Raw genomic sequence first — 70,645 nt, 5'->3', positions numbered from 1 at the left:
AAGGGAGCCCTATTGGAACTTGAGCTTTCCAATTCCAAATATTGCTTTTTCCACCAACATACCTTGCTTCTAACCTGGCTGATGCTATGCCAAGGATGGTATGTTCCAAGCAAATGCTGACTGATTCTATGTGAATTCTTATTGTCAGGCCTTGGAACAGTACTGTGACCTGCACAGACTGCCTCCAATCTCCTGACTTGGAGATGCTCTTATTCTATGATAATGACATAAACCAGAGGAGTCAGTCAGTGGAGCAGGAGAAAGTAGTGTGGAGTGGGCAGTCAGGAGTCTGAGCTTCTAAGCTCCACTTTGCTCTCGACATGTACCTCATTTTCCTTTTCTGTGGGCCTCCATGTGCTTTTCTGTGGGCCTCCATGTGCTTTTCTGTAAAATGGGTAGATTGAACTTGCTGACTTCAAGGATTCCTTCTGATTCTAATATTTTGTGGGGCTCTGTAATGCCTTAATTTCTTCTCTCTTTATTTTACAGTGCTTCCCATTGCTGCAGGGGAGGAAGAATGCCGGTAAGTGTGTAAGGTGGGGCTCACACGTAGCATGCAATAGCACTGAGCTTCTCAGTGATCCTCACAGATTAGCTGATCAGGTGTCTGGGCTGTGGAGCTGATGTCCTAGTGCTGAAGCTGGAGATGTCCTCTGTCTCCCTCCAGTGGGCATTTCCCGAGCTCCTTTCCCAAGGTCCACTTCTGAGGTCTTTTGAAGTGAATGAGCATGCAGAACTTCTGTGTTTCTCAGATGGATGATTTTCTCCAGTCAGGGAACCAGGGGAAGGTCTCCCTATAGAGCTATCAGCAAGTGGCAGCCGCCCATATGTTTCCCTTTTTCTCAGATGCTTTCTTTTCACAAGAAAGTATATCAGGCATGGGAGATATGTTGGGAAATGGAACAGGTAAGAAGAGGTGAAGGAAAGAGACTTGGCATTTGGAGTTCGATATCTGTGATATTTCCAATGCTTACTTTATTTGGAAATCTACCAAGAGAGTCAGTTAAGACTGAAGGGATATACATAGCCTTGAGGGAGAAAAATCCCTCTCTTTCTTCTCCTACAAATTTCTTTGCTTAACTGTCTTCTGCCTCTGATATCCCACTTAGGTGTGAACAAGTGGGTGGCATTCTGGAGCACCTACCTTCCGTTGAAGAGGACACAGTTGTTTAGAGATGACTGCTTTGGGGAGAAAGAGAAAGAAAGATATTTTCCAGGAATGAATTGCTGCCAGAGCCTGGACTCCTGGCATCAAATGGGCTTTTCTGAGGTCATCTAGGTCATCCTCTTGGCTCCAACCTGACCTCAGCCATTTCCACTGGCTACAGTTTTTCATCAGGATGAGCTCAGGACTTGAATGAGCATGGCTGCTAGATGGCAGTTAGGGTTGGGGCTAAGGGAAACAGAAAGGCACCAATTAAGGACTGGGATGCTAAGAGCCTGTGCAGAGCATCTTCGTAAGATGTTGGAATAGACAACTGGAGCCCTTGCTCCTGAGGAGCTCCCCAGGTCACTGGTCTTACAAGGAGGCAGAGAAAGGATCTGGTGACCTTCTAAGGGCTTTTCCACCTTAGGACCCTGAGCTATTGGGTGGTGGCTGCTCAAAAAGAAAAGCCAGCAGGGAAGGTGTTTATTGCATTGCCCTGACAGCAGATGAGAGGGGACCCATTTTAGAGCAGGAACACTGCTTTGATCAGCATGCAACATACATCTGTTTCTCTCCACTGCCTCCCTCTCCCCAACCTCCCCCATCTCCTTCCAGAGCTTCTTGCAGAACACAGTTCCTACTTTGCAACAGAGACTTCTGGGGGCACAGTATATGTGGGCTGCCCATAGTGGGGAAAGGACAAACTTCTCTATTTCAGAGACACCAGCTGCAAAGGCTAAAAAGAAATCCTCAGGTCCTGAAATAACGACCCTTCCCAGAAAAAAGCACTGGCAGAAGTTACCAGGTTGCCTCATTAGATTGTCTGTGCCAGGCTAAATTGCCAGGGCTGCATCCTGGGAGGGTGGGCACCAGGTGGCTTGAGTGGTCTGTGGTTTCTAGAGGAAAGAGGAGTGTCTTTTAGAGGGTAGGACCAGGCAGAAGAGGTTGTCACCTACAGAACTGAGTTAGAACTGACTTTTGTGCTGCTTCTCTAGGTTAAAGTTTGAAAATGTCTATTTAAGGACAAATGTGAACACATTGCCTTAGGCTGATTGAAAGCCAGTTTGGAACAAATTAAGAGTTTATGTGACTATGACAGTGGAAGCAGCAAGACACCAAAAATCAAAGGACCTGGTCCATAAGCAATTCACTGTGTGGGCCCAGGCATGGAATTCCTCTCTCTGGACCAGTGGCCACGTCTATAAAATGGAGCTTACTTCATGGGGTTCTTGCATGGATTGTAATAAATGGTGCATTTAAAACATCAAAGTGCTGAGCAAATATGATTATCTTTGAAATATAGCTCAGGGAGGGAGAGAACTCTTGATTTATTATTGATTTTGGGGGATGAGGTTATGCTTTCACTTGTTTTAAAATTCAAGAGATATGAAAATACAAAATCTCCCTATGCCTGTCTCTTCACCACTCAGCAATCCTCTCTGATTTGACCAATGTTACCAGTTTCTTGGCCCCTTGATGAGTTTAGAAGGTCTTAAAGAAAGTGAGCTGTACTAGCCAGGACTTCAGTGGAGGCTATAGATGCCTGCTTTGGGGTTAGATTGAGGGGAATGTGCCAAGAGGGCAATGAAGAAGGAATTGCAGGGCAGCAAATGTGGAATAAGCATTTGGGAATCAAGAAGCCTGGGATCTAGTCTTGACTGCACAACTCATGTTTGAAGGATCTTAAGAACCTTCCCCTCTATGACTCCCAGTGTTCTATCTGTACACTGAGCCTGTTGTGTTTTCATATGCCATTCTTGCAAGTTTCCACCAGAGTAGAATGGAAATGGTGAAGGGGAGGACTGACCAGGGACCTTTTAGAGAAGAAAAAGTCAAGACATTGACTCAAAGCTGATGACTGAGTATGCTTTGCATATGTAATCTTCTTCCTATTAAGATTAGTCAATCAAAGGTTTCTCTGTCATGGTACTGCTTCTCTCCTAGTGGTTTCATGGACAGAGCAAATCTTTGGCGCCATCTGCACAGGAGAACATTCAGTTCAGTTCAGTTCAGTCGCTCAGTCGTGTCTGACTCTTTATGACCCCATGAATCGCAGCATGCCAGGCCTCCCTGTCCATCACCAGCTCCCGGAGTTCACCCAAACTCATGTGCATCGAGTTGGTGATGCCATCCAGCCATTTCATCCTCTGTCGTCCCCTTCTCCTCCTGCCCCCAATCCCTCCCAGCATCAGGGTCTTTTCCAATGAGTCAACTGTTCACATGAGGTGGCCAAAGTATTGGAGTTTCAGCCTCAGCATCAGTCCTTCCAATGAACATCCAGGACTGGTCTCCTTTAGGATGGACTGGTTGGATCTCCTTGCAGTCCAAGGGACTCTCAAGAGTCTTCTCCAGCACCACAGTTCAAAGGCATCAACATTATGAACATCTAACTGGCTTCAACATATATAATGCTGCCCAGGCCCAGGAGGATGGCTTGAATGACCTTTGATGATCCTGCCATCATGGCCCAAGCATCTGCTAACACAATATTCTCCAAATTTCACTTATTGGTGAACCAACTTCAGTTTTTGCCATCGTTTCATCCTGTGCAGTATGTATTTACTATGTTTCTTTACTTCAGCCTGATTTTAAACTATAACCTCACTTCAGTGTAGGAGACCCGGGATCCCTGGGTCAGGAAGGTCCCCTGGAAAAGGAAACAGCAAACCACTCCAGTATTCTTGCCTGGAAAATTCTATGGACAGAGGAGCCTGGGGGGCTACAGTCCACAAGGTCGCAAAAGAGTTGGACATGACTTAGCAACTAAACCACCACCAAGCTGTAAATATCTATGAAATGAGGGATTGAGATACTGGCTACAGCTTTCCTAATACATAATGAATTCACATATATCTATCATAATTCAAAATATTGATGTATCACTCCAAATCACCCCTTGCATATATACCAAGCATTGGAAACCACAGGTAGTGGTTACATAAACTGGCAGGTCAAATGGGCCTTTAGGCCTCTGTGGCTCACTCCAAGACTTGCTGAATGCTCCTGGGCTCCCTACAACACTCCATACTCCTTATTCCTGTTACTTAAGAACGAATTGCTCCTGAGTTGGAAATAAGTTCTGGAGCCTAAAAGGAGCCCCTTCCCTCCAAAAATTCTGACCTGAACCATTCGGAACTGCCTCACAGGTACTGAAGTGAGAACACTTGACTAGACAGAGTACCAGAAGTTCTAGGTTCCCATTTTGTCTCTCTCTTTGACCAGTTGTGTGACCTTGGGCCTATCCCTCCCCCTCTCTCGGCCCTAGTGTTCCCAGTTATAAAGTGAAGTGCTTGGTCCAAATGGCCTCTAAGGTATCTTGCTGCTCTGAATGAAATTCAATGACTTCTTGACTTACAGAACCTATACTTCTGTTTAACCTATTAGCTCCCCTTCCCAGCAGCCCACAGAGGTGAGAAGCTTGCTAACCTTCCCTCCCACTGCCCTACACTAAATCCTCCCTGAGGCCCCTTGTTCCCAGTGCACAAGACTTCTTTTGTTGCCTATAGCCATTCAGGACTTCTCTCCAAGCTCCTGTTGAAATGGCTGAGGTGACCTGGTGAGGGGGTGGGGGTAATAGTTGGCCTGTAACAAGAGTCTTGGCTCCCCAACCCATCTGGCTTCAGCCTGGCTTCAGGTTTGGCCTGAACACCAGACTTCATCCATCAGATGCCCCAGACCCTTCCCTCCAGCTCTGGGAGAGCAGAGAAGACTAGTTTAAAAGGGAGAAAATAGAAACAAAGATATTTATTTAAGTTACTATTAAACATCACTTCTAAGGCTCAAGAGGAGAGTATACCGAAAAATTGAGCCTATGAAAATTATCAGAATAATAATAATTAACTTCCTCTCTTTTGAAAATGACCAAATCATTATTGTAACTAATTCTTGACAGATCTGGCCATTTAACATTTGCCTTTTGATGAAGAACATTTGCGGGCCATAGCTTATCTAGCAATTGACAGATATTTTACCCAGCAACTTGGAGTAGTATAAAAATCGACTGAGTTAGCAGGTTCCTGGAATTGATTATCATTTGAAACAGGAAATCTTTCAACTGTGGTCTACAGTGAATTTAGCCAAGGTAAATAACACTGGACTATGGGTTGAAAATTCCAAGATCTAATCCCAAATCTGACATTAACTCCTTCTGTGACCTCGAGTTAGTTGTCTCCCCTGCCTGAGCCACAATTTCCATGTATGAAAAATAAGAAAGTTGAAATAGGAGGTCTCAAGATCATCTGTACTCTACTCTGTGTTATCCTCCACCCCTTGTTCCTGTCAGAGTCAGACTGAAAGGAGGGAGAGGCAGGGATAGGGTCAGAGGAAAGGGCAATTTCAAGATGTTTCTTTGGGATAGGGAAAGGATTTCCAGACCCATAGAGGAGAGTCTAATAGCTTCTTTTGGGGTCAAAAGGGGATGGGAATTCCAGGTCCCCAATGCTTGCTTTCAGGAATACAAAATAGAAAGCCAGGCTTGCAGATGGGCCAGGCAAATGTCCTGAGCCACAGCTTAGTTGACCATTTTTGCAGCCTGGGCCAATCCGGAAGATCAGAATAAGGGCTGATCAGAATAAGGACAGCTACCCACAGGCTGGGTGGAGGAATGGGAACTGCAAATGGAATGACAGATCTGGAAAGGACCTGAGAAGTGTTACTGGACACTTCCACCAGGAAGTCACATGAATCCTTCAAACTCAACACTAAAAGTCATAGTTCTTCATCATTCTCCTGGAAACCTTTTCCTTCTCTAGGATTCTTTCTCTTGGTTAATGTACTATTATCCATCTTGTAACTCAAGCAAGAATCATGGAAATTGCCTGGGCTCCTCCCTCTCTTACTGGCTACCATCCAGTCACCAAATCATGCCCATGAAACTTCTCTGTAATGTTTCTCAAATCTGTCCCTTCTTTTCCACCCACACTGTCATAGTCCTCCATTTTGGCCATTAAGAGCTCTGTCATGGATGGTTTCTATGGTTCCTAACTGGTCTCCCTGACAGCTTGCTTTTCCTTCCAGTCCACCTCCCATACTGCTGTCAGAGTTCTCTCTTTAAAAGAAAAATTTGGTCATGCTCAAAAACCTTTGATTGTTCCCTACCTTTGGTCAAAATCCAGATTTTTTGCATTGGCAACTAAGGTTCTTCACAACTTAATAACCTATCTTTCTTTCTTCATCTCCTACCACACCCACACATTTCTGAGCCTCATGGGACAGTATTTCCTGTACATACAGTGAGCTCTTATGTTGGCCTGTCCACTGCATGTATCTTTGCCAGCTCCCCTACTTGGCTTGTCAAGCCATCTTCTGGTTCTCTGGACAAGCCCACCTTGTCCACATCTCTATTATAACACAACAGGCTGTTCTGCATTTGCTTCTTTTCTTTTCTGTATATCCCATGGATCATGAGTTGTTGGTATACGAGAGCTACGTCTAACTGACCTCTATATTCCCAGAACTAAGTAAACAATGAATCTGCAAGGACTGCCATTTATTTTTGATGGCATAGCGAAAGAACTGCTGGTAATTAGACTAGTGACTTCTTTTCTCAGCAGACATTCTTCCCTATCTTTTCAGCTCTGAACTAGCTATTACACATTAACACAGAGCCCCCACTGGCTCCAGATGACAAATTGTCTTGAGACAGGGCTTTGAGAGGCTAAGAGTTGCAGTCGATGGTACAGATCCATGTAAAACACATTTCCACCAAACCCTTGAAACTTGGAGGTTGCCTACATCTCAAGACAAGAAGGACACTTAAAGACCATATTTATATTAACTGGCAGCTTATGAACTGAGTTCTGAGGAACTCTAGAGTTCCCAGAGATTCACTGGGAGATATGAGGGGAGGACAGAGCTGTGGGGTTACTTCACTCAACCAAATCTACTTCACCTCTTGGAGGTTCCATAAATGTTTCATTTGGAGACTGAAGTTGGTCACATAAAAGTAAATATTGGTGACCACTGCTCTAGTCATGTGGTCAATTGCTAACAGGCTCCTTTTTTACCATTCCTCCTATATATCCACTCAGGCTCAGTCCAAACTCCAGGTATGGTCAAGCATTCCTTTTCATTCTGTACTCAGTTGAAAGTCCTTCTTTATGTGAAACCAGAATCTTCCTCACAACTTCCACTCAGTGGTCTTGTTTTCACCCCTTGCAGTCTCATGGAAGTTGTTATATTCCTCCTCTCTATGATCAATCTACTGGCGCTTAGAATTTCCCGAAGTCTGAGATGGAAGGAGCCTTATAGCTCATACAGTCTAATGCTCCCACTGCAACTGGTGAAACTGAAGCTCAGAGTAGGTAGGTCATCTGAAAAACAGAAGACAGCACTTAGTAGTAAAACTGAGACTAGAACCCAAGTCCCCACTCTTGTATAATATCCTCCTAGAATCTGTCTTTCCAGAGAGTGAACAGCACCAGCTCCCAATTTCTCACAGTCCTGATGATTCTCCCCTTAACTTGCTCCAGATTGACAGTACCCAAGGGTTGAAGATCAATAGCTCAGCTGATAAAAGCTCCATGGCAACCTGGTTTTGGTCAGCCTGGGGTAAGGGCAAAGGCAAAGAAGAACAAACAGGCATCAGAACCAGCATTGGCTGCTTCCTCATCACAGCCTGGATGCCGTTCTCCTCTTTCCATGGGACTAAAATCCCATCCCAACAGCCCTCCTCCCATGGCAGGGCAGCCAAGGGGCAGCTTTCAGAGGCCCCTTCTGACCTGTTTGCTAGAGGGTCCCTGCTGTGTGACTCTCCACATCCCCAAACCAGAAACAGGAAGAGTTGGTTTGGTTTATGTTTCAAGAGGAAAAATGAAAACATAGGAAGTAGGGCTCCTGAGAACAGAGGCTTCCAACTCTGTGTCATGTGCCCCTGGAGCAGGATATTTCAGGGAATACATTCCACCAGGGAAGGGAATGGCCTCTTTACTGAAAACAAAACACAAAGCCCTTCAAGGTTTAGAAGAAGAAAAAGGCCAAAGGAGACTCGTAAGGAGTGGAGGAGAAATCGTTTCAGAATATCCAAAGCTCCCCACCTCCCCCATCTGCCACTTGGCACTATTATACTTTGACCTCACTGCTGTTATCAGCACATCTGGACCCCAGAGATGCCCTGCTCCCTTTAACCTATGGCCCCAGAGAAAGTCGAAGCACCTTTTCTTGTTTCCCTGAAGATCATCAAAGTAGGCTGGCACTCAGAACCTTTCTCTAAAACAAAGAAAATAAGCAGAATGAATAATGAGTTTATTAATCCATTAACAGAACATGCAAATGGCAGAACAACACTCAAACTTTATGAAATACATGCTTCTTTTCTTGAGAAAGCCATCAAAAACAGGGATGCACTTTACTAGTCCCTAAATATCTCTCACAGGATAACTACTTCATCAACCTACATAAGCAGCTGTAAGCTTGCCTGATTTTCTCCCCTCTCAGCTCTGTTCCTGGGATGTGGATGCCGTCTTGGTTCCCAATCACAGTCACCAAAAGGTCTTTTAGAAAGTAAAAAACCTTTGAGAATCCCTGGTGTCCTTTCTAGTTCTGGTTTCCAGGCTGAGGAACATGCCTAGTTCACAGCTAGTTGGCAGGGTTGAAGTGTGGATCACCAGGGTGCCAAAGAAACATGGTCCTTCAAAGCAAACAGTTCTGGCCTCCGAGCTTCTACATGTGTCATGTGTGTGAATGGACTGTGAAGAAAGCTGAGTGCCGAGGACTTGATGCTTTTGAACTGGGATGTTGGAGAAGACTCTTGAGAGTCCCTTGGACTGCAAGGAGATCCAACCAGTTCATTCTAAAGGAGATTAGTCCTGGGTGTTCTTTGGAAGGAATGATGCTAAAGCTGAAACTCCAGTACTTTGGCCACCTCATGCGAAGAGCTGACTCATTGGAAAAGACCCTGATGCTGGGAGGGATTGGGGGCAGGTGGAAAAGGGGATGACAGGATGAGATGGCTGGATGGCATCACCGACTTGACAGATGTGAGTCTGAGTGAACTCCGGGAGTTGGTGATGGACAGGGAGGCCTGGCGTGCTGCAATTCATGGGGTTGCAAAGAGTCAGACATGGCTGAGTGACTGAACTGAACTGAAAATCACTGCAAATGGTGACTGCAGCCATGAAATTAAAAGACGCTTGCTCCTTGGAAGAAAATTTATGACCAACCTAGACACGTTACTAAAAAGCAGAGACATTACTTTGACAACAAAGGTCCATCTAGTCAAAGCTATGTTTTTTTTTTTCCAGTAGTCATGTATGGATGTGAGAGTTGGACTATAAAGAAAGCTGAACACCAAAGAATTGATGCTTTTGAACTGTGGTGTTGGAGAAGACTCTTGAGAATCCCTTGGTTGGCAAGGAGATCCAACCAATCCATCCTAAAGGAAATCAGTCCTGAATATTCATTGGAAGGACTGATGCTAAAGCTGAAACTCCAATACTTTGGCCACCTGATGCAAAGAGCTGACTCATTTGCAAAGACCTTGATGCTGGGAAAGATTGAAGGTGGGAGGAGAAGGGGACAAGAGAGGATGAGATGGTTGGATGGCATGACTCACTCAATGGACATGAGTTTGAGTAGGCTCCAGGAGTTGGTGATGGACAGGGAGGCCTGGTGTGCTGGAGTCCATGGAGTTGCAAAGAGTCGGACACAACTGAGCAACTGAACTGAACTGAACTGAATACATAGCCAGACACAGAGACAGTGTTCAAGGGCTATTTGCTTCATCCTTCCATCCACCCATCCACTTATGCATCCTTCCCAAGATGCCAGTGAAAAAGGTAGTTTAAGGTTAATGAAAAGGGCTTGGTTTCTGAAGAATTTGGACATCTCTGGGTCTGATGTCTGACTCTCTCACTTATCAGCTATGTGATCACCTCTCTGAGCCTCAGTTGTCTCCGTTTGAAAGTAAAGATCCAAATACCCAATTCTTGGTTTGTTGTGGGAACTAAGTGTGATAGTGGGAGTGAGAGAGCTCAATAAGCTCCCAAAGTGAAAGTGTTAGTTGCTCAGTCATGTCTGATTCGTTGCGACCCCATAGACTGTATAGCCTTTCAGGCTCCTCTGTCTATGGGATTCTCCACGAAAGAATACTGAAGAGGGTAGCCATTCCCTTCTCCAGGGGATCTTCTGGACCCAGGGATTGCTCTCAGGCAATATACCAATAATAGTTATTAAATGATTATGAAAATTACCACCATGACCAGTCCAAGCAAGAGAGTGGGGGGAGGGAGAGATGTTTTCGCCAGTCCAGAAGTCTGATTTGAGATTAAAGAAGGCAGGAGCTGAGACCTCAGGAATGAGCCCCTGGGCCTCTGCGATGGGGAAGGCCCAGGTTAACTCTTTGCTCTGGAGCCCCACCCCCACTCCAGGGAGCCAGTGTGTAGAGGCCAAAGGGCAACTTTGGGCGGAGTGATGGAAGTATCAGATGTGCTTCTATTCACCTCCCAGTCTTCAAAGACCAGATGTGCTATTTCTCATATTGGCCAATGAGCCCCTTGGAGGCCTGGCTCACAAGGGTCGTTTGTCAGTAGGGTGAAAGTTGCAGTCAGGCACAGTGGCTTGGTGGCTAACAGCTCTGTGACCTTGGGCAACTATCTTCTTCTCAGCCCTGACTTCCCAATCATTAAAATGAAGGAATTGGATAGAGTGGCCACTAAGGCCCTTCCATCTCCTACACACTATGGTTGTGTGACACTTAATTGAATAGGTGTTTGACCTTGTTTTTCCAAAAATGTGAGCAATCTGATCATCTGATAATCTGACACTGATCCCGGACCTTAGGGAAAAGCAGTGTGGGAGGCCTGGCTGGGCCCCCTTCTGTATGTAAAGCCTCCTGGTCCCCATGGCTCCTTCTGCTCAAGTCTGGCTGGTCTGACCCACCCCCAGAGCCATTTGTGATCATGTTCCAGGTGAGGGGCAAGTGGGTGAAGCAGGTGTTTCCCAAAGCTGGGATTCAGGCCTAGGTACCTCACAATATAAAATGAAGAAAGGAAAGAAAACAGGAAATCCTGCCCATTTTATCTACCTAATTGTTCAGGAAGAATTCCTTCTAGTCAGCACGGTTGTCTCAGAAGTTACTGACAGCTGCTGAGCTGGAGTGCTGCTGGGGTCCGTCGGATTCAGAGACTCCCACTTCCATTTCAGTTTGTTCAGACCTTTGCCATTCTTTGAAACTCAATTCAAATAGTATGTCCTCCAATCTTTAAGTCTCTTGCATACTGTGTATATCTGTCTTAGAGAATGGATCAAGTTCTCCCTTGTACTGGAGTATTTCCTTCACATGCTGTGCTGTGCTTAGTCGCTCAGTCACATCCAACTCTTTGCGACCCCATGGACTATAGCCCACAAGGCTCCTCTGTTCATGGGGATTCTTCAGGGAAGAAAACTGGAGTGGGTTGCCATGCCCTCCTTCAGCATTGCAGGTGGATTCTTTACCTTTGGAGCCACCAGGGACGCCCAAGAATACTGGAGTGGGAAGCCTATCGCTTCTCCAGGGGATCTTCCCAACCCAGGAATAGAACTGGGGTCTCCTGCATTGCAGGCAGATTCTTTACCAGCTGAGCTACCAGGGAAGCCCATTTCCTTCACATACTGATTAGGAATCATTCTCAGAGGAAAAACCTTAATGAATATCTGAGTATAAAATAGAGAGCCAAAGTCCCATTAATCTTCACTCCCATTTTCCAAGTTAGCCACCATTAAGAAGTTATTCTAGTAGCTTCCCAGAAAGGTTATATTATCAAGGTTATTGAAAATGTGAGAGAGCATGAGGCTTTGGAGGGAGCACTAGCTCTGAAGATTAAACACCTGGGTTTGTCTCTCAGCTCTCCACTCAGCTAGGGTGAATTATCTCCTATCTTTGACTCTCAGTCCTCTGCTCTGTTAAATGGGATAACAGTTCCTCACCTGCTATCTCACAGCATTGTTGTAAGGACCAAATGAGACAAAATAAATAAGTGTTTGAACAACTGTAAAGGACGCTCTATTTATCTCCATGCTGGTCTCGGTAACTTGACTGTCAGCACATTGAGAACAGAAATCTTGGCCCATCCAGGGTTGGGTCCCCATTGCGCTTAGTTCTGATGACTTGTGTGGAGCAGGTCACTCTTGGAAGGGACGAGAGTCAGGCATGGAGCTCAAGCCCAGGGGCTGTGCTACACCTAGAGGAGTTGGTGCTTTGCTCTTGCCTGGGTTCTAGACACACATTTCCCTGAGCTTCCTCTGGAATCAAGCTCAACCTCAAACAAGGGAACAATTTTTCTAAAGTCACTTGGTTTTTAACATGCTGACCCACTTTGTAAAGCTCCCAGTTCCTCGGATTCTGGCCCAAAGCCCTGTTTTCAGGGTTCTCAGCACACACACACACACACACACACACACACATACACACACACACACGTCTGTGTGTGTGTAAACATATACATAGATACAAATGAGAGAGAGAGAAAGAGAAGTGGTCAAGAAAATTCAGTTTTCTAAATGGATCAGATATAAAATGGTTGTAAGTTAGAGCTAGAAAACTCCTCAGGTATCATTTAGTCAAATCACCACCTCCCCTTCAACCTTTATAAGATAAAGAAACTTGAGACTCAGAAAAGAGAAGGGACGCACCCAGGGAGTTAGTGGCTCTGACAGTCAAGCAAAGGTGGCAGAGGGACAAAGCTTTGGGCTTTGAGTTCAAGTTGAGGGAACCAGCTGGGGAAGGTTAGTGAACCCTGAGAAGAGATGAATGTGGCCAGAATGGGATCATTTAGGAGAAGAAGTTAGGACCAGCTGTGAAATTCCCCTGGCATGCAGAAATATAAGAAATATGAGAGTTCTGGTTTGGCAAGTTATTATGAGCCTTGCTGAGCAAGGAGAAGGAGAAGAAAGGAAGAGAAAAACAGAGGGAGCCAGAAAAGGAGATGAAATGGAAGAAGGAAGGCTGACCTGGGCAAATGGAGGGCAATTAGAGTGCTGAGTCAGTAAGGGCTGAACCGAGCACGTCAGCAGAGCCTCGTCGCCTGTGGGACATCCAGCCACCTTACAAGTTTCCGCTGGTCTGCTCTCTGGATTTCTCCAGGCTCTGAGCATGTGAGCCAACACTTATTTTCTTAGCAAACTCACCCTTTTCCCATTGTGCACTGTTTGGGGAAGTGGCCTCAAATCATAGGCTTTACCTCTGCAGATTTAGCTTGAGGGCATACTGAAGCCTGGCCTGGCTGCCAGTGCAGGAATGTACCTGCTCTACAGCCATGGTCTGGTTTCAGGCACACAGTCACACGGAGAGGTGGAACTCAGCCCATTTTGCAGATGAAGGATAAGAGAACATGCCAATGGAAACAACCACAAGAATAGCAAAAATAACTAAATATGTATTGAGAACCAATAGTAGGACTGATCCTACTATTGGAGGACCCTAGAGTCAAAATGCCTGTATTCAAATCCCAGGTGCACCATCCATTAGCTGTGCAATCTTGGATAAGTTGCTTAACTTCTCAGTGCCTCAGTGTCCTATGTGTAAAATGAAAATAACAATTGCACCCTCTTGAGAAGATTTGGAAGAAGCAAATGAGTTGACTCTGGTACAACCTTTAAACAATGTGTGGCACTCGGTGCTCAATAAAGAATAGCTATCATTGTCACCATTGTTATATGCTGGGCACTGCTCTAAATGTTTGACTTCTGTTATGGCCTGTAATAATCACTCGGAAGGGAACTGAGGCCCAAGTGTGAGTTCATGTCTAGTCCGTTTGCTTTTTCTTAGGTGTAAACTAAATCCTATGTGGAAGCTCAAAGTATAAAACAAAAAGCAGCATGACTTTGATTGAAGCAAGGTGAGATAGGCTCAGCCTTCCTTTGTTCTCCTTCCCCCAACATCCCCACGATAGGCCTAAGGCTCCTTCCTAGCCACTGTGAGGCACAATTTGCAAGCCTGCTGATCTAGTCCATCTAACATTTTCATGATCAGATGAAGATATCATTAGACCTGAAAGGGCAAGTAACCTGCCCAAAGGTTATATAGCAGGTAAAAGGCCGAAGGGATGGCAACACTAGGCTTGAAGGATAATAACTTGGTCAAAGAGAACAACCTCCTTAGTTAAACTAGAACATAGGCCATCCAAGGCTTGGATGGAGAAGAGCCAGGAAAAGAGGGGTGAGCAGGAGGGAAGGGGAGGCTGACCCAGAGACCCTGTCTCTGGGCCCTGAGTGTGAACAGCCCCTCTGGACCTTCATATCTGGCTGGGCCCACCGCAGACTTTAAGACAACAAGACAAAGCCCTGCCCTCACAGAGCCTCTAACTACACAGGATTGGGGTTTTTGTTCTGACAAGGGATGTGGTCCCTGTCCCTGAGCTCTCCAGTCTGGGGGATGTAGCTGACACGGGAGCTAAATCCTGCCATTTAGCCCTTCTGACCGAACTCTTGGCATGAGAGAACATTTTCACGAGACTCCTCCTTCATGGTTCTGGAACAGCAGCCTGTTTTCCAACTCACTGTTGTTGGGGAAGTAGAAAGGGACAGCCTGGCTTCCCACTCCTTTCACTGCTACACTTATGTTGTAAGTGGTGTTCAAGGCTCACCACTGTTTATCTGACAACCTGCACGTTGTCAGCTTTTGTTTACAGACTTTGGCGTGAGTTAACTGAGGATACCACACAGAGAAGAAATTACAGATGTTCCCCTTAGAGATGTTCCCCCCTAGTGATAGAATTCCAGCTCAGCTATTTAAAATCCTAAAAGATGATGCTGTTAAAGTGCTGCACTCCATATGTCAGCAAATTCAGAAAACTCAGCAGTGGCCACAGGACTGGAAAATGTCAGTTTTCATTCCAGTCCCAAAGAAGGGCCGTGCCAAAGAATGTTCAAACTATCATGCAATTGTGCTCATTTCACATGCTGGGAGGGGCTTCCCTGATAGCTCAGTTGGTAAAGAATCTGCCTGCAATGCAGGAGACCTGAGTTTGATCCCTGGGTTGGGAAGATGCCCTGGAGAAGGGAAAGGCTACCCACTCCAGTATTCTGTCCTGGAAAATTCCATGGAGAATTCCATGAGGTCACAAAGAGTCGGACACGACTGAGCGACTTTCACTTTCACATGCTAGGAAGATAATGCTCAAAATCCTTCAAACTAAGCTTCAGCAGTACGTGAACTGAGGACTTCCAGATATACAAGCTGGATTTAGAAAAGGCAGAAGATCCAGAGATCAAATTGCCAACATCCACTGGATAATTGAAAAAGCAAGAGAATTCCAGAGAAACATCTACTTCTGCCTTATTGACTATGCCAAAACCTTTGACTGTGTGGATCACAACAAACTGTGGAAAATTCTTCAAGAGATGAGAATACCAGACCACCTTACCTGCCTCCAGAGAAACCTGTATGCAGGCCAAGAAGCAACAGTTAGAACCAGACATGGAAAAACGGACTGGTTCAAAATTGGGAAAAGAGTATGTCAAGGCTGTATATTGTCATCCTGCTTATTTAATTTATATGCAGAATACATCATGCAAAATGCCGGGCTGGATGACTCACAATCTGAAATAAAGATTGCTGAGAGAAATATAAACATCCTCAGATATGCAGATGATACCACTCTAATGGCAGAAAACAAAGAGGAACTGAGGAGCCTCTTGATGAGGGTGAAAGAGGAGAGTGAAAAAGCTGAATTAAAACTCAACATTCAAAAACTAAGATCATGGCATCCAGTCTCATCACTTTATGGCAAATAGATGGAGAAAAAGTGGAAACAGTGACAAATTTTATTTTGGGGAGTTTCAGAACCATTGCAGACAGTGTTTGCAGCCACGAAATTAAAAGATGCTTGCTCTTTGGAAGGAAAGCTCTGACAAACCTAGACAATGTATTAAAAAGTGGAGACGTCACTTTGCTGACAAAAGTCCGTACAGTCAAAGCTATGGTTTTTCCACTAGTCATATATGGACGCGAGAGTAGGACCATAATGAAGATTGAGCACTGAAAAACTGATGATTTCAAATTGTGGTGCTGGAGAAGACTCTTGAGAGTCCCTTAGACTGCAAGGAGATCAAACCAGTCAATCCTAAAGAAAATCAACCCTGAATATTCACTGGAAGGACTGATGCTGTAGCTCCAATACTTTGGCCACCTGATGTGAACAGCTGACTCACTGGAAAAGACCCTGATTCTGGGAAAGACTGAGAGCAGGAGGAGTAGGGGAGACAGAGGATGAGATGGTTGGATGGCCTCATTGACACAATGGACACGAATTTGAGCAAACTCTGGGAGATATAAAAGGACAGGGAAGCCTGGAATGCTGCAGTCCATGTGGTCACAAAGAGTCAGATATGGCTTAGTGACTCAACAACCCCTCAGAGAAAAGTGGGACTTCTCTGGATCCCTTCTGACCTAATCATTTGAACCACTCAGACCCATAAGACCTCAGGAGGAAGACAGAATCTGCAGGACAGGGCAAGGCAAGAGCAAATACTGAAGGGCAAAGCCTGAGTACAGGGCCCTGGGTTGCTTGCCCCTCCCTGGACGAGCCTAGGACCTCCATCTATATAATGAGGGTGTGGAGCAGATGCTCTCTGAGGGCGCACCAACTCCATGCTGGGCTTCAGCTGGGGCCCTGGCCCATTGGTGCTGTCTCATGCACTGGCCTGGAATCCCAAAGGAACACACCCAGTGATGGATGCAAACAGAGTCTGCTTACTGCCATGACTTGCCAGTCCTCCTGGCTAGTCACACAAAGGTGAGGATGTAGATGACTGATTTCCCCATCCCTGCCAAACTGCAAACTCTTTCCCTGACACAAAAACCATTCATGGCAAGGCCAGCTGCTTAAATGGAATGAGTCCTGGACTCCTGAGCCAGACTGCAGGGTCCCTGTTCCTGTTTGGTGGTACTGCATCTTGCCAGGTAATGGAGAGAGGAGGAGGGGCTTCTGCAAGTTCCATTGGGGTGAAATTGTGTGTGCTAAAGTTGGGGAGTGAGAGGGGGTGTGACTGTGGGTAGGTGCTATGACTACTTCCCACATAAAGCAGAAAGAATTAGTGGACACTAAACTGATCAGCCTGTGTGACACAGGCTGACAAGGAAGGACAGGAAGGAAGCAGCGAGGCAGGTGAAGGGCTAAGGGGTGGGTTTGCCACTGACAAGCTTATCTTATATCTCATTTGGGTCACAGGACAGTTTGGTGAAGTAGGAGTTGAGTTCAGTTCAGTTCAGTTCAGTTCAGTCGCTCAGTCGTGTCCGACTTTTTGTGGCCCCATGGACTGCAGCATGCCAGGCCTCCTGTCCATCACCAACTCCCAAAGCTTGCTCAAACTCATGTCCATCCACGAGTTGGTGATGCCATCCAGCCATCTCATCCTCTGTTGTCCCCTTCTCCTCCTGCCTTCAATCTTTCCCAGCATCAGGGTCTTTACCAATGAGTCACATCAGGTGGCCAAAGTATTGAAGTTTCAGTTTCAGCCTCAGTCCTTCCAGTGAATATTCAGGACTGATTTTCTTTAGGATTGACTGGTTTGATCTCCTTGAAGTCCAAGTAGGTATTTATCATCTCCCTTTAATAGTGATGAAACTGGAGCCCAGAAAAGTGATATGACATGTCATCTAGTAAGTAGCATTGATGCTGATGTTCAAAGTCCAGGCTGCTTTCAGAGTTGCAGTTCTTAGGGACCTCTTCTCTGGAGCTGATAAAATCTGTGCAACTTATACACTGTTGCTGCCCATCCAGTAACTCTTATAAGACTAGGCTTCTAGGACCTAGGAATGATCCTTTCTATTTGACTAAGGCCCAGAAAAGGCTAATGATTGGGCCATGGTCAGACACAGCCAAGAGGAGACAGGAAAGACACTCTCCATCTTTCACCTGTCTGCCTTCAGTTGGAGGCAGAACACTGATCCAAGAAGTACTCCACCACAATTCTATATCTGGTCATTTTCCATTTAAAAGTGCTCTCAGATCCATTATCTAGAGGTTTCTGGGGCAGGAAAATTTTGTTTCCATTTTCTAGATGAAGTAACTGGGGTTCAGTAACTTGCCAAAGGTTACACAGCTACTGAATGGTGGAACCAGGACTTGAGGCCAGAGTTGTGCCCAAACTGCCCTCTACTTGTCCACAGAGTGCATTTGGCCAGTGTGGGAAGGATAGAGCAAATTGACTGAAGCATAACATTTGAGCCTTAAAGCAGCAAACCCCAACTCCCTGGGGGAAGGACATTTAAGCTTTTTTCCATATGAACCTCTGAACTGCAGACAGTTGTGGGGACCTTGGGAGGGAAACACAGAAACCAGTGAGGTCAGTTCTCTGGAGCAGAACCCAGAGCTGCCAGCTTTCATGACTTGCTAGATGTAGATACCCCATCAGCTCAAATGGCTCTGTGGTCAGGGTGCCAGGTTTGAGTTAACCACACAAAGTGCAGGAAGGGATGCAGAGGCCTTCTCTGTCTTCTCCTCTCACCAAAGGTAGCTGCATTTCATGTTTGGTCACCAAGCCACCTTGATGTTCCTCTACCCGAGTGATGTTGGGGAGAGAAGACCCCAAATCTTTCTGCCACCAGTGAGTTTGGGCAAGGCTGCTTCTGAGTCATTCATTCAGCCCTTGAACAAATATTCCCTAAATACCAACTCTGTCCCAAGCTCCTTCCTGATCAATGTATATGCCATAAATAATAAAACACAGTCCCAGGCCTCAGAGGATCCAAACTCTTATTGGACAAGGAAGACATACAGATAATTCAATATAGAATGATTGCTGATGAAACTGAGCTGAAGGAGTGACTGGAAAGGGAATGGCTTATTCTATTCATAAGAGGGGCTACAGGGTCTGTGGGACTTTGCCCAGTGAAGGAGATAGGGCAAATACCTTAACCTCTTTATGCCTCAGATTCCTCATCTGTAAAATGGGATAATAATAATACCTACGGGGTTTGTATGATGACTGTATGAGTTAAAATGTACAAAATGCTTAGAGTAGTGCCAGGTACATTGAAAGCACCATGTAAATGTGAAATGAGTGAAGGAAATGATAAGCATTGTGTGTGTGTGTGTTGAGAGAAGAACACATGTAACACATTAGGATAGTTAAAGAAGTTTACAGTGTCCTGGGAGTGCCAGCTGCTTTGGCTGGGTGAGCTTGTGTGGAACTATGAATGTCAAACTTAGATGTGTGGACTTGTCCTTGTAGGTGATGGATAGCCCTTTCTGAATCTGGATCTTTGCTATGGAGGCTGGCAGAGGACTCCTGTGTGAAATGCTAGTGCTCTTTCACCAGCCCAACAGGTGCTGGGTCCAAGAGATTGCTGGAGCCAGGAAACAGTCAGTTGCCACACATGAATGGAGAACCAGCTCCTGACTGGGTTATGGGGAGAAGACACTACATCTCTCCCCTTAAGGAGCTTCTCATCTCATTGGAATAAAGTCTGCTTCTGCCAATTCAATTTTCCTGGTCTGAAGTTGTGGCAATGCATGGGTAAAAGGCTCTGTCGTGGCTGAAGAGGCAGTGTATATAGTGATTACTAACCAAAGCTGAAAGATTTGTCTGGGTTTAAAGCCCAGTGGTCACTTCCTAACTGTGTAGCTTTGGTCAAATTACTTAATCTCTCTGTGCTGCAATTTTCCCACCAAAATTGAGGGCAATGATAATAATTTGACCTCCTCACAGAGCTTTCTTGATGCTTAAAGTGTGATCATACATGGAAAGTGTTTATAACTTTGACTCACATAACAAGTGCTTCATAAATGTTACTGTCTATTCTCAGTGACTGAGGGCCTTCCATGTGCCAGGTGTTTGGTATCCCTGGGGTCTAAGGCAGGGGCTTAGAGGTGTATGGATGCACAGGACCAATGTGGCTCATCTTCCTGGAGTGTCAACTTTCCTCAAAGGCTTAAAGGATTAAAGCACCATTTTTATATGAAAACAATATGGATGTACACCGGAATTATTTGGAAAATTCAAGATGTTTAAGAGCAGGTATTTTAAAGACATTCCTTGCTTGGATACAAAGCTTCGGGTTACAACTTCAGCCCCTGGGGATTCTACACATTCTTCCCCCTCAGCCTTATGGGTCCTTGGGTACAAAAGTTCCAACCAAACAAAAGTGAGCTCATGGAACTCTTACAGTGGAGTATTCTCTGGGGTAAGGGTGATCTCCATATCACATGGGTGAAAACTGAGGTTCAGTTGCCTAGGAAATCCCATGGATGGGAGGAGCCTGGTAGGCTGCAGTCCATGGGGTCGCTAAGAGTCAGACACAACTGAGCGACTTCACTTTCACTTTTCACTTTCATGCGTTAGAGAAGGACATGGCAACCCACTCCAGTGTTCTTGCCTGGAGAATCCCAGGGACTGGGGAGCCTGGTAGGAGGCCGTCTATGGGGTCTCACAGAGTCGGACACGACTGAAGCGACTTAGCAGCAGCAGCAGCAGCCTGCTCATAAGGTCCAAGGTATTCTTGACACTAGGAGAGTTCCAAGGGGTACCTTTTGGAACCCAGGGTCCAGTTGATCTTGTCAGACAGAAAACAGGGGTGGTGAGAAGTGTGGGAGTAGAGTAGGCTGAGGAGTGAGTCAGTCAGTCAGCCAAGAAGGCGGAAGCCATTGTTTCCTTGACCATCTGGCTGTTGCACAAGGTCTTCATGCCACATGGTCTGTGAGATCTGGGGTAGACAGGAGGTGGAGGGGCTGACTTGCTGACAAAGAAGACCATCACTATCTTGAACTGGAGTGGAAGAAATGGTGGTGGTGAGACACTTCTCAAATATGGGGTCCAGTGAAGGCCAGAGGGGGACTACAACATGGCCGGTTGGTGAGGCAACGCTGCTGCTGCTGCTGCTGCTGCTAAGTCGCTTCAGTCGTGTCCGACTCTGTGCGACCCCATGGACGGCAGTCCACCAGGCTCCGCCGTCCCTGGGATTCTCCAGGCAAGAACACTGGAGTGGGTTGCCATTTCCTTCTCCAATGCATGAAAGTGAAAAGTGAAAGTGAAGTCGCTCAGTCGTGTCCGACTCGTAGCGACCCCATGGACTGTAGCCTACCAGGCTCCTCCGTCCATGGGATTTTCCAGGCAAGAGTACTGGAGTGGGGTGCCATTGCCTTCTCCGGGCGAGGCAGCGCAGTGAAGCCAAATGACTGGAAGTCGGTGTAAGACCGCGAAGTGGGAGTTTCTGCTCAAGGTGGGGACGGGAGCTCGCTTGGCTCCTCCCACCCTCGGTGCTGCCAACCGCGCGCTGAGTCCCCGGCCGCCACCGCCACCGGAGGCGCAAGCGCCGCCGAGAACTCATGGCCCAGGCTCTGGGCTGGGGGCGGGACTTGTGGATCCTGATGCTCCGGAGTGGGACGCCGCGGGATGTGAAGGGCACCCGCTGGGACCCGCAGAGCTGGAAACCCGGTGATCAGAGCCGAGCTGACCCTGCGGGAAGTCAGGGCTTGGCTGCACTGCCGCAGGCTCTGCACTCCCGTTCTCCTCGCAGCCTCCCATCTCATCTGTCCCATCTCAACCCCGCGCCTGACTGGCAGCCCACTCCCCCCCCGCCAACCCCGTTTCAGAGCTTTGACCCCCGCAGTCCGCTTGCTTATAATTCCTAGCCATCTCTCGCTCTGTCCCTGGGTACACCATACTTTGATCCCTATAGTCCGTCAGGCTTTGTCCCTCCCCACCTCTCCTTGGGCGGGCATCCTACTCTCAGAAAGGGCAAAAACTGCATACTATGGTTATTAACTGTGGAAAATTCTGAAAGAGATGGGAATACCAGACCACCTGACCTGTCTCTTGAGAAACCTACATGCAGGTCAGGAAGCAACAGTTAGAACTGGACATGGAACAACAGACTGGTTCCAAATAGGGAAAGGAGTACGTCAAGACTGTATATTGTCACCCTGCTTATTTAACTTCTATGCAGAGTACATCATGAGAAACGCTGGACTGGAAGAAGTACAAACCGGAATCAAGATTGCCAGGAGAAATATCAATAACCTCAGATATGCAGATGACACAACCCTTATGGCAGAAAGTGAAGAGGTACTAAAAAGCCTCTTGATGAAAGTGCAAGAGGAGAGTGAAAAAGTTGGCTTAAAGCTCAACATTCAGAAAACTAAGATCATGGCATCCGGTCCCATCACTTCATGGGAAATAGATGGGGAAACAGTGGAAACAGTGTCAGACTTTATTTTTTTGGGCTCCAAAATCACTGTGGATGGTGACTGCAGCCATGAAATTAAAAGACACTTACTCCTTGGGAGGAAAGTTACAACCACCCTAGATAGCCTATTCAAAAGCAGAAACATTACTTTGCCAACAAAGGTCTGTCTAGTCAAGGCTATGGTTTTTCCAGTGGTCATGTATGGATGTGAGAGTTGGACTGTGAAGAAGGCTGAGTGCCGAAGAATTGATGCTTTGAACTGTGGTGTTGGAGAAGACTCTTAATCAAGTCCTGGATATTCATTGGAAGGACTGATGCTGAGGCTGAAACTCCAATACTTTGGCCACCTCATGCAAAGAGTTAACTTACTGGAAAAGACTCTGATGCTGGGAGGGATTGGGGGCAGGAGGAGAAGGGGACGACAGAGGATGAGATGGCTGGATGGCATCACCGACTCAATGCACATGAGTTTGGGTAAACTCCAGGAGTTGGTGATGAACAGGGAGGCCTGGCGTGCTGAGATTCATGCAAAGAGTCGGACACGACTGAGCGACTGAACTGAACTGATGGTTATTAACACATTGTAGGCAGTTTTAATAGATAGTATGTTCCCAGCTCCCTATTCCTCTAGTACTTTGTCGCTGCCTCTGGTATGGCATTTGCAGCCTCCTGTATGTCTTCCTGTTCCACTATATGTATTTTTATCTTTTCATTTGAATATCTGTCCATCCTATCCCATGTTTTGTCTCCATGTCTTACTACCGAACCCATAGCTCCCTACGCTCTCCATCACTCCAAGAGCACTTTCCTTCCCCGCTCTTTCCCACAGTTGTGTGACACAGCCCAGCCACCCTGGCAACACCTTTTTAGTCAGCTAGAAAAGCCTAAAAGCTCCATCTCCATGGTCTCTTTCCACTCCAGAAAGTCTCCAAGAGTGCCTGGCACTTTGTCTTTTTTCAAACGGAAAAAAATATATATTTCTTTGAGCACTGAAAAAAACCTTTCATGTTCTGCCCGTTCTTTCCCCCTGGTAATTTCCCCCTTGCTCCCACTCAAATGCCACATAAGGAATAGCAAACCAGGTTTAGATTTGTCATGGAATGTGTGAATCCATTGAAGGATGGGGGCTATGGAGATCCTCAGATCAGACCATCTTATTATGTGGGCACTGAAGACCAGAGCGGGCAAGATTCTCAGCCTAGTCACACAGTATCCTTGTGGTAGAAGCAAGGTAGAAGCCAGAGTTGCAGTGTCCTGGCCCCTGATCCAGGAGTCTTGGTGGGAATGAGACCCAGGAGCAGCTTTCCTGGTGTTTCTTGGTGGGCTGCTTGATTCAGACACATCAGATGTCCAACCTTGCTGTCTTTTCTTTTCTCCCTGTCCTTTGAGACCTCACCTGGCTGCCTGCCTGCCTGGGTTGAGCATTCTCCATCTAGGGATGCTGTTGCCCTCTGCACTGGCGTGGTAGTTCCAGGAATGCAAGGACCCTTGTTGGGCCTGTCTACCCTGTTCCCTACCCAAGTCCCTAAGAGTGCCCACCATGCTGACTGACAGGTTGTTGTGTATGTGTAGGGGAGCCCTGGCTCAGGGTCGAATCAGACTGTGTGTGTGTGTGTGTGTGTGTGTGTAGGGATACTGGGGAAGGGGGAGAGCTGTGCTTGCTGAAGGGAACATTGAGATGAAACAGGAGTCCAAAGCCAAAAATCCAAGCCATTACTGAGTGACCTTGGAGCCACATCATACATCCCATGACCTCTCTGATGCCATCCTGGGACCTCTGAGGGCTATCCTTCAAGGGAAGGAGGCAGGGTGGATAGGTGGCCACACGTCTGGTACTGTCTGCCTGAGTTGAGATTACCAAACCCCAGAGACCCATAATCATGGGATTAATCTGGGCCAGGCTGTGGGCAGGAACTGTAAAATCTACTCTCTGTCCCCTTCTACCCCCTTGCCCCAGCAGCCCTCCAACTTTGTGGGCTGCAGCATGAGGTCAGGCTGTGGTGGGCTGATGGTGGAGACTGTGGGTGGAAAAGAAGAACCCCTCCTCCTTCATCTCCTCCTCACACTCCCAGAGTTTGTCTTGGGAGCTGCTTCCTGGGAGGGACATGTGGAAGGATCCTGGCAAGGGGGCAGGATCTTGAGCTTAGTTCAGAGGCTCTGGGTGTCCACTACTGCAGGATGAGCTGAGGACAGCACCGGAGGCAGAGGACAAGTCTCCAGTCCTCTGGGAAGCTTGGCCTCAGCCCCTCCCTTTCTCTGAATCTCATCTCAGCCCCCTCTTCCTTTTTCACTCTTTCATCTGCTCTTTCTTGCCTGGCCCCCTGCTAATGCCTGCCCTCAGAGGACCCTTATACCCCATCATCCTTTCCTTTACAGAAGCTCCATGCATGTAATTTTCTGGAAGTCCTACTCCCACAGGAACACACAGAGAGACTCACAGGAGTAGAGAATAATCTGGAAAGAAGGGACCATAGAAACCGGGACCCAGTCCTGTTTTTTCAGATGAGGAAACTGAGCCTAGACAGGAAGGAGCAAGTTTGAGGACTGAAGCTAGACTGGACAGAGGTGGCTGTTGGGAAAGGTAGAGGGAGGTTCCTCTGACCTCAACTGCTTGTTTGTGTGCATGGGGAAGATGCAGGGCAAGGTGATGGTCTCTAGCTGGAAGTGGGCTTGCTTTTGCTTATTTCCCTTCAACACACTGTGACCTTCCTCTGAAGGGCAGGAATGGCGTGGGCCGTGGGGCTGGGGGTGGACATCCTGCTCTGGGAGTGTGTACCCAGTGTGAACCCACCTATTTTTTTTTTGACCCAAGGCAGGCAGACCTCCCCAAGGGAACTAACTGAGCGTCAGGGGGAGGTGGTATTGTGGGCCAAGGATGGGGGGCTTGCAGTAGAAAACCTCTAGCTCCTTTGAGACAGTCCTGTAAAGCCAGACCAGAGTCCCAGCCTGGATGTGAAAGGGGTTCATTGCTAGGTCTGTTGTGTGCATGCTGCAGGCCTTCAAGCTGACACTTTTATCTGGTGTTTGGAGACGTTGAGGGGTGGGATGGGGGCAGGCTCTTGAATGTCTGGGGAAGAGCTGAGGACAGGGACTAAGTGGGCCTGGGTTTTCTGCCTCCAGTTGCCTAGTCCAAGTGTCCGGAGGCAGTCATGAGCTGCCCCAACACTCTCCTCTTGATGGCTGCAGAAGGCAGGTGGGAGGTAATGATTGCTTCTGTATCCTAGCTCAGAGAAAGCAAGTGACTCTTGAAACTCCCCTAGCCTGTGCTTGGCTCAGCCAGTGCTCAAGCTCCCCTTGCAGCCAGCCCAGGGGTCCCAGCCCAGCACAGAGCTCCTCCTTGCAGGGTGCTCTGGCATGTGGGATGAGCATAGCCATGGTGGTCCCCTGGGGTGTGGGCTGACAGGTGGGTCTTTGTGCTCTTCCCAGGACATAGCTCTTTGTCCCCCACCTGTACTTGGCAGTGCTCAGTGAGGTGTGCTCCTCACCTTTGGAAGCCACTCCCCCCACTACATTCCCACCTCCCTACAGCTGGCCTTACTCCAGCTGCTCCTCTGAGTGTGAATCCCCGTGACGTGGCCATGGCTCCTCAGGAATTTTTTTTAACAAGCTGTAACAATCCCACATGTGGCAACCTGATAAGAAGCCCCCTTTCATGAGGCTTGGGGGCCCTAAACCTCCAGGGAGCAGGCCTTTACCCTCCCAGGCCTGACTGGTGGGCTTTCCACGAGGCCTGTTTGAATGTGTGTGCAAGTGTGAATGCATGTGTCAAGGCACCCATGGTCATGTGCTGGGTGGGGCTGGTCTAATTTATTTTTCCCTCACAGCTCCTCCTCCCCTTATTTTCTTCCCTACTGAGTTCCCTGGAATTATTTGCTGCTGCTCTTTAGCTGCATGGGAAAGAGTAGTGGAAGAGTCTTTTGGGTTATTTCCTGATGCTACCCTGGACCATTCTGGAGTGGGACTATGCGTCTGATGGCAGTAGCCCAAGAAATTCCCATCTAGACAGGGAGGGGTGTAGGGACTGTTGTTAATTTCTCAGATAGGCACTTATGGAGACCCAAGTGTCTCAGAGTAAGACTCAGGGTAACAGCCTATGGAGTTTCTCTCTACCACTGCCTAGAAGGAAAGCGTTGATTGGCTTTGGCAAAAGCTTAGCTTTGCAACACCTTCAGTGCCATCCTGTCACCCTTTATAGTACTCACATCCATTGTCTCAACTTAACCCACTAGAGATTGTGCTCTCCCCTGATTTTACAGATGAAACTGATGGTTGGAGTGGCACAATGACTTTTCCTGGGTGACACAGACAGAAAGCCATAGAGACTAGCACCCAACTTTCCTACTTCCTGATTCAGGACTCACTCCACCATTGCTCAGTGCCTCTATCATCATATCTGACACTTAGAAGCACATGCTAGGTGCCAGTCACTGTTCTAGGTAATTTAGTCTAGTGGATCTGCTTAGCAGCAATATAAGGTCAGGATTGTGATTATCATCCACACTTTACAGATAAGGAGACTGAAGCACAGAAAGCTGGAAAGTAAATTTGCCCAAGGTACACAGTTAGTAAGTAGCATTGTTGCACTTCTGTAACCAGGATGTCTGACTCCAGAATCCACTGTCCTGACTTTTGTATGACACGGTGGGCTGTGGTAGTGATAGAATGAGGGCAGCCCCATGCCTCAGGCATAGAAACACATGCATGCACCCTGAGACTTAGTCACCTGCCCTCAGCCTACCCTCATGAAGACTACACTTCTCTGCCTGATGGTTCAGCTGGCATCTAGGGCAGCAGCAACACTATAGGACACACAGGAAATGGGGGGCAGGGGTTATAGGAAAAGGGATGGCAAGAATCTGGAGGTTCCCATTATCTCCAGAGTTATTCAAGATGCTGCCCAGAAAGGGACCTGTGAAAAGGTACCATGTTCTCATCTTCCAGGAACCGTTGATGAATATCTGTTCATGCAAGACCCTGGCTTAGGTTGGGGATCTTGGGGAGCAAGGGATGCTGGTGTTTGAAGGAGATGAGTTATCTTTGTTTTTCTGAAGAAACTGAGCTCTCCTTGATTTTCTGGAAGCTCATGGGATAAGGGAAAGAGATTTTTAAAAAAGACCCACAGAAATAGCCTAGACATCTGCTTGGGCCATTTCAGAATGTCACAATGTGCATCGCAAATATTAGGATTGTAGCTTTTGCTGACTCTTGTGTTCACTCATGACCAGATGTTTTTATTGAGTACCTAGTCTATGATAGGCATTGTGAAGCTCTTGTTCTAACTATTTATAGCAATTGCTCCTTTTGTAATTTTTCTACTTTTTGTAGTTTTTCACTTCCTGTAGTTTTCCCTTTTGTAGTTTTCTGGTTTGATAACCTTTCCTTTTTTTTTTTTTTTTAAAGAATTGGGTGTCTCAGAACCCATCATATCTGATTCACTTAAATTTATCTACCAAAAGGTAACTTGAGTTTTTTGCTCATCATTCATTTGATTTATTTATTCATGTATTTATTCATGGTTGTCCCTTGAGTATCTTTTAACATTCATTCACCCATTAGCAAACATTATTGAGAAGCTACTGTAGGCACTGTGCTTGGTGTCATGTGGTAGATGGAATCTGTTCTGATATGGTTTCCTGACTTTCAGTAGAGTTCAGTTCAGTTCAGTTCAGTTCAGTTGCTCATATGTGTCCAACTCTTTGCAACCCCATGGACTGCAGCACTTCAGGCCTCCCCGTCCATCACCAACTCCCGGAGTTTACTGAAACTCAAATCCATTGAGTCGATGATGCAATCCAACCATCTCATCCTCTGTTGTCCCCTTCTCCTCCCACCTTCGAGCCTTCTCAGCATCAGGGTCTTTTCAAATGAGTCAGCTCTTCACATCAGCTTCAGCATCAGTCCTTCCAGTGAACACCCAGGACTGATCTCCTTTAGGATGGACTGGTTGGATCTCCTTGCAGTCCAAGGGACTCTCAAGAGTCTTCTCCAACACCACAGTTCAAAAGCATCAATTCTTTGGCATTCAGCTTTCTTTATAGTCCAACTCTCACATCCATGCATGCTGCTGCTACTGCCACTAAGTCGCTTCAGTCGTGTCCGACTCTGTGAGACCCCATAGACAGCAGCCCACCAGGCTCCCCCATTCCTGGGATTCTCCAGGCAAGAACACTGGAGTGGGTTGTCATTTCCTTCTCCAATGCATGAAAGTGAAAAGTGAAAGTGAAGTCACTCAGTTGTGTCCGACTCTTAGCAACCCCATGGACTGCAGCCTACCAGGCTCCTCCATCCATGGGATTTTCCAGGCAAGAGTACTGGAATGGGGTGCCATCGCCTTCTCCACATCCACATATGACTACTGGGAAGACCATAGCTCTGATTAGATGGACCTTTGTTGGCAAAGTAATGTCTCTGCTTTTTAATAAGCTGTCTAGGTTAGTCATAACTTTTCTTCCAAGGAGCAAGCATCTTTTAATTTCATGGCTACAGTCACCATCTGCAGTGATTTTGGAGGCCAAAAAAAAAGTCTGTCATTGTTTACACTGTTTGCCCATCTATCTGCCATGAAGTGATGGGACCAGATGCCATGATCTTAGTTTTCTGAGTGTTGAGTTTTAAGCCAACTTTTTCACTTTCCTCTTTCATTTTCATCATTAGGGAACCTATAGGACCACTGCAGGACCCACATTCTTATATCCCTCTAGCCTTTTCCAGAAACATGGTAAGTTTGGCTCCAACTCAGAGCCTTAGGGATGCTTACAAATATAGCAACCCAGTGTCACGAAGAAAGTCATCTCCCTTCCCACCCATGATAAAGATTTCTGACTCTGGGTTGGATTTTGTTTCCAGGAGTTAGTTCTGGCATTCAGGCTTCATCCACACCCAAGACCCAAGAGGACATTGCTCATCTTGAACAAAGTGCCAGCTGTGTGCAGTCTTGTCATTGAGAAGAACAGACATGTACACACCTTGCTTCACCATTTCTCCCCTCATTCTCATCAGGGCTGGCAGGGAGGGAAGGTGGAAGAATTCCAATTTGGCCTAGCGTACTGAAGGCCAGGCAAAAGGGGGGCACCTGGGGCTAGGTCTAGTTCTGCCATTGCCTCAGACGACTTTAAGAAAGTTGCAGTGCTAAAGAACATTAAATTTTGCTCTCCTCTATGTTGTGTGCTCTGGGCAACAAGTTGGATGCACTCCTTGCTTTCTAGGAACTTCAGCTTCATTTCTCCCATTTGTTAGGTATGAAATCTCCGATCTATTAGGAGAAAATGACTAGTGTGCAGGTATTATTCCTGCCATGGATTTGCTGGGAAAACTTGAGTGAGTCATTTCATCTTAGTTTCTATTTTGTAAATGTGGAGGATAGTGATTGGATGGCATGGGGTCTTGGGTACTCCCATCCCTGACTAACAGGGGTCCCTGATTCAACAATGAAATGAAAGTGTGAAATTGTATTGGACCCTTGTGAGGAAAGGCAAGAGAGAAATCAAAACTTTACACTCTGTTTCTTACCAAATTTAAACAGGCTTTCTGGTGGTACTTGTCACAACTCTTGGGAGCCTTCTCATTTCATGATTAATGCATCTTCCCAACCCAGGGATCAAGCCCAGGTCTCCTGCATTGTGGGAGGATTCTTCCGGCTGAGCCACACAGGAAGCCCAAGAATACTGGAGTGGGTAGCCTATCCCTTCTCCAGCAGATCTTCCCGACCCAGGAATCGAACAGGGGTCTCCTGCATTGCAGGCAGATTCTTCACCAACTGAGCTACGGGGGATTTTTTTTAACATGATTAATGCAGATACCCCAAAATTTCCCTACATTTCTCTGCACAGAGTTTGGACACGGGCAGAGAGCTGGGAATCGTGGGGGAGTTACAGAATGCTGAGGCCTGAACAAGGTGGGAATGGCAACTTCCTTCTCAAATACCTAATGTTCTTTTGGTTGCCCCAACTAATCAGGGATCTCACCAAAGTTGTGTCTTCCGAACTCCTCGCAAATTATTCTCAGCAAGCAACTGAACCTTCCCGAGTGCATGGTCTAAGTATTTAAATTCCCCACACGAGTGCCAGACACAGAGCTTAATAGATATTAGTCTGCGCGCCAGTCACCCCGCTTCTTCACCCTTAGTTGCTGGCCCTGAGTTTGTACCTTCCCCCAATGCCCCCCCTCCCCCTCAGCGGTGTGACCGGAGGTAGAGGCAGAGGCCCAGGGATTGGAAGAACTTGAAGGCAGAGCCCCACCCACCACAATTTGGGCTGCTTTCTGGGGAGTTCGGTGGGCCGGACTGCGCCCTCATTGGTTGAAGGTCCCGTAGGTGGGCGGGGCGTCCCCGCCGCCGGACTCGCAGCTGCTCTGTCCCCACCTGCGCCGCGAGTGGCTCCGGGTTGACAACAGCTAAGCGGCCGCAGCAGCTGCTCCTCTGGCTGGCACCGTTACCCCCGCCCGACCCCAGGCTCCGCGCGTGCCTCCTGCCCGCTGGTAGCTGCCTCGGGACTCGAACCCAAAGCGACGGACACGGCCTTCAGGTGGGAGTTAGGGCGACGGCCGGAGGAGGTCGGGGCCGGCGAGGCGCCAGGGCTCCCTCGCCTCGCCTCTCCAGCGCGCTCCGGCCCCGCTCTTAGCGGTTCGGCTGCGCGGCGTCCACGGGAGGCGCAAGGGGAGCGAGCCGAACCACTTGCGTCCCCGGGATTTGAGGCCAGAGTCGCCGAAATTGGGGGACTCCCGGAGCCCGCCGTCCGCGATTATCCTGAGAAAGCTCCGCGAGTCAGGTGGTGGAAGACAGCTGTCCGCGCATTACCCCCGGGCCTGGTTGGAGCCCAGGGCCGCGGCTCTGGGGCTTCGGAGGCGGGCTGAAACTGAGCGGGGTGGCGGGGCTTGGACTCTGTGGTCGAGTCCCGCCGCTTTTCCTCTCCTATTCTCCTTCCTCTTCTGCTGAGCGCATTTCCAGGAAGCCCCTGGTTGGGCCGCCTGGGCTTTCCCCTCAGGCCACTGCCTTCCCTTCTGAGAAACGCCCGGACTTTCCTGATATTAACACAGCGGCGGGGATCAAGCGAAATACTTTGGATAAGTCGCGTCTTTCAGGGCTCCGTTACCCCATGAAGTCCAAGATGGTTTTAGATTAGAGAACCTGTGAGCCATTTAGTAGAAGTTTAGGGGATTTCCCCGTTTAGATAGTATGAGGTTCTCTCCTCCATTTCTGTTCTCCCAAGACTTTTTAAAGTACTGAGTTACAACTCAGAAAACCAAAGTTCAGCCACTAATTCATGTGACCTTAGGCGAGTCATGCTACTTCTGTGGGCCAGTGTTTTCAACTGCACCTTGGTTAGTGGGCTGGATTTCAGTATATAAGGGGCCAGTCTCTTCCACCCTGACATCTGGTGACTTGCTGCGTGGGTCCAGGCTCTTAAGCTGGCAAAGTATTGTTTCTGAGATGCTTGGGGTGACAGGAGCTATGCAGATGGAGAGCCTTGTCGTGATTATGCAGCTAAGCCAGCTGGAAAACTAGTGGTACTGGGAAAGGCAACCAAGACAGCAGCCAGACTGAAGGTGGAGAGTAGTGGGGCCAGCCCTGGGCCCCAGAGGTTGGGCTGGAGGGCCCTGGCTTGTCTCCATCTCACTCAGAGCGCCCATGTTGGGGGGCCCTGCAGGAGACGGTGATGAATCATACCAAGGGCTATTTTCAAACCCTGACTCCTACTGTGGATCTGTTCCTGCCCCCACTCTAGGGGTTGATGTCCCCACCCATCGTCGGTCTTACTGCTCTCTGAATTTTCTCTTCACTTTCATCCTCCTGAAATAAAAGATAATTCTTGTCTGGGAATGAGAGGAGGCAGCACAAGAGTGTAGAGAAGTAGAGGAGATGGCATCTGCAGGTGCTTTCTGAGTGGTTGATGGAGTAACCCAGAAGAATGTGATGGGAATGATGATTTTGGGGAGTGGGGGACTCTCACCCAAAGGCTACAGCTACCATATTGCTAGACAATCTGGGCTGGTCCTTTGTCCAACTATGTCCTGGATTTGAGATTTGGAATTTCTGTTCCTTAAAAGCCAGAAAGTCCCGAAAGGAGGAGAGGATGGAGTCTATAATGGGGATGCTGTGGCAGATGTCAAGGTTCAGCAGGTGACAGGTTTAACAAAGGCAGGGTGTGCCTCTACCTTCTTGGGGAAGGTGAGCCATGGGGTCTCTCACTAGAAGAAGGAGTTGTCTCTGGCTTGAATAGATTAAAGATAACTTTTCTTGGGCTCCCAGTTTGGGTAGGATCCTTTGGGAGGCTGTTATCAGATAAAGTAAAGAGGGGATGTGAAAGATGCAAGGGCTTTAGGATGGGATGTGTGAACTCCTCCACCTTGCAACTGTTAACAGAGGAGTTGAGCACAGGGCTGGGCACATAGTTGTTGGTGTCAAGTGTTTTTTGCAGCTTTATTCATCTGTGACTTGGGGCCTTGGTTTATGTGTGTGTATTAAGGGGGAACAGGTCCTAGTAAATTTGAGTCACTGGACAGAAGGCCCCATTCTGGGTCCTTGTCACCAATCTGAAGTGCTGTGTGTGTTGAGCCTCCTCCTGCCCAGCCTTTCACTTTGGAACTTGCATGCCCCACTGTTTCTGTCCCTATTTACCCCGACCTTGCTGGAACTGCAGAACTGAAGGTAAAGTTCCTCAGGAGTCTAGCGTGGTGTCAGGCAAAGAACAGGGGACTGGGAGCAGGACACATGGAGGTTCTACTTCAGGCTCTGTTGTTCCATTCAGTCTCTTAGACTCTTGGTTTCTCCCTGCTTTTTCCACTTCAGTAGATTAAGTGAGAAGGTCCATGGCTAAGTGCTTGGTAAACTACCAAGTGCTGTATAAATTATTAGTCATTAAGTTCTTGGTACTAGTTCTTGTGAAGGACACAAAGTGTAACCCCCACCTTCCGGAAATCTGTCATCTAGTAGATGGGAGTTAGTGGCATGGATACATGACACACCAAGTCTTTACCTTGGTGAGGGCTTTAAAATATTATTATGAAGAATTTCAAACATACATAAAAGTAGAGATGATCGATGGAGTAAAGTCCCATTAGCCACACATGGCCAATCCTTCCCTATTTATACTTCACTCTCTTGTTATTTTGACATGAATCCCAGACACCTTATCAATTTGTCTATAGTCATATTACATATATATGTATGAATGATAGAGACTCAAATGTTAGACACTGCACCACTATCTCATCTGAAAACAGTTCCTTAATATCATCAAAGATTCTAGCAGTTCATATTTCCCTTTGTTGAGGATGTTTTGCCCTGGGAAGACTGACCTGGGGAGCAGTGAGTTTTGACCGATGGGAAGGTGACTGACAGAGGCAGTGACATTTGAGCTGAACCTTGAAAGAGAGGCCTACGAATGGTCTGAGTTGGAGGGATTATGGAGCCCTAGCCCCCTTGTTTTAAAGTGCCTGCTGCTGTCTCTGAGGTTTCAGCTCTGGGGCTTGGGCTCCCAAGGTTGACTTGTGGAGGATTCTTGTAGAAAGTATGTGCGTGCCTTAGTTCTGTAGGGGTAAATGAGAGTTCTGACTTTCTTGCTGGCCTGCCCAGTTCCAGGGCCACCCAGGAGCTTGAGGTCAGCATGCCTGGGAGAATTCCTGGGAGGCTTCTCGCCTCCTGGCCTTCCCCTGCCCCTGGCCCCCAAGGCCAGTTCCAGTTCAGAGCAAAACAGGATGCATTCAGGATGAGCGTCTTTCCCAGCTTGTCATCTAATCACCATGACCCAGCTTGGAGCTTCCTCTCTCATTCATGATAAAAACCCTCACTGTCTCGCTTTTCCCTCCCACCCCAGTAAGGGTGTGCTGACTTCCTCCATATCCGGGCCAGCCCTCCTCCACCCCCTTGTGTAGCTGAGGGAGAGTTTCCCTCAACCAGGCCTTGCTACCCCAGAGCCTCCTGCTCTTGGGCTGTCCTTGGGAAAGGAGTGGCTCCTTTCGAAAAAACCCGGGGTCCTGCCACTGCGTGGTTAATGATTGAGCCACATAATAACCACCTTGGAAAGTCACCTCTAGGGATGGCCATTAACTAACTCTTTGTCCACCCCAGGCCTTAAAGGGACCCCATTTTGAGCCCTTACCTTCCCCCAAGGGGACATTAATGAACGTTCAGGCATGAGAACTTCTGGGGCCAATTAAGCTTCTGCCCCTGTGTTTTCACTTGGGGAAGCAGAAGTAGTCATTCACATTGCTTGAAGGATACATACGCATCTTGGGTGGTATTATAGAGACAGCCAGGGAGTTGAATTAATAGGAATTCAGATGGACAGTGGGGTAAGGTTTTTGTGTTTTTTTTTTTTTTTAAGGCATCAGAGTCATAGGGAGTGGGGGTGTTTCAAGGAACAGTTGAATCCCTGATCTCAATTTGAAAGTCTAAAAGAGCAAGAAATGCCCACTCAAAGCGTTTGCCATTACTGGGGGGGGGAGGGGGGGGCGGCTGTGTGTGTCTGTTTTCAGTCCAGCTGTGGGTCCCTTCACACCAGACTGGGACATAAGACCTGAGTCCTCCATAGTGGAGGAGGAGGCATTCCTCAGAGAGCCTGTATCTTGACAAGCAGTGGGAATTAGGAAGGATCAAGCTAGGACACACGTCCGATATAGATAGCTCTAGACCAGGGGTTCCCAACCTTTAGGCCACAGATTGAAAGCAGTCTGTGGCCTATTAGTAACCGGGCCACACAGCAGGAAGTGAGTGGTGGGTGAGCGAGCAAAGCTTCATCTGTCTTTACAGTTGCTCCCCATCTCTCTCCCATCACCCCCAGATGGGCCTGTCTAGTTGCAGGAAAACAATCTCAGGGCTCTCACTGATTCTGTGTTATTGTGAGTCATAATTATTTCATTATATATCACAATGTAATAATAATGAGAATAAAGTCCACAATAAATGTAATGAACTTGAATCATCCTGAAACCAACCCCAAACCGCCCCCCCACCCTCATCTGTGGAAAAATTGTCTTCCACATAACCGGTCCCTGGTGCCAAAAATGTTGGGGACCACTGCTCTAGACCACAAGTTTTCTGCAGTTTCAGTGAGACAAGAAGGAACCAACATTTAGCGAACCCCATGGGCCTGCGATAGGGTCAGGAAACCTGGCTTCTGGTTGTGCCTCTCTCTAGCTACCTTTCCATGAGTGACTTCAGAAAAGACAATTTTCTTTCTCTGGGCCTAGCTTGGGTCCATGGCATAGACTTGGTGGTCTCCCAGGCTTCCTTCTAGCCATGAGACTATGCATTCCCAGTCAAGAACGTTTTCTTATCCACAAGGCAAAGGTGAGCTGGTTTCAAATTGTACCATGCCTAGTCACTAAATACTCTCAGCTGGCTGGTCAGTTAGGGTTGGCAGGGCCTTGAACTACCACCGCTTGGGTTTTCCTTGAGCGTGGGCTTTTGTGCAGTTTGCTCTCTTGCCCCTCCTCATGTTTGCATCTGCCCCGGGTGGCCACCCTCGACCCATTCAGCCACAAGTTAATGAGTGACCTGCTCCCTCCCTGTGTAGTACCAGCCCGCAGTGCTGCTGAGATCCCAGGTCTCTGTGGGAACCGGCCAAGGGCCTAACCAGCTCTGGTCACCTTTATGCTTCTCCAGCAATACACTAGAGGTAGGAAGCAGACAGAGGTCAGGAAAGAAAGGCCTTTAGAAAGGGCACTGGGTCTAACTCTCCTTCAGTAGCTCGGGTTTCCCCTCCAAGTATTCGAGCAGTTCCTGTCACCCATTTTCAATAAGCGGGAGCACAGTGTTTCAAGGCAGTTGCTTACATCCATGGATCTCCAAAGGTTTTTTTTTTTTTTTTTTTTTTCCGATGTTGAGCTGATCTCTGTCTCCCTTTGGCTTTTACCCCTGGGTCCCAGCTCTGCCCCCTGGGACCACCTAGACCCTATCTGTTCTCTCTGATCTGTGGATGTCTGAGGACAGAACCCGAGTCCCTCTGTGTTTTCACCAGGCCAAACATCCTCAGATCCTCCAAATGTTCCTCAGGGGACCTGGGACCAGTACTTCCCAGCTTCATTACTGGCCTTTGCACATTCTACCATTTGTGGCTCTGGGGAGCCCCTCGCTCACCTCCGTTTATTTGTACCCTCAACTTTTCCAGACTTCTCCATTACTTTTTCATGGTGACTCCAGCAGGTTGATTCTGAACACCAGGAGTCCTGGGTCCAAACACCTCATACAATTCTCTCTGATTTGTTTGTCATTCTGGTCCAGGTAGCTCCCATGACTGTGGTGCCCTGGGAGGGTAGGGCCTTCTTCTTGGTGTCCCACATCTGAGGGTAAGTCTGAGGAGAGGAGGTGCTCACTGGGATGGGCTGACTGCATTGTACTGTGTGGGGGCTGACCATATAGCCTGCTTTTCTGCCACTTGCTTTTGTCCCTTGAGCTGGTGGGGGGTGTGGGAAAGGGATATTTTAAGGAGCATCAAAGCTGGAAATGAGTCTGAGCCATGCCCACAGCAGGGCCTAGAAGTGTGAATCAGATGGGGAGAAACACCAGTTCAGCCATGCCTCTAGCAGTTGATGATGATGACAGTGACGAGTCCTACCATTTCTTTAAAGTTTCCAAGGGATTTTCAGTTCCATGATCCCATTCTGTTCTCAGAACAACCCAGTCAGATAGACGATGTGATCCCTGCAGCAGGATCCTGGCTGATCCCCACCTGAGGCCCAGAGAGAGGAAGCGCTCAGCCTCCAGGGAGGAAGGATTTGGAACCCATGTCTTCTGACCCTCAGCCTTCCCTGTTTCCCCCAAACCACACCTGGCAGCCAAGGCGGCTGGGGCTGACTTGGCAGCTTCCCCACTGCAGAGGAACCTCTGCCCAGGCTGTAGTTCTGTTCCCATGGTAGAGGGAGGGACCTCTAGGGGAGGTGCCTGAGGATTTCCTGTCCTTTATCTGGGCTGGCCAAAGGCAGGCCTGTCTGAGGTGCGAGAGAGGCACTTGCAGCCAACATTTCTGCTCCAGGCTGAAGTCAAGTCAGGCGGGCAGGGGCAACGAGCTTGGGAAGCATGTTGCCCCAAACATCTAGTCTGAGCAGCCCCCACCCGAGTAGTGTCTTCTAAATGGCACAAACAGAGAGGGTCATGTGGGAAAGGGGCCAGAGTGGAGTCAAAGCAAAACACCCCCTGAAGTGTACATGTGATGCCCGGGGCAGGAGAGTGTCACTGTGAGGAGTGGGGACTCTGGTATAATGCAGCACTGGGTGACTTCAGGCAAATTCTGTAACCTCTGTGAGCTTCCATTTTGTCAGCTGTGAGATGGAGGTATGTGCTTACCTCAGGTGTTGCTGAATATTAAATCCAATAGTATAAATAGCACTCTCACTGTTGTTGTTGTTTAGTAGTACTTTCTTCTACTTTGTCACTGCTATTTCTCACTAACTTGGAGACATGCTATGCTCAAACCTGCCACCTCTCGGGCCTAAGTCTGGACTTTTCTGTCATTTCAGATTTTGCCTCCTCCTGAAAAGCTCTTCCTGACTGTGCTTGCCCCCAGGGCTCCCTTCCTCCGGGCTCCTTTAGTGACATTATGACTCTGAAAGAGACGTAGTAACAATGATAACACCGAGAACAATAGTGAATTCTTCTCAATTCTTGACACATTTGAATTTACTTAGCTCCCATGACAATTCAGTAAGGCGTGTACTGCTATAATCACCCCCATGTTATGTATGAAGAAACTGAGTCAGGGAGAGGTTAAAAGAACTTCCCCAAGGTCATGCGGCTCAAGGGTGATGGAGCTGGATCAGGACACAGGCAGTCTGAGTCCACCACCCACATCCTTAGCGACTGTGTCATGCTTTCCCCTTCCCTTTCCCAGATGCCTGCCTGGCAGGCACCCCTGCCTGACTGCTCCCCACACCCACCAGCAATCACTGAGTCCTGTACATATAGTGCACAGGTCCTTGCATGTTCCAGACCCCCCAGGGTTGACAGATGAAGAGGAGAGAAAACACTGAGGGCTGGGTATCCATGCTCTAAAGCAAAGCTGCACTGAGGTGAGGGAGGGTGTGCAGGAGGGAGTGGGGATTGTTCTGATGGCGGCAGGCCTGCCTGATTAGCACTTTCCAGCACTGAGGGTGGAGAGCAGGCTGCTGGGTGGCATTAGGAGAAGAGACATTTTAGTGAGCTATCTTCACAACGAGGTTGTATTATTTAGAAGGTGTCGGTGGTTAAGGGCATGTGGGTAGCTGGCTGGATTCGCTTTTGTGAGCCCTCCAGCTGGCCTGGCACGTGCTAAAATTGGGCATGTATGTGAGGGGCTTTGGTCTAGATGCTCAAGTTCTCCCTCCAGTGTTCCCACTTCAGGGCTCTCAGGTGCTGCGTGCTTCCTTCCCTCAGGTTGTACCAGCTGCCAGCTCCGTTACTTTTGAGCTCATTCTGTTACTTGCCTCCAAATGAGCTCCAGAGGGTGCTTCAAGGACAGTCCATCTTAGCCTCTGCCTCCCTGAGAAGGAAGGGCCTAGTACCAGCAATGTTTGTTCAGTTTTCAGACCTTGGTGCCTACCATAGGGCCCAGTGCAGAGTAGGTGCTCAGGTAGTATTGGGTGAATAAATACACAACCAAGGGGGAGTGGATTTGGAGGGGAGAGCCTGGGGATGCTGATGTGAGAACAGATCAACAGGAGGGCTGTGGGCATTTACTCAGTTTCCTGGTTTCATCTGTAGTCCAATAGAAGCCATTTGACCTTTCAGGGGAGCCTGGCATGCTGCAGTCCATGGGGTCACGAAGAGTTGGACACGACTGAGCAACTGAACTGAACTGATGATTTATAGCCTTAGTTTCCTCTTCTGTGCAGCAGGTCTGCCTTGGACAGGGCTGTTGTGGAGACCAAAGAGATGCAGGATGACCAGGTGCTTCTCCACTACTGGGAACTGACTTCAGGTTAATGGTTCATACTGCAGAAAAACTGATATTTTTTTTTTTTATGTCTATGGCCTAGATAATTTCTCCTGTTTAATGAGGATTCTAATGTAGTGGCTCTGACTCTGGAGCCAGACTGCCTCAATGTGGATCTTGGACCACCACTTCTTCACTGATGACCCTGGGAAATTACTCTGTAGTTGTGGGCCTCAGTTTTCTCATTGATCAGATAGAAATATTATCAGAGCACTAACCTCACAGGGTTGTCATGAAGGCTCAATAACATAAATCATATAAAAAGTACCTAATCTAATGCCTGGGACAATAATGATGACTTGTTGCCCTTTGGCTGCTATGATTATTATCTTATTTTATATTTGCAAATACCTCATGTTGTCAGTACTATGATTGTAATGCTATTTGACAGATGAGGACACTGTGGCATAGAGAGATAAAGTCTTATCCAGTGTGATCTATATAAAGTCTTTAGCTCAGGGTCTGGCACATAGTAAGTAAATATTAGTGTCTATCATGAATTGTTCTTAATACACAACATAATTACATTCAGTATCATAAAAATTGTTATCAATAATGATCACAGCCAGAGCTGAGAAGTAGCAGAGCTAGGACTAAAAGTCAGGTCTTTAAGATCACTAACTTGTTACTCTTCCCACTCACTGTACCACAGAACCTGTATGCTCTGGAGTCCTAACACGGCCATCAGGCCACTCTTTGTGGTTTTCCTTCCATTCACCTCACCATGGCCTGAGCATACCCATCATCACCCCTGTCCCTACCTTCTCCTTTGAGCTCCTTGTCCCAGCCCTCCCTTTGGCTGCTGCTGGGCTCCAAGGCAGGCTTGTGTCTGTTGGCTTCCAGAGGAGAGCAGACCTGGCCTGAGGAGGCTGCTTCTCTCAGGCCCATTTCCTTTCTGTCAGAGACAATTTTCTCTGGATCTCAGGGTGGGGCCAAGCTCCTTCAAGGCATTTCCTGCCCAGAAGTTTATATTTGGCCTCAGCAAGAGGAAAGGGAAGTTGGGTTTAGGAAGGGGGGGTTGGGATGTAGAAGTGGTGGTACAGGGTCAAAACAGGTGAGCACCAACATTTTGCAGAACAGGAAAGGGAAGCAGAAGATGGTGGATGTCCCTTCTCTTAAGTAAGTTTGTGTGCTCACAGGAGCTTGGGATGGGAGAGGTAAGTGCTCCATGAGGCAGAATGCCTCCACCCTCATCCAGAGTTTATCTTCTATTCTCACACCTTTGGTCCTTGGTTCCTGAATGTATGGTTTCTTCCCTGGGGCAAGGTGGGCTGCCAGTCAGCCAGTCTGCTGAGTTGCAGATGCATGCTCAGTTCTGTGGAGAAGGCAATGGCACCCCACTCCAGTACTCTTGCCTGGAAAATCCCATGGACAGAGGAGCCTGGTGGGCTGCAGTCCATGGGGTCGCTAGGAGTCGGACACGACTGAGCGACTTCACTTTCGCTTTTCACTTTCATGCATTGGAGGAGGAAATGGCAACCCACTCCAGTGTTCTTGCCTGGAGAATCCCAGAGATGGGGGAGTCTAGTGGGCTGCCATCTCTGGGGTCGCACAGAGTCGGACACGACTGAAGCGACGTAGCAGCAGCAGCTCAGTTCCATGTCCTCACTGTGGAGATGCCAGAGGAGGGGGTGAAGTCGAAGGTCTGCACAATGTTTAGTTGGGAAACAGGACTTCCTATCTAGGTGTTGCCAGAACATGCAGTAGCCCACACCACATAGCACTGGGGAGAGTGAGATACAAAGGACCCAATTGCTGGAGCTCCAGTGGAATGGGGGACACAGTTATGTGCTGTCAAGAAGGTAATGGAAATATTCGGGAAGGGCACTTAATTTAACTGGGTGGTAGGGGGTTGATGAGAGATCAGGGAATGAAGCCTTCATGGGATAGGGTGTCTGACCTCCATCGTGATAAATAATAGGAATTTGCTGCTTCAAATCAGGCTGGGTCTTGAATGTGGAGGTGGAAATCAGTTTGATGTCTGCCCCAGCTGTAGGCAATGGGGAGCCCGTTAGGTTGCAGACTAGGAGAGTGGCCAGGTCAGAGCTGGGCTCTTGGGAGAAGAAGCTGGCAGGATGACCTGTTGAAAGGTCAGCCTGGAGGCTGGGAACTTGCAGGGCGGAAATAATCCAGGCATGAGAACCTGGAGCACGATTGGGCATGGGAAATCGTGACTGTTGGATGGAAAAATGGATAGAAGTTGGTGGCTAAATACATGAGCAGAGAGAGGACCGACCAGCCTGCCTGGAGGTTTAAGCCTTAATGTTTGATGCCTTTGGAGGCCAGAAATCAGGAGAGCTGAACTCGAAGGGAAAGATGGGTTTGTTCTTGGTCCCTACTGAGGGTTCTTTCTTGAGTCTGCCCGAAGAGAGCATGTAAGAGGAGGCTTCCCTCTCTACCGATCACACATACTTCTGTTCTGGGTGTAGATTTTGGTGAGTGGCCATTGAAAGATAGGGAAACTGCCACTTAGATGGAGGTACTGGCTTGCCCAAGGTCATTTGACAGGTTCCTAGTGGAGCTAAGATCAGAATGTAGTTCTCCTGGCTTTGGATCCAGTACTCTGTTTACCCATACCACAGTGGAGGGCAGTTCCATCTGCCCCATACCAGTTAGGCTGGCATCTCTTGCCTCCAGGCTGGGAACTGGAAGTGATGGAGTAGCACGTGGATTATTAAGACACCTGTCTTTCCTTGTCTCCCATGACCTTGTCAGAGCACCTGGGATGGGGTAGGGGACAGGATCCCCTGAGGGCAAGAAAGCTAATGGAGCCTCTGTGGCAGAGGAGGTGACAGCTTTGACCTTCACTTTCACAAGGAAGCCCTGTGCCAGGCAAAATGTCAGCTGTCTGCTTTGGCTCTGCTGCATCAAGTGCTTGCCTAGGAGACCACAAACTGGGCCACCTCTGGACCCAAATTCTCAAGCAGCCCCAGCAGGCCAGAAGTCTGGCTTAGCCACAGGGCCCTCATGGCCCTCCTCCACTTACGGCTGCAGCTTGGGCTACAGCTTTGTGTATGTGTGTGGAGACAGAGCACAGTTGGAAGTTCCTTGTATCACTTCCATATTTATAAAAACTCCAAAAATAAGAACTGTCACCTCCCCTGGCTGACCCTGAAAGGGGTCCACAGTGTCCAGAGATAAGGGACGTACAGTGAACATTGCATTCATTCTTCACCTCACTTCTCAGGACATCCCCGAGGTGGGCTGGGGCTGCCTGGAGGAGCATGAGGCCCCCAGGTAAGGAGGAAGGAAGCTGCTGTTCCTGGGCTCTTACACTTCAGGTCTGGAGTCAAGCTTTCTTTTATTATGGGAGGTGTCCTGTGCATTATAGGATGTTTAGTAGCATCCCTGGCCTCTACTCAGTAGATACTAGCAGCATCGTTCCCCAGTTGTGATGACCAAAAATGTCTCCCAACATTGCCCAAGGTCTCCTGTGATGGGTGAGGGGTTAAATTGTCTCTGGTTGAGAATCCTTGTGGCCCCGTGGCCATGGCATGGACATGGAGTGTTAGAGAAGGAGGGCCACACCTGTGAACCTGCCACTGGCCAGCAAGTAGATTTCGTGGCTTCATTTTGTTGCCACCCAAACCAGGACTCACATCCGAACAGGTGCAGCAGGGGCCCCAAGTTCTGCCCAGCCACCAGAGGCCAGTCAGTGTCTAGCACTATCAAGCTCGGCTGCTTGACATCAGCAGTCCTTGCTGTGGCACCCCTCCTGCAACGGTTGGAATGTAGGATAAGAGCTATTTTGGTCTCAGTCTCCCTTTCCCCCTCCCCTGGAAGAACCTAGTTAGAGTTGTGATTCCAGCTAAGAGCAGGAGAGACAACTAGTACGCCTGACCTCCCAGTGGACAGAGCATGGTAGACCCCGGCATGTCCACTGCAAGGTCAGGAGGGGAAGTCTTGACAGTCCCGGCATCCACGACAACTCTTAGTCTTGGCCCTTGTGAAGGCCCTTCTCCATCAGTCTCCCAGAGAGAGAGGTGCATATCTGGGTGGTCACCTGTTGCAGCACCTTTGCTAGGGTCAGAACAAATCCCACAGACCCCTTTGTGCAAATTCAAATGAAGTACTGCCTCGGGGCTGAGTGGACACATTTCTCATGGCCAAAGCCCATTAGTATAATCTTACGGGAGAGTGGAAGGAGCAGGTCACGAGCACTTGGGGTCAGCTGAGATCTGAGCCCTCTACTAGAAGGCCACCACCTCCTCAAGGGAGGTCCCTCTCTAGGAGTAGGGGTAGGCAGAGGAACTGAGAGCTGCATCAACCAAGAGAAATGATCTGAGAAGCTCTTTGCCAGGACTTGGCATTTCCCAGGTGCAACAGCAAGACGAGTGGTTGATGGCCCCTCTGCCTACCTTGGCAACAAGCTTGGCCTCACAGACTCCACCCTGGAAACTTGAGTTGTCACACAGATACCTGGGAACTTGGGTTGTCACATAGACAGCGGCTTCCCAGGGCTTTCTTCACCCCTCTGAACATTGGCTCTTTCCCCTAGGCTCACTGGAGGTAGGGGACATCATGCTGAAACAAACCTTGTTTTGGAGATAACCCATCCTGCGTTCACCCTGGAGAAGGAAATGGCAGCCCACTCCAGTATTCTTGCCTGGAGAATTTCATGGATAAAGGAACCTGGTGGGCTACAGTCTATAGGGTCGCCAAGAGTCAGACATGACTGACTATCACTCATCCTGCATTGATGGCCACGAGGGAGATGCCCTTCCAAATAGGCAGCTAAGTAAGAGAAACGAAACCAAGTTTGTTGAAAGCTGCCTCATGGAATAAGTCAGCTAACTGAATAAATTGCCTTCACAGACACCCGCAGATGTCTATCACATGCATTCCCATCACTGTTCGCTGGCCCCAAAGAGAGCATGAGCCAGTGATGAGAACACGCCTGAGTGTAGCCTCTCGATAGAATCTTCCTGAAGACCTATGCTGTGGCTTTTTATCAGGTTATGTCTGTTTTGGGTAGCGGTTCTCGATGGGTGTGCTTTCAAATCACCTGGAGAGATCTCAAAAACAAAACAAAACTAATTATATCCCCAGAGAGTCTGATTTAATTGGTCATGATTTAATTGGGCCCTGGCACTGGCATTTTCAAGTTCCCCAGATTATAATGTGTAGCCCAAATCAAGAGGGGACTGCTCTGGTAGTAACAAGAACACTTTGATCTGGCCCTCTGTGACATCTACCCCTTTCTTGTCCTAGGCCCTGGATGTTGCCCAGTCCTGAGGCCTGAGCCAGATTTTGGGTTGGAAGGGAGCAGGCTGAACCAGGACCTGGGCAGCAGCTATCTCACAGCCCACAGGGTAACCAAAGGCATAAAGGGCTTGAGTTCCCCGACAGTGGTGTGAAGAGGGGTGACTGGCGAGTGAAGAGAGTGGCTGGATGAGACCTGAGCTCTGGCAGCTTAGTTGCTGATTGTCTTTTCTTCTCCTAGCTCACTTTCTCACTTCTTTATACCTAGGACACAATCTGAACTGAACTTTAAAGACTCTGTGGATACAAAGTTCAAGTTGTCTTAATAAAAGCAGCCCTCTCTGATGATAACTTTCATACAACCTCTCAAATCAGACAGAACCCAGCCAGATACACAGAGTAACCTCAGAGGCAGGCAGTAAAGTTGTTAGTCCCCAAATTGTAGATTTGGAAACCAAAGCTTAGAGAGTAAAGCAAGTTGCATATGATTTAGGCAGCAAGTGGGAGAGTCAGCTTGATTGGACAAAGCTTTTTCTCCAACTCAGTTATCATCTTTGGGTGTTATTGTATTTCCTCAGTGGGAAATAGTGCTGCCTTTTTCCTAAGTATATCAACTCTTCCCTTGTTCATGTAGAGTTTCTCTAAAACAGAAGCCCTGCTTTTCTCTTCATTGTATCCTTCTCTGTATAGAAAAGTGTGCCGTGCTAAGAGGCTCCCTGGATGTGGCCTGTGGAAGTGTAGGTGTAGATACTGTCATTTACCCCTGAGACAGTACACTGCTGCTCAGCTATTTCTTCTTTGTCATTCCCTCTGGGAGACTGAGGCATGATTGACTCTGGAGCATTCTAGTATGTCCTCTCCCCCAACCCTTGAGGGGATCGGCTGGGCCCCTCCCCAGGGAATCTCAGCTTAAATCTTAGTGGAATCCAGCTTGTGCCAGTCGGATGCTGTCCCTGACCTGTCCTGGCATATTACCCTAGTCTTGGCCAGCAAAATGGCCTGCAGAACATAGTAGTTAAAACTGTTGGAATTTGCGCATCTGGACACAGGCAGGACCAGGGGCCACAGACATTCCTCCATCACTCGTCTCAGCCTGCCCAGTGTCACTCTTCCTGCCAGGCACATAAGACAATCCTTGGTCTGGGCTCGCTGGGCCCCAGCCCCAGGGAGACTGACTACTGGGGATGGGTGGTCACTCCTGGCCCCAGCCTGGACAGGCTAGAATTGGTGGGAAGGACAAAGCAAAGCACCTTAGCTCAGCCCTTAATCACCAAGACAAAAGTCCCTGACCACTCCATCTGGGAGGGAGCCTCAGGGCCTCTCAAGCCTCTGTGAGGTGGTCTATTGTCAGGAGCCAAAGTCCCTGACATCCTGCCAGGTAATAAGCCATTACATTCTTTAGATTCCTGCCAGGAGGTGCTGCTGAGGATTCATTCAGACCCTGCTTCCAACTCCTTGGCTGCTTTGTCTTTTGGAATTATTGTGGCCTCTTTGATAATTCTGCCTCCTACTTTCACTTCCTTGAGCCATCTAGTTCTAATTCTGACAGAGATATAGATGCAGATATTATCCAGGCCCAGAAAAGAATACTCGTTGGGTCTTTTTCTCCCATTTTCTCTTTTTCCTTGGGACCCTTCTGTCAGTGTTGGGTAGGAACTCTCTGCTGAATGCTCGGTACAATGTGCCAGTGTATTTTATCCCTGGTATTTTATTTAATGTTCTCAGTAGCTATTAGTGGTGGATTCTATTTTTGTCATTTTACAGAAAAGAATACTGAGTCATAGAGAGGTTAAACAACTTGCCCAAAGTTAGAGAATTAGCTAGTCAGACTGCTTAGTCAGAGAGCAAGTGACTGACCAGGATTTGAACTCAGACTTGTCACCCCACTAGATCGGAAGGGCAGAAAAAAGTTTGGGGACCTGGAGTTGGTTCCTTTGAATCTAAGCCCTTTGTTTATGTGGCATCTGAAGGCAGGTGCCATAATGCAATGGAAAGAGCACAGGACATGGAATTAAAAGATGGTAGCAATTTCAGCTGTGACACTTAATTCTGTGTGATTTGGTAAAGTCCCTTGGGCCGTTTTCAGTATGTCTATACTGTAGCTTTTAAAAAATACTGATTTGGAGAGTCTTACCACAGATCAATTAAATCAGCCTCTGGGGGTGGGGCTCCCAGGGATTGGTATTTTTACAAAGCTTCCTAGTTGATTCTAATGTACGTCCACGGGTGAAAATCCCTGAGCTAGCTGATTTGTGCCAGTGCTTCCCAAACTCTAATGTGCATGCAGATCACTCAAGGACTTACTTAAATGTAGATTCTGTTTCAGAAAGTCTGGGATTCTGCCTTTCTAACAAGTTCCAAGGTGAAGCTGATGCCACTAATCCAATGATCACACTTTGAATAGCAGGAAGCTAGAGGCCTCTAAGGGCTTCCCTGGTAGCTCAACTGGTAAAGAATCTGACTGCAATGCAGGAGACCCTGGTTCAATTCCTGGTCAGGAAGATCCTCTGGAGAAGGGCTAGGCTACCCACTCCAGTATTCTTGGGCTTCCCAATGTTGGAAGACCTGGGTTCGATCCCAGGGTTGGGAAGACCCCCAAGAGGATGGCAACCCACTCTAGTATTCTTGCCTGGAGAATCCCCATGTACAGAGGAGCCTGGTGGGCTACAGTCCATGGGATCGCAAAGAGTCGGATGAGACTGAGCAACTAAGCACAGCACAGCACGGAGGGCTCTATGTATGAATGAAAAGCCTTGGCACCCACCTGAGTGAGCTGGTTCCCTTCCCACCAACCCTGGCCAGGGCTACTGCCAAGCACTGGGGGCGTGGGCAGCCTTCCCCTCTCCCACAGGCCCTTGTGACTCAGGTGAAAGGTGCAGATGTGTAGATCAGGACTTCATTTCTGCAGTCTTCCACCTCCTCCAGGCTCAGGAAGGGCATCCGGATGCGTCTGCCTCTGCTGCCTCCTCCTTGTTCTCCCTCTAGCCATGAGTGACCAGGGGCTACAATGGTCTTCGAGTGTGTGTTCCTGACATGCAGACCTGATCCTGAAGGGTGGTCCCCCTGCCTGGGGTGGCCTTTTCCCGGGGCGGGGTGGGGGGGCGGGAGGTAGGAGCAAGAGACAGGGAAGTGGCTGTGGCAGCTGACTCAGCTGTCCTACCAGCAAAACCATGTCCGTCAAATGTGGCCTGGGCTGGAGTGAAGTTCCTTAGGGCTGTTCTCACTGTGTCCCCAAATCACCACTGACCTGGAGATCCAGATCCTTTCCTGGTCTAGCATTGCCCCCTGCCAGAGGGGCTGAGGTACTGCTAGCTGGGCTCTGTGGGAGCAAACACTTTCCAGTGCTTCTCAGAGGTCCTCGTGATTCCTAGATCTCTGTTGTAGGTTAGAAGGTTATGGTGATGTAAAACACGTGTGCACACAGATGCAGGTGTGGGTACAGACTGAGGTGCCTGAGGGGGAGTGCATCCAGGTGCATGGTCCCACACTGATCTATGTGGATCACGGACATGAGCAAACTTGGCTACAGTTACTTGCAGAGACAGATACTGGGATGGCAGCAACCAATGCACACGCTCTCAGAAATGCAGAATGTTCATCCCTACCCCTGCCCTGTTGGCCCATTAAGCCCTCAGGGGCTCCAGAGGCTGCAGAGCCTTTTCTTCTGTGCAACAACTCCTCATTAGTGACCCTTGGGGAGCCTATCTTTTTCCGACCGACTTCCACCTTCCCGCATTCTTCCTTCCCTTGTCTACCCACCTAGCATCTCTGAAATACATTTGTGTCCTTTACCTTATGATTCCTGGCTGCCAGAATCTCATCTTGGATTTCCCTGTGGGAGAGCACTAGGGAGAGAGCTCTTCCTGTCTTGGAAAATCCTCGCCAGTCTCCTTGGAGGCTCCTGGTTATAGTCTGTAAGGAAGTGGAAGACATGTGGGGGCAGGAATCCATGGGCAGAGCAGCTCTGCAGAGGCAGCAGCCTCTCTGTGGCCCCAACATCAATGACAGCTCCTATGGTCCCAGCCCCACTGCTCCCTGGCACCATGGGTGGGGAACTGGGCAGTCCCAGGGTTCTGCTGCAGATACTCAGCCTGCCATGGCCAGGAGGGCCTCCACTGTGGCTTTAGTCCACCTGCAAGTCTCCACTGAGGCTAGCAGGGGTGCCCCACCCTGCGCTAGGCACTCCCAGGGCAGAATTGGGAGGCTAACCCAGCCATTGCCCTCCAAGACTCCCATAAGCCAGCACTGTCAGCTGGACAGTCAGCTGTTGTGCCACAAAGAGGCCAAGCCATGGGGGAGGGCTGGAACAGTCCAGGGAAGCCCTGTGGGGATGGAGGCATCCTCACCTGGACCTTGGTGATGGGGGAGGAAGAGCTGCTTTGTTAGAAGGGGTCGGAACCTTGAGCAGGAAGCACACTGAGCTTGGACTCTGGCCTCTGCACCACTGCCTTATTGTGTGAGACTTATAGATGAGTCCTTCCTTTCTGAACCTGTTTGGATATGTGTAAATTGAGCATATTAAAATCCACACAGCTTATGGTGTGTGTTAAATGAGATTTGTTATCAGAATGCTGGGGAATATTAGGTATGATGATGGAAAACAGAATAACGCTGTTGCACATTTTGTATGCCTAGCTGGACCTGGGCTGTGGAAGGGGGTGCCTCCCCGGTGGTGGAGGAAGGAGTGGATGAAGACACAGTGGTGGTTTCTTCCCCTGCAGTATTCCTTGACCCCAGATGTTCCTTGGAGTTGTTGCTGGTGGTGGTCCTGTTCTTGGGCAGAGAATGCAGTGTGAGAGAGGTGTCCCACCACATCCAGGGAGTAGGGTTTAGGGAGCAGAGAGGAAATCCTAGCTGTGACATGGAGTGAATGTGCTAGCCCCTTTGTGCTTCTGTTGTCATCTCCAGGTCACCAGAGCTTTAGGTACCTCCCTGCTGGAGGTTCAACGGTGCATACCCAGGGTGGCTTGCCTCCAGCACCTGCTAACCTTCTTCCTCTGCCTGTCTCTCTTCCTCTCATCTGTTTTAGAAGCTGAGGCCAAAAAAGCATGCAGGTGGCTCCGAGCAACAGGATTCCCTAAGTATGCTCAGCTTTTTGAAGGTAAGGTCACTCAGTGGTTCCCCCTGCCCAACCCGAGTTGCCTTATCCCTCCATTTTTCAGTTGGAACATGGGACCCATAAGATTTTTTTTCTCCCACCATACAAGAAGCTGTTTATCCTGGCCTGCTCCCATAGTTACAACCTCTGTCCTGTCTTTTCTCCTGCCTGCTCATCAGCTCTCACAAGTTCTGGGGTCTCCCATATGTTAAAGTGCCTTGTCTCAAGCAGGCCTGCTGTACTGCACAGCTCCCAAGGACGGTATTTATGTAGACGTAACATGGAGGGTGCACTCTGGAAGCCCTGCTTTCACCTCCCCTCCCAGTGGCCTTATTTCTCTGCTTTCCTTCATTTTTCTGTTTTTCTCTAGGGTTATTCATACTTGCTGTTTCCATTCTTCCCACATCCCCACTTCTACCTTCGCTTCATCCCCACCTCGCTAACAAAACAGTCCTTGTCAAGTTCACCAGGGACCTGCATGTGGTTAAATTCAGTGGTCCCTTCTCAGACCTGACTTAATCTCTCAGTAGCATTCAGTGCAGTTGGCCACTCCAGCTCCTGGCCTGCCCTCTTCTCCCGGCTTGCTGGCAGCCACTCTCAGTCTCCTTCGCCAGCTCAGCTTCTTCTAACTGCTCCTCATTGTTAGAGTGTCCCAGGGCTCTGTCCTAGCCCTTCTTCTCTCTGGACATTTATCTCTGAGGAGATCCTTTTCTGAGCACCATGTATATTCTGATGACTCCCCAACGTCTCTCTGTCCAGACCTTAGGCCCAAACTCCAGATCCGTCTCTTCAACTCTCAATTCAGTATCTCTGCTCAGCTGTCTGACAGACGTCTCAGATGTTACCACCTGATGGCGCCACCGCCACTTAAGCCCCACAGCCCGGCATCATCCTCTGGTTCTCTTTTCCTTTGTGCCTGTATCTAACCCTTCAGCAAGACCCTGCTCCCTCCAGACTATATCTTGAATCAATCCACTTCATACCACCTTGACTGGCACATTAGTGTGACCTGCTTGCCCAGCCTAGTGCTACAGCCTCCTTTCTCCACTCCGTCCGCTACTCTGATTTTCAGCAGCTAGAGTGGCCCAGGGAGTGCAGGCCTGACCACAGCACACCTCACTCCACTCTGTCACTCACTCCTCCGCGGGCCTCATGGCACACCCGAAATGCAGTGAGCGGCCATGCTCCGTCCTGGCCGACGAAACTGCATCACCCAGCTTCCACGTGCTCCTCTCCGCTTTGCTCACTACTCTCTGGGCTCAACCAGACTCTCGCCCTCCTTGGAGCCTTAGGTTTGGTCCTGCTGGAGACCTTTTCCCAGACTCTTTGCCCAGTTGGGCCCCTTCTTGCTCTTCAGGGCTCAGCTCAGAAGTTACTGCCTTAGTAAGGCCTCTCTTTACCCTGTCACCCTGGCTCATGTCTTTGCTAGCATTTGTAACAGCATAGTTTGTTTCTCTCACATACTGTTCACCATCTGTTGCCCCTGTGAGAGCGCAAACTCCATGAAAGCTTGGATCGTTTTTGTCTCATTCGCTGTTGTGTCCCCAGTGCCTAGCAGAAAGTTGGTGTTCAATTAACATTAGTAAATGAGTCCATGGGCTTGTTTTACCAGTAGGCAGAGAGGTGTGAGATTTTGCAGGTATTCTCTCCTCTCCCTCCACTCCTTGCTCTTCCCCTTTCCCTTCTCAAACCCCAGGGAGCAGGTGCTCTTGCTCTGAGCAGAAGGGAAAGGGAGCTATTATTTGACTGCACAGTGTCCTTGTTCTTTCCCTGGTGCCCCTGGTTCACCTTGGGCCAGAGAGGAGGTTCCCTGTCTTGCGCAGCCTCCCGCATGGACCTGCCTCACTGACTGATGGGTCGTCTTGTCCAGCTCGACCTTTCTGTCTTCTCCTTGATCTTCCCCCTGTGGCCAACCGTGAGCTCCCCGGGTCCCTGCTTCACTGCAGCCTTTCTTCTCCTCCTCAGCTCTCACCTGCCTAGCTCCCTGCTTCCTGGGCCCCCTTCTTCTCACTGCAGGGTCCCTGGCACTGAGTTTCTAACCTGCTGTTCTCGACTCATCTCTGCTTTTCTCTGCCATACAGAAGGTTTGTTTCCTGTGGATATTGGCTCTGTGAAGAAGGACCACAGTTTTCTGGACGAGGACTCTTTGGGGGCCCTGTGCAGGTAGGGGGGCTAAGGGCTAGGCCTGGGAGGTCATGGGCCTGGCTTGGGGCTTCCTTATGGGAAAAAAGCCATCCTTGCCCCCCCGACAGAGTAACCTGCCTATTAACAAAGCTCATCTGCTGCTCTCCTGCTCTTCACTCTTCCCTCTGTCTCTGTGCCTGTGATATCCTCACCGCCCACCCCCAGGCACTAGAAAGCCAAGGTCTTTGGCCTTTTTTTCCCCTTCAGTTAGAGCCTCCAAACACTCCTCTAATTCGTTCCCCTCTACTTTTTGAGGCCAAACTACGACTTCTTGGATCCATCCTTCTAACTGGCCTTCCTGTCTTCCATCTCTGCATTCCCATCCTTGCTCTGATCCAACCCCACAAGAGCCACCAGAGTCAGCTTCCCAGTGAGTGCTCCTCTGCTTGAAATATGTCGCCATCTACAGAAACAAGTCTAAAGCTTTTTTAGCACGACACCTGAGGCCTTTTGCAACATGACTCTGACCAGCCTTATCAGTCTCAGTCCTCCCCTCACACATGCGCTGATCTGTTTACTGACCATTTCCCTCTCTACCTTGTCACAGGCTTTGGTTGAAGACTGGGATAGGAGTCTTTGTCTCTCTGTCGATCCAAATCCCATTTCTGTTCTCCAGAAAGACTTCTCTCTGACTGCACCCCCCTGCCTTCAGGAAAGTTGCTCATCCCACCCTCTGTGTGCCCTCTATGCCTTCTGTCTGCTCTGTTCTTGAATATGTCCCATCTCTGTAGTGGTTGTTTTTATTTTTTGTCTCACATCTGTAAGTTCCTAGAAGACAAGAGCCCATAATATCTAAAGCATCATGTCTAGCATGGAAACCTTCATGAACACGGGGACTTGGGAGATGTTTTGATGTCTTGAGCACGTGAAGCAGTGGACGGCATCTTCCTAGTGTCTAGGCTAGTCCCTGCAGGCTCAGTGGCTTGTGACCCTTGGGTGAACCCTGCTTTGTATTATTTGCAGGAGGCTGATGACCTTGAACAGTTGTGCCTCGATGAAACTGGAGGTTCATTTTCAATGCAAGCAGGTGAGTTAGGGCAAGGATAGGATCTGTGGTCTTGTGGCACCATGGGGAACCCAGGACATACACAAACCACTTATAAAACTAGTTCCAGTGTCCTAGGAGTCTGGGCTGTCCAGGGTGTTGCCTTGGTCCAGCCTGGGAGTAGGATGTAGGGGGCTTTATGAAGCTGCTGGGTTTCCGCTAGCCTGGTCTCGAAGTTGGGGTATGAGAAGAAGTACCCTGACCCATAGCATCACTCAGCCTTATCAGCCCACCACTCCCTCCTGGATTTTCTAATAACTTGACCTAGTGATGGCCATCCCTCAGGGAAGTCCATCTGCCTACGTGCCTTCTCTGTGATGGCAAAAACTCCTTGACTTAGGGGCAGAGACAGAATAATGTGATGGAAAATCATGGCCTATATGATCTTAGAAGATCTTAGAAGTCAGGATGTCCAGTCTCACTTCACGAAGTCTTACCACACTAAGCCTCATTTTCTCCAGCTCTACAATGAATTGAGGGCAGCATTAATACCCTCCAAAAACCTTTCTGACTCTGCTAGTCTGGGCTTGCAGAAACTAAGATAGCTCTGGGTCTGCATGTAGCCCTGGAAGGTGGGGAAATGAACCTATCCTTCCCTGGGGTCAGACTTTATGGGTTTTTCTCTGGAGCTTTTTCCACCAGAGGCCTGCCGTCAACAAGTCGCCAGGGAAACAGGAGACCTTGGGCTCCTAGCCCCAGCTCTGCACTGACTTTTCAGTGACTTTGGACAAACCTCTTCCCCTCTCTAGTCCTCAGCTTCCCCACTTTGCAAAGTAGAAAACTAGAAAATGTAAAATATCCTTTCTAGCTCTGGCATTCCGGGATTCTTATGTAAGACTGTAGCCTCAAGACTCACTGGGAGGCTGCTGAGGACAAGATGTCGGGATGCTTGGATTCCAGCCCGGCTGTGTCACTCACTTGAAAGTGAAATTGTTAGTCCCTCAGTCATGTTTGACTCTTTGCAACCCCATGGACTATACCCCTTCAGGCTCCTCTGTCCATGGGATTCTCCAGGCAAGAATACTGGAGTGGGTTACCATGTCCTTCTCCAAAGGATCTTCCTGTGACATTGTATGACCTTGGGCAAGCAGCTTCTCATTTGTTTAGGTTTCCCTGTGTGTAAAATGGGTAGGGATTTGATTGATCAGATGACCACTACCCTCCATCCAGGCTTTCTCCATGACTCCTGGCTTCTTCTGGCACTCCCAGAGTGCAGAGGAGTGCCTCCCACTCTGAGGATGTGTTCTCAGTCAGAGAGCAGGGCCCTTTGCCCCCAAGTCCCCAAAGAGTTGGGAGGCAGAGAGTGGAGCCCAAGAAAGGGCTTGTGGACTGGCTACCTGTGACCCTACCCTGTGATGCCCTTCTCAGAATGAAGACTCAGAGGAGGAAGAGCACTGTACCGTCAGCAACCACTGGACCTTTGAGCGAGAAAGTAAGCAGTGGTCTCACATGGGGTCCTCTGACTTGTTGGCCCCACCAAGCCCTGGCCTGCCAGTGACCTCTAGCCGTGAGGGCGTCCTCACTGAGCTTAGTGCCACCTCCCTGCCTGCCATCACCGTGAGCCTACCACCTAAGCCAGCGGATCTGCCCTTGCTAGGCCATTCTTCCAGCCCAAGTCACTGGCCCTTCCGCAGCCCCACTCGGGGCCAGGAGGGCCCCCAGGACAAAACCAAGAAGCACCGTTCCCAGAGCTTCCTCAAGCACCTTGAGTCTCTGAGGCGGAAGGAAAAGGGTGGAGGCCGGCAAGCAGATCTGGAGCACAGCTCAGTCACCTCAGAAAAGGTTACCAAAGCCTTCTCTTTCCAAAGTCGCCATGGCTTCCTCTATCGGGCCAAGAACCAGGCAGCCACTTCAGCCAGTGGCAGTGGCTCTGAGACTCAGAGGGCCTGGGAGGCCTGGCCTGAGGCCATGTTCCAGCGTCCTCCGCGGGCACACCAGGGTGATTGCCTGGTGCATGTGCCCAGAGACCACAAACCAGGCACATTCCCTCGCTCCTTGTCCATTGAGAGCCTGTGCCCAGAGGATGGACACCGCCTGGCAGATTGGCAGCCAGGTAGGCACTGGGGCTGTGAAGGGCGCCGGGGCTCCTGTGGCTCCACAGGCAGCCACGCCAGCATCTATGACAACATGCCAGAGCTGTATCCGGCTGAGCCTGTACTGGCTGGGGCCGAGGCTGAAGAGGAGGAGGAGGAGGAAGGTGGGGACAGCTACACTCACCTGGATGACATCCTCCAGCACGTGTGGGGGTTGCAGCAGCGGGTAGAGCTCTGGTCTCAGGCCATGTGCCCAGACCTGGGGCCTCGAGATAAGGAAGAAGAAGAGGAGGACGAAGTAGAGGAGGAGGCCACTTCAACAGTAGAAATAGCCACCGATGGAGTGGAAGGCCAGACCAGTGAGGCTTGGACCCAGGGAGAGGCTCCAGCCCTCAGGGAGTCCCTAGCCCTGGGCCACGTGGATGTGCAACTTGGAGTCCTGGCTCAGCCTCAGACCCCTGCCAAGGCTGAGTTCCTGGCACAGTCAGAGACTGGGGCCCCGGGCTTTGCCCAGGATCATGAGGAGGAGACACATTCAGGGGGGGAACCAACCTCTTCCTCCAGCCTGTCTGTGGAAGAAGGACACGTTTCTGACACTGTGGCCTCCTCCAGTGAGCTGGATAGTAGCGGGAACTCCATGAACGAGGCTGAGGCTACAGGGTCCCCGACTGGACTCCAGACATCAGTATCCCGTGAGCGACGAGATTCAGGTGTCGGGGCCTCACTTACCAGACCCTGCAGGTGGGAGTTCAGGGTAAGGGTGGGGCAGGGCTTCTGTTGTCTCTCTCTTTCTCCCTTCTCCCTTTCCCTCCTCCTCCTCTCATCTCTTCCCTACCCCTTTTCTCCCCTCCCTTCCTTATCCGCTCTCCATATCCCCCTTTCCTAAGGCCAATTTTTTAGTCACAAGGCGCAGGGGAAAGTTCTTAGGGGCTGAAGAGAAAAAGTCCCAGTCCCAGAAGAGAAAAAGAAAGTACAGGACTCAGGAAATCTAGAATGTAAGCTTTAGGACCTGCCTCTGCTACGGCCTGTGCAAACTGTAGCTCCTTTTGGGTTTTGGGTAGCCCATGTGTAAATCAAGGGCGTTGCAGGAGATGGTCTCTGATCCCCAGCTTCACTATTCTGGGTCTTTCAGAGCAGCCCCTCCCCTGCAGTCTTGAATGGAAGAGGGGCTCATACTGTTTGCTGGCACTAGATGGGCCTGATCTCTGTACCACCCTCCCTGACAACATCTTTGCCTTTGGGCAGCCCTGGAAATCTAAGCTTCCTCCACCATGGAGCCCTGCAGCAGTGCTGACAGTGGTCCCATCTCTTTGTATATTTTTTCTTTGGTGGGGGGAGGAAAAGGACCAGAAGAACACAACTTTTCCTAAGGTTTGCTGAAAGCTGCTCCTCCAGCCTTCTCTACCCCCTCGCCCCTCACTAGGAAGCTCCGTTGGCACAGCTTTCAGAACTCTCACCGGCCCAGCCTCAACTCGGAGTCGCTGGAGATCAACCGGCAGTTTGCCAGCCAGATACACCTCCTGCACAAGGGCTCACTGCTGCGGCTCACCACTTTCATGGAGAAGTACACCATCCCCCACAAACAGGGCTGGGTCTGGTGAGTCCTCCTGGGCCAGAATGGCCACTGAGCTGCTTATCCAGGTCTTAGATCCCTCCCTGCCCCACTCCAGGGTCCTGGGAGGGTCACCCTCAGAAAGTGGGTCAGGCAGGCAGAGCCCCTATGTCAGTGGACCAGTGGGATGTGCTGGGAAACTGGAGAGGCCAGCATGACTCCAGGTGCCTTATTTTTTTTTTTTAATCTCAGTTTTTTTTATTTGTTTACTTTACAATATTGTATTGGTTTTGCCATACATTGACATGAATCCACCATGGGTGTACATGTGTTCCCCATCCTGAACCCCCCTCCCACCTCCCTCCCCATCCTATCCCTCTGGGTCATCACAGTGAACCAGCCCCGAGCACCCTGTATCATGCGTCAAACCTGGACTGGCGATTCGTTTCACATGTGATAATTTACATGTTTCAATGCCATTCTGCCAAATCATCCCACCTTTGCCTTCTCCCACAGAGTCCAAAAGACTGTTCTATACATCTGTGTCTCTTTTGCTGTCTCGCATACAGGGTTATCGTTACTATCTTTCTAAATTCCGCATATATGCGTTAGTATACTGTATTGGTGTTTTTCTTTCTGGCTTACTTCACTCTGTATAATAGGCTCCAGTTTCATCCACCTCATTAGAACTGATTCAAATGCATTCTTTCTAATGGCTGAGTAACACTCCATTGTGTATATGTGCCACAGCTTTCTTATCCATTCGTCTGCTGGTGGGCATCTAGGTTGCTTCCATGTCCTGGCTATTATAAACAGTGCTGCGATGAACATTGGGGTACATGTGTCTCTTTCAATTCTGGTTTCCTCGGTGTGTATGCCCAGCAGTGGGATTGCTGGGTCATAAGGCAGTTCGATTTCCAGTTTTTTAAGGAATTTCCACACTGTTCTCCATAGTGGCTGTACTAGTTTGCATTCCCACCAACAGTGTAAGAGGGTTCCCTTTTCTCCACACCCTCTCCAGCATTTATTGCTTGTAGACTTTTGGATCACAGCCATTCTGACTGGCGTGAAATGGTACCTCATTGTGGTTTTGATTTGCATTTCTCTGATAATGAGTGGTGATGAGCATCTTTTCGTATGTTTGTTAGCCATTCCGGGTGCCTTATGTATGTCTGTGGGAGATGCACGTGGGATTTACATGAGTGTGTGCCATGAATGAGGAGGGGGTGAAGGGGAACCCCAGGCCCCCCAGCTGTACCTCTTCTATCCCAATTTCCATGCTACCACCAAGGAGATTATCCTGAAATGCAGCTTTGGTGGTCATTTTCCTGACAAAACCCTCCTCAAAGAATAAGGTCCAGTTTCCTTCCCATCATGATCCTTTCACATTTCAACCCCGCCTCATCTGTCAGGGTCTTTACTCTACCACACCCAAACAACAGCACCATTCAGGCCAGCAGACCAGTCAGCCTTCTCTGAATGTAGAATCTGGTTCCTGCCTCTTTACCTTTGGCCATGCTCTTCTCTCTGCCTGGAATATCTTTTTTCCCCATTTATCCCCTGGGACAATGCCTACCTATCCCTCAAGAACTGGCTGAATTTCTACCTTCCCTCTGAAGCCTTCCCTGACCCGCTAGGTACAGTTACCCTCCCTTGTGGGTCTTCCTTAAGTTCTTGGCTCACTTCTGGCCATATGTATTGTCACTGCCTGTCAATGCAGTCATCTCCTTGACCAGACTGAGAGCTCCCTGTGTTCCTCTGGGACTCCCTAGGACTGGGCCTAGAGTGGGTGCTCAATGAATGTTGACTCTGGGCAGATGACATGTTTCTTATCCCACCTGAGTCCCCAAGACTAGAGACAGTCTCCAAGCTGTGTCTGGGCCTACCCTGTCTCCATTCCTGATCTTTTGTCTCTCCCTTGAATAGGTCAGTCCCCAAGTTCATGAAGAGGAACAAGACACCTGACTACCGGGGCCAGCAGGTATTTGGGGTGCCACCCCTCATTCATGTGCAGCGCACAGGCCAGCCACTGCCCCAGAGCATTCAGCAAGCCATGCGCTACCTGCGTAGCCAGTGCCTGGACCAGGTGAGGCCTTCCAGGGAGCATGAGGAGAGATGGCAATGGGAAAGAAGTCCAAGGTTGAGAGATCGGGGGAGGGGAGCCACTCTGGCCTTCCCCCTGGGTCAGGCTGGCCCAACAGAGACTTCCTGTACTCATGAAGGCCAAAGAAGGATGGACTCAAGTTCCCTCTCACCTGGCTCTGTGCCAGCTTTTTCTCACCCAAGTGCAGTAGCCCCCATCTACCAGGAGCCTACCTTAGCCTAGGACCTTGTTTTCCTATTCGTTCCCCTAAGGCCATCTCTCTCCTTGGACCCAAAGCTATAAAAACCCATCTCTTTGGTTTTTCCACTTCTCTCCTACCCTGCCTAGCAGGAAGCTTGCAGGCTTGGGGGTCTCTGGGGTGGCCTACACTCCTGACACCCAGTCTATGGCTGGCCTCACAGTCTCCTTGCCTCCCCTCCATGGGCCAGGTGGGCATCTTCCGCAAGTCTGGGGTGAAGTCCAGGATCCAGAACCTGCGTCAAATGAATGAGACCTCCCCTGACAACGTCTGCTATGACGGCCAGTCAGCCTATGATGTGGCTGACTTACTGAAGCAATATTTCCGGGACCTGCCCGAGCCCATCTTCACCAGCAAGCTTACTACTACTTTCCTGCAGATCTACCAGCGTGAGTCACCCACCTATCCCCAGTAACTTGCCAGGTTCTCAGCCTTCCTGAATCCTAGGGTTTGTGGAAGATAAACCTTGTGGAGGCAAGTATAGGCATGCCCATGAGCTCAGTGAAAGATTTTCTATGCCGAGTTATAAGGTTGTTAAAGACCACATTCTATTCCCCAAACCCTTTATATGGAAGGATAGACTGAGGCCCTGAAGAAAGGCAGGGACTTCCACAAGGGTACACTTCACATAGAGCTGGGCTTGATCTAGCACCCAGAGTCCACCTTCCCCCTCACCAATTTCACTTTGGGACTGCTGTGCCTTCTGCATTCCTGGAATGCAGAGGCTCTTGGGGAATAAGGAAGCCCTTCTGTCATGCCTTCCTCACAGTCCTCCCCAAGGATCAGTGGTTGGCAGCCACACAAGCCGCCACCTTGCTGCTCCCTGATGAGAACCGAGAGGTACTACAGACCCTGCTCTATTTCCTAAGTGACATTGCCTCTGCTGAGGAGAACCAGATGACAGCCGGTAACTTGGCAGTGTGCCTGGCACCTTCTATCTTCCACCTCAACGTCTCCAAGAAGGATAACCCCTCACCCAGGTGAAACAGGGCAGGGCATGGCAGGGAGGGTTTGGGGCTCATTGGCCTTTTGGCCCTGGTTGGCTGGCATGGCAGTTCCCAGGCATCACCACAAGGGGTCAGTCTGACTCTTCAGGGGCCTGGGGCTAGTTGGATGCTATGAAGCAGGGGCTTGGAAAGGGCTACTGCTGCTGCTGCTAAGGCGCTTCAGTCGTGTCCAATTCTGTGCAACCCCATAGATGGCAGCCCACCAGGCTCCGCCGTCCCTGGGATTCTCCAGGCAAGAACACTGGAGTGGGTTGCCATTTCCTTCTCCAATTCATGAAAGTGAAAAGTGAAAGTGAAGTCACTGAGTCATGTCCAACTCTCGGCGACCCCATGGACTGCAGCCTACCAGGCTCCTCCATCCATGGGATTTTCTAGGCAAGAGTACTGGAGTGGGGTGCCATTGCCTTCTCCATGGAAAGGGCAACAGATAGTTTTGTGTTCAGGACTGGCAAGTGGGCTTCTGGGGAGCTTGTCTTGTGCCCTTGTGCCATCCTCTCTTCCTGGCCCTCTCTTCCTGGCCCTTCCCTCCAGGATCAAGAACAAACGCAGCCTAGTTGGCCGGCCAGGCCCTAGGGACTTGAGTGAGAACATGGCTGCCACCCAGGGCTTATCATACATGATCAGCGACTGCAAGAAGCTTTTCCAGGTGAGTCACTCTAGGCCATGGTGCCTACTTCCCAGACCCAGTAGAACCAACATACCTGACCTTTGCACCCTAAATCAGGGATAGGGCCGATCTTGACCACATATGCCTCAATCTCCTACTTTTAGCTCTTCCCCTGCAGTTTTTCATCTACCATCCCGCAGCAGCCAGACCTCTGCTCCCTTAAAGTGAACCTGGCAGACCCCACAGGCTCTAGAACTGGAGGTCCCTGATCCTCTGCCACTCCCCATGGCCCCCAACCCAGTCTGTGTATGCCCTCCCAGGTGCCTCAAGACATGGTGCTGCAACTGTGTGGCTCCTACAGTGCGGCTGAACTCAGCCCTCCGGGCCCAGCCCTGGCTGAACTGCGGCAGGCCCGGGCTGCTGGTGTAAGCCTGAGCCTCTATATGGAAGAGAGCATCCAGGAGCTGCTGCACAATGCTGCTGAGCGCTTCAAGGGCTGGATGAGCATGCCAGGGCCCCAGCACACGGAGCTGGCTTGCAAGAAGGTGAGGACCTTGCTGCCCAGGCTGGCCATGGAACCAGGGGAGGGGAGCAGAGCACAGGCTGTGTGCAAGGATCCTCAAGGAGGGAGCTGCCCCGCCTCTCATTGTGCTTCTGCATGGAGAATGGAGAATGGCAGGCAGCATAAGAAAGTGAGAAGCAAACGAGACCAGGGCTCTGTCTTAGGGAGCACCTGCTGGCATTACCTTCCTGAAGGCCTGCTCCAGACAGGTCACGACTTTTAGAGCCTCACTCCCATCCCTCCCTGCTCCGCAGTCATGCTGAGCTCCTTACATTTCCACCTTTGTGCTTCTTACCGCTGCTGTTCTTCTGCCAGGACAGACCTGCCCCAAGCATTATATTTCCCCAGCCATTTTCAGCCCTAACTTGATATGCCCCCTCCTCCGTTCAAAGGCTCCAGTCATGCCCCAGGCTGGAGGTTACTTCTCTCTGTCCTTCTTGACATGAGCCATGTTCCTTCTCCAATTCTGATTATAAGTAAGGCCACAAGTCCGAGGTTTGCCATGGTCATAGTAAAAACCCCCTCACAGGATCAGGGTAAGAGGCTTGTACAGGGCCTGGCACATGCAAAAGGCACCAGGAGTGGCAGCTTTTGTTGCTTTGGACGTGCTCTGCTTTCCATGCTAGGTGGGGGAGTTCATTGAGGATGACCATCATCTTCAGTTCCAGAAATTCTAAGTACTATGCCCATTGCTTGGTAGAGCCTAGTAGGCCTTGGAGAATATGTGTCCTGTCATCTTTTTGTGCTCTTGAGCAGGCAGAGGAGCAGAAATCTGGAAAGGAGAAAGAGGACAGGAAACATAGGGCTGGTCTGTCTGGATCTGGCTGGGGTTAGCGGAGTAGCCCTGCAGCCTTCCCTTGTTGGGGGCTGGAGTGAGGGCAGGCCGGTGCCCAGGGGGTGGAGTAGGAGTTCTCCAGGCCTGACAGCTGCCCCTGTCCCCACTCTTGTTGCTCACAGGTGCCAGACGGGCACCCGCTGCGCGTGTGGAAGGCATCCACAGAAGTGGCAGCCCCTCCAGCCGTGGTGCTACACCGTGTCCTGCGGGAGAGGGCCCTCTGGGATGAGGATCTTCTGCGGGCCCAGGTGTTGGAAGCCCTGATGCCGGGTGTGGAGCTGTACCACTATGTCACTGACAGCATGGCACCCCATCCCTGCCGCGACTTTGTGGTGCTCCGGTGAGGGGCTTGAGCTGTCACTCTTCTGTGCTTGGGGGACTGGGGAGGTGGGGAGGAAACCAGTGCTAGGAAGCTGAATGTGTGCATCCCTTCCCCACAGGATGTGGCGCTCTGACCTGCCCCGTGGGGGTTGCCTCCTCGTGTCTCAGTCCCTGGATCCTGAGCAGCCTGTGCCAGAGTCGGGGGTGCGGGCTCTGATGCTCACATCCCAGTACCTCATGGAACCCTGTGGCCTGGGCCGCTCCCGGCTCACTCACATCTGCCGTGCTGACCTCAGGTACAAAGCCCCCTCAGCCCTGGTGTCCCCCCCACCCCGCCCCATGCCCCTGATCCTAGGAGGCAAGTCCTGTCTTCCTTGTCCCTGGTAGGGTCTCAAGGGGAGAACCCACAACTCATGCCTTCCTGCTTCTACCTCCTCAGGGGCCGTTCTCCTGACTGGTACAACAAAGTCTTCGGACACCTGTGCGCCATGGAGGTGGCAAAGATCCGGGATTCCTTCCCGACCATGCAGGCAGCTGGCCCTGAGACAAAGTTGTGAGCCTCAGCCTGATCCCAGAGTGCCACTGCCCAGGCCCCCTGGCACGAAGGCAGTGATGGGGGGATGAGAGCAGAGAGCCCCCAGATGGATGCTGCTCCTAAGGGTAGAGGCAAGGCCATGCAGTCCTCCTTACTTCCTGAAGTTCCTCCATATGCACAAGGGAGTAAAAGAGAATTTCAGTGTCTGGTCTCCATTCCACCTCCACCCCTGAATCTGTGTTCTGCCCTTCTGAGAGAAAGGAGTCGTTTTTAGAGCAGGAAGGACAGCTACTGCCCTCTGGGTCCATGGAGCGACCAGTCAGTCTAAAGTCTTCTCAGCTCTCCTGCCTGTGGGTTGAGGAGGCAGAGAGCCCCAGCTCTCTGCTATTCCAAGAGGTTAAGTCATCCTGTTTGCTGCTAGTGTCCTTTTGAGGTTGGACAGGAGGTTCTGGTCTTGCCTTTGGGCCCAGCATTGATCCTGAACTGGCTTTTGCAGAGAAATTGAACTGGAGTGGACAGGCACAGGGGCAGAGCACAGCACAGCCCCAACCACCATGAGCTGTTTGATTTGTGTAAATAAGATGCTGATTTTTACGAGGCTGATTTAAGGAGGGGGCAATGATGGGTCCCAGTGGGTGATATGACGATTTGGGATAGCTTGGGATGTGAGAGTGGGGAGAACCTTCCTTTATCAGATCTCAAGAGACCAAGGAACCAGTCTCCCCTGACTTGGGCTCCATACTTTATCTGCTACTCTCTAGGGTCCCATGTAGCCATTGGCCATGCACTGCCATGGCTAGTGAGTAAACAGACACTGCACAGGCTGAATAAAAGCAGATGGTGGCGAGGAGACACTATCTGTGTTTGTATCACTTTTTCTGCTCTTCTTGCCTGTGGTAGCAGGCTGATATGACAGCCCCTTCCTCCAGCAGAGACCTGGCCCCTGGTTCAAGCAGCCAGCCCATCAGATGGAAGGGCTTAGTGTCATCTCAGCCCACTGGGACTTGATCCAAACCTGACCTATCCCACCTACCAGTCGTGTTGGTTCACATGCAAAGTCAAATGCCCAACACCAACTGGTGCTTTGTTATTTTTGGCTGAATAAACAGGAGTGGGATGGGTTCCAGCCAACCAGTTGTAATGTTTAAACCTATTTTATTTGTACCTATAAATACTGTACAGTCAGTATTTTATCAATATTAAAAATGTTTATGTACATATAGATAAATATATATATATATATATATATAATACAGACACATCTATCTATCTATATATATACACACACATATTCTATCATGAGTGTACCATAATTTGTGGGTTGGGGCAGAGGTCTAGCAAGCCTCAGGGGGCAGGGCACTTAAGATGCAACAGGGGAGGTGGAGAGCACAGTCCATGTGATACCCCCCAGTGCAACAATAAAGCATTCCTAGAGATGCACTCTATCTGTGTGGTTGTCTTTGTGGAGATGATTGGCCAGGGACAAGGGACAAGTTACGATGCAGGTTCAGTTCAACCTCAGGTTCAGATGTTGTGAACATTAACACAGGACACGAGGGGAGGCTGCAGGAGAAATGGGGAAAGGCCTCAGTCTTTCTCTTTGGGAGTTGATTGGGGCTGGGGGGAGGTAGGATTCCAAGAAGCCAGGGCTTCAGTAGAAGCCACAAACCCTGTTCCCTGACTTGACCAGGTCCCCTATCTGAGCAGCTCCCAAGCATGACTTCATGCATACTAATGATAGCCCTATGGAACGATGCCTTTGGCTATGCTGTCCTTTCTTCCTCTGTTGCATACAGCTCAAGCTGATGGATAAAGAGTATGACCCAGTCTCAGGAAGCGTGGGGACCCTGTTCTACCCACAGGACATGTCTCAGTGCCTCAGGGCAGCCCCTGATTTGGCTCCAGTGACCAGCAAAGAGAGGCCTCCTCATATTGACTTCCTGTAGGAAGCACTTTTTTGGTCACATTGCTGTAGCCATAAAATGCCCAAGCTCTGAGGGGCAGCTGGAGAGAGTATAGGCTTTCCAACCAGTCTATTTGTACCCTTTGAGTCCTGTCGAGCAGCCTGGAGAAAACAAATCCTGCTCACTCTCTTTCTGTCTCTCTCTCTCTCTCTGTCTCTCTCTCAGAACCTCAGCTTCCTCTTGGGCCAAACAGGCCAGTGATCACCTCGTCACAAGTCTGACTTGGTAACTGTTCAGCATGGCCCGTCCCAGTCTGTACCTCTTCCCCACCTGAACAGATCAGGGTACTTGTCAAGTCCCTTTCTCTGTCACCTTCTTCCAGTCTCTTCTGGGTTCAGCCATACATACATATCATTGAACTTTCCTCACTGCTGCTGCCTGGGGGTCTTGGCTAGACCTGGAAGAGAGTGGAGCAGAGGGCCTGTTAGCCCCTTGACTTTGGGAAAACAATGAAGGCAACCTATGTATGATGGTAGGATAGGAGATCACTCAAGCAGCTCTGGTGTTAAGCCACACTGGTGTGAAGCCCAAGCCAGTAGTTTTCCAGGCAGGCAGCTAGGGGACCTTCTGGCACAGTGCTGCCCCACTTGGTCATGGAAGGAGGCCATGGTGATGGTAACAGAGAATGAGGTTGAGCATGCTGTTCATGGGTGGCATGAAATTGACCTCCCAGGTGATGGCCACTAGGAGACAGAAAAGGGTTACAGAGGAGGCTCTTAGAAGGGCCAGAGAATTCTCCTAGTCTTTTCAGCTCTGGACTCTGAGGCCCTGGACCAGTTGCCTGGTGTGGCTCCTCCATGTTTGTCTTTCTGAGAGAGGTAGTACCAAGCAGGGGAGCTTCTCTGGTCTTTAGTGTTATTTCCCTGCGTAAAGCACAGGCTTCCATTCCTCCATCCCTGCGTCTCTGCCTGGCCCACCATGCAGTCTGTGAATGGACTGCCATAGCTTATAGACATGGGGGTAGATGTCATGATGATGAGGGTCACCCAGGCCACTCCCACACATGGCAGGCACCACCCATGGCCATTTGTAACCCTCAGTCTTATATCTTGATCCACCTTGAGTTGGCCTTTCCCTGTTGCCAGAGAATTTTTATCTTCAAATTCTCAACCCGTATACTTCCCCAGACCCACTACTTGAATGAAACCAGACTGTGGGTGAATTTCACATGGGAACTGGACAATCTATCTGCAAGCATCAATTTGTTATTTTCTGTAGTCTCCAGTGCCCTGTTGCCAGAGTGGCTGAGGGTAGATGGTAGACAAACCCAGACAAGATCTATCATCACCAGGTTCTGTGACTTGAAGTCGCACATGAAACCTTTCTGATTTGGTTTTTCTCACAGAAGACAAGGCTAATGACTGTGTCTTGTAAGGTTGTTGTCATAGTTAAATAAACCAATGATTGTGAATATGGCTACACAGTGCCTAGGACATGGCAGACATGAATAAATCATAGTCTCCCCTGACCTGCCTCCTCCCTGCCAGTCAGCCTCTGTGCAGGCCTTGGGCCTGGGTGTGTGGCTGGGTGGGGGTGGGCTACATATGCATATCATTTCCTAACTTGCACCAAAACCCCACCTACCCTTATGACTCTCAGACCCCCACAACCTCGGCTTTCACCATTCTGGACACACTTACCTCTTCACCAGGCTCTAAATATCCTGGTGATCTCTTTGTATCCTAACCACTGATTGGTTTTCACCCTACTTCCTCCTGAAGAATTTGGCCCCATGGGTTGATCTTGCTGCTTTTCTTCCATGCCCTCCTTTCTTATCCTGTCCTCTCTGTCTCACCTTGTTCATTAAGGACCTCGCTGACATCCATTGTTTCAGTTTATACCTCTGTTCAGATGCCCCTACCATCATGACTGAGAGCTCCATCACTTCTTTTGGCTCTGGCCAATATTTCCCACTGTATAAATGGACCTTTCCACCTGGAGGCCCCACCTGCATATGAAACTTAACAGGCTCAAGCCAAACTCACCATCTTCCCACACAGTCTTCTCCCTGCTTCCTGCTCTGTCTCAACTTGTGGTGCTCTCTCTTCCTGGCTGCCCAGCTCAGATCCCCACATCAGCCATGATCCCTCCTTCTTTCTCAACCGATGCATGCATACATCCATTCATTCAAATTCTCATCCATTCTGCCATTCAACATGTAGTGTGGAATGTCAGTTTTTTGCCAGACTTGGCTGAAGCACAGAGAATACATCAGTTAACAAGACTGATAAGATTCTCACCTGCCTTTAGTGCCGTTCTAGTAGATGGATGGGTGGAGGGAGGTGGACAAGCTAACTTCAGCTGTGATAATGGTGATGAAGGTATTAAAATCTGCTGAGGTAATAGCGACTGAGCACTTACTCCAATAGGGTGGTCACAGAGGGCCTTTTTGAGCAGATGATATGGAAGCCAAGACCTGAGCAGAAGAAATGGGCCATGCAAAGATTTAGGGTAAAGAGTTATGGGCAGAAGAAATACTGAGCAAGTACCATGACCTTAAGGTGAAGACAGAGTTGACATTTCCAGGTCAGGGTGGCTGGGGTGCAGGGAGTGGGGGAAAGTGGGAGGTGGGATCAAAGGCGTAGGGCCAGATCACGTGGGCCTAATGAGGAAGTAGCCACATCTGGTTGAGTCTTGCTGCATGGCGTCCCCCTTTCAGCCCCTGCCCCAGTGTCTGCAACAACCCAGGTCACTGTGCATTTCTTTCTACCTGGATATTCAGCAGAGGTCCTTACCTCCTGTCTCTCCTCTTGCACCCTTTTCCACCCATACCCAGTACCAGGTTAATCTTTCTAAAGTCGAGTGTCTTTCTGACTCAAAAACAGTCAGTGCCTCCACTTTCCCTCCCCCTCCAGTTGACTGCTAAACTATAGCATTCAGGACCCCACAGTGCAGCCTTGACCTGTCCACCACATTTCTTCCCCCTTCACTTCTGTTCTCCAGCCATGTCCTGGGCATGCTCCTTTAGTTCCTTTACGTAGGACTATCTTGGACTCAGTAGACCCAGGTTCAAGTCTCATCTCTGCCAGTTCTTAGCTGTGGGGCTGTGGACAAATTATTTAGTCTTCCGGGGCCCCAGTTTCCCTATACATAACTAAAATGAGGTTCAGAGAGATGTGTGAATTACTTAACAAGGTAGGTTGATTATTGCAAGGTACTCTCACCCTCCAGCCTCACCAGTCTCGCAACACTCAGGCCCAATATGTCTCTACAATAAAGTCATTCCCAGAACTTCCAGCAAGATTTGTTCTGTCCCTCCTCTGAGTTGTCATTGCCGTTTGCATCTAAGACCTCCATCTTGCTGATGCCTCATCTTAGGATTCTTTGGGTACCAGTCACATTGCCAGTATCCGCATTAGTTTGGGAGTGCCTGGGATCCAGATCCTGGTGAGATTCATCTCTGAGTCCTTCATAGTGCCCAGCTTGAGGAGGTTGGGAGGTCCAGGGAAGGCATCCAGAGACACAGAAGTGGGATCAAGTCCTGGTTCTGCCACTTGTTAGCAGTGTGAACTTGACTCTCTGAGCCTCATCTGTAAAATGGGTTCAGGAATGCCTACCTCTCTATGGTGTTGCAAGGAACCCACATATCCAGTACAGTGCCCAGTCTAGTCCTAGGCAGAAAGGGACCACTTCCCTGTGTTTACTGTGTAGGCTCCTGTACTCCAAGCCCTTGCTGTCCAAGTCCCACCCCCTGCAACTTGGTTTGTGCTCTTCTATCCTTTCTGTTTACACCCTCAGCTAGCCTCCCCCACCCAGCCTGCCTCTGAGCTCATGAAGTATTTTTTGAGTGGAATTTTATCACATAAAACTGACCTCAAATGTACAAGCCCATCTCTTCATCTAGGCTATGACATCCAGGACAGGGGCCGAGTGAGAGGTGTCTCTGTAGTTCCAGTGGCCAGCACCGGGTCTGGTCTAGAACAGCCAACATCAGGGAGCTCAGGGAGTGTGTACTGAATGCAGTTGAATGCTTGTTTGTAGGAGCAGGGAGACATGAAAGAACATGAAATTGAGGTTGTGGGAATGGGAAGGGGCCCTGGAGCTCGAAGGAACGTGGGGAAGGTTGAGTAAGGACGGCAACAAACTTCTGCCACCCAGGAGGGAGCACATGGATACTGATTGCTGACTCTATACCAGGCCCGTACAGGATATCCTTTAACTTCAAAAGTCCCCTGTGCATTGTTATCATCCCCTTTTCCTGGATGGAGATCTAGAGTCTGAGAGGCAAGGAGACTTACCCTGGGGTGCGCAGCAAGCAAGTGGCTCAGCTGGGACTTCCGCCCAAGGTTGTCTTCTTCCCACTCCCCCCTGAGAGCGAAGTGAGAGGATGCTCCTACCTCTTGCTGGTAGTGTCAGTGTGTCTGCTAGAATGGTGGAGAGGGAACCGGGAGTGGCAAGCATGAGAGCTATTGAACAGGGGGGAAAAGCATTTGAGGAAAGCTGAAACCAGAATGGAGGGCAGAGGCACAGGGCTGCAGGGATGCACACTAGTCACAGAAGTTACTCTCCTCTGCCCCAGGCCACCCCCACAGGCTGCTGGGGGCTGGCCTGCCTGCCCCTAGGATTCCTGCCCTGCCCGAGAAGGGCCGTAGGGTGGCCTTGGGCTGCTGCAGCCTCTAGACAGCTGGATGTTATCTCAAGCTAATGGAAAAGGCCTGGGATTGAGCAGAGACTGGGGCAGCATATGGACTTTCAAGGCCTTGCCTACTTTTGTCTTCATAGGCCCTTCCTTCCTAAACAATATTTTAAAATTGCATTGATATAAAACAAATATTGTCTGGACCAGACTAATCATTATAAATATATCCATTGGCATTATATTCATTTTTCTCTTCTGATAATAAAGTTAAAACATTTTTGTGGGCCCTAGATGCTGAGCCTACAAAACTAATAAGCTGGACCTGGCAGGGAGCAACACAGAAGCTATAAATGAGTAAAAACACCTCTGCTCAGGGAGAGAGAGGTCCTGAGGCCTGCACAGCTGGGTGTCCATCTCTACATTTCTCTTTGGGCACATTGAACAAGAATGTGGACTCCCCTTATCATTTCCCGGTTATACTTCCTAGTCCAGAGAGGCAAGCAAGTTCCTATCAGGGCCTCTAACTGGCTTATATGACCTTAGACAAACTTCTTGCTGTCAGATGACAGTGATTTATGGCCCCAAGCTCCTGACTGGGAGGCAGAGCCCCCAGCTCCTAGCTTCCCCTTTGAGGGGCCGGGGAAGAACTAAGCCCGGCCTAAGACTGGCCTCCTTCCAACAAGCTCCCCCAGGGGCGGAGTCAGCTGAACCAGTGGCTCCAGCTTGTCCCTGGGGTGGGACATGTTGTCCAGGTCACAGAAAAACATCAGCATAAACAAGCACTGATTGTGTAGTCAGAGGAAATGGCCATGTCCTGGTCTGTGACAGCTTTATGAGGAGGGGAAGCAGAGTTGAGGGGAGAAAAAAATGGGGGTGGAGGGGCAGGAGAAGGGAGACAGGGCCCAGGGCCCGGGGCAAGGAGGGGGAGTTACAGAAATGAAACCCAGCCCCTCTTCAGTGTAGTTGACGCAGTTTGCATATCTGTTTTCTCATTGGATGCTCACAAAACCTCTGGTGGCTCAGACGGTAGAGAATCTGCCTGCAATGAGGGAGACCTGGGTTTGATCCCTGGGTTGGGAAGATCCCCCAGAGGAGGGCACAGCAACCCACTCCACTATTCTTGCCTGGATAATCCCGTGGACAGAGGGGCCTGGCAGACTGTAGTCCATAGGGTTGCACAGAGTCAGACATGACTGAAGCAGCTTAGCATACATGTGGGGATGGGTCTGGAGCAGAGGCTTGCCCCTACATGCCCAGAGGGAGACTTTTCATTTAATTCATTAGGAATTTCAAGAGGAGAAAGCCAGGAGCTTGGGGCTCAGCCATGGTGTGAGCACCTAGCAGGACAGACAAAGTCTTAAAAAGACTCAGCTGGGCTACAAAATGTAAGTGATGCATTGGCCTAGGACTTGGCATTGAAAATCTACAGTTTTACTACCTGTATACTGGTGAGTCCCAGTGTCCTCCGCCAGCCTCTGTCCCCTTCCCTCCCACCAGCTCTCACCCCAAGCCACCTGAGTCCTGAGGTCTTGTGTGGATGGGAGTGTCCAGGCCTAGCCACCAAGTGTTAGCCCTGGAGTTACAGGATTTAGTGGAAACAGGAAAGGAACATGGCAGAGAAA

General features: G+C 49.5%; 1 protein-coding gene across 3 annotated transcripts; it reads left to right on the top strand.

Moving 5' to 3' along the window:
- The first annotated feature begins 30,635 nt into the window (after nucleotides 1-30,635).
- On the top strand, nucleotides 30,636-63,741 carry STARD8 (StAR related lipid transfer domain containing 8). Of its 3 annotated transcripts, XM_052663899.1 has the most exons (14): nucleotides 30,752-30,772; nucleotides 49,389-49,460; nucleotides 51,539-51,620; nucleotides 52,605-52,668; nucleotides 54,055-55,460; nucleotides 56,143-56,316; nucleotides 58,198-58,357; nucleotides 58,804-59,002; nucleotides 59,383-59,593; nucleotides 60,152-60,266; nucleotides 60,548-60,772; nucleotides 61,747-61,964; nucleotides 62,065-62,241; nucleotides 62,385-63,741. In XM_052663899.1, the coding sequence occupies exons 4-14, from the start codon at nucleotides 52,612-52,614 to the stop codon at nucleotides 62,500-62,502; spliced, it is 3,060 nt and encodes a 1,019-aa protein (XP_052519859.1). In that variant the 5' UTR covers nucleotides 30,752-30,772; nucleotides 49,389-49,460; nucleotides 51,539-51,620; nucleotides 52,605-52,611; the 3' UTR covers nucleotides 62,503-63,741. The 3 variants fall into 3 exon arrangements, with proteins under 3 accessions (XP_052519858.1, XP_052519856.1, XP_052519859.1); XM_052663898.1 differs by lacking the exon at nucleotides 51,539-51,620 and having other exon boundaries at nucleotides 30,636-30,772; nucleotides 58,198-58,252; XM_052663896.1 differs by lacking the exon at nucleotides 51,539-51,620 and having other exon boundaries at nucleotides 30,636-30,772.
- The last annotated feature ends 6,904 nt before the right edge of the window (nucleotides 63,742-70,645 follow it).

Source organism: Budorcas taxicolor, chromosome X (genome assembly GCF_023091745.1).
Source record: "Budorcas taxicolor isolate Tak-1 chromosome X, Takin1.1, whole genome shotgun sequence".
Lineage (NCBI taxonomy): Eukaryota > Metazoa > Chordata > Mammalia > Artiodactyla > Bovidae > Budorcas > Budorcas taxicolor.
This window is presented reverse-complemented; position numbering and strand designations above follow the sequence as displayed.

Excerpts from the sequence above, each read along its gene's own strand:
- STARD8 (XM_052663896.1), top strand. The coding sequence starts at position 52,612 with ATGACCTTGAACAGTTGTGCCTCGATGAAACTGGAGGTTCATTTTCAA. Across the intron at positions 60,267-60,547 it reads ACTGCAAGAAGCTTTTCCAG|GTGCCTCAAGACATGGTGCT; the intron begins GTGAGTCACTCT and ends ATGCCCTCCCAG. Across the intron at positions 62,242-62,384 it reads ATCTGCCGTGCTGACCTCAG|GGGCCGTTCTCCTGACTGGT; the intron begins GTACAAAGCCCC and ends CTACCTCCTCAG.